The 72,089-nt window shown below is 39.8% G+C and overlaps 1 protein-coding gene across 3 annotated transcripts; it reads left to right on the forward strand.

Annotated features, from left to right (window-relative positions):
• Positions 1-13,164: 13,164 nt before the first annotated feature.
• Positions 13,165-43,387, forward strand: UFM1 (ubiquitin fold modifier 1). Of its 3 annotated transcripts, none has more exons than XM_082335482.1 (6): positions 13,165-13,242; positions 13,334-13,390; positions 14,123-14,180; positions 19,894-19,933; positions 20,368-20,400; positions 34,537-43,387. In XM_082335482.1, coding segments are annotated over exons 1-6 (303 nt in total). In that variant the 5' UTR covers positions 13,165-13,240; the 3' UTR covers positions 34,650-43,387. The 3 variants fall into 3 exon arrangements, with proteins under 3 accessions (XP_082191608.1, XP_082191609.1, XP_082191610.1); XM_082335483.1 differs by having other exon boundaries at positions 34,549-43,387; XM_082335484.1 differs by lacking the exon at positions 34,537-43,387 and adding an exon at positions 24,829-26,134.
• The last annotated feature ends 28,702 nt before the right edge of the window (positions 43,388-72,089 follow it).

The raw sequence follows: 72,089 nt of genomic DNA on the forward strand, positions 1-72,089 counted from the left end.
ATTAGCTTCCACACTCTTCTTTCTGTTTAGGAAGTCAATAGGAGCTTTACCTGAAAAATACATGTTCTACCTCATGTGTTAATTCAGCACAGACTGTGCAAGAAAACAACAGGCAAAATAGAGCAAATACACTCTTATCTGACCTTGGGTTTTTTGGCTAATCTGAATCTGTAGAATATAGCATGGACTTCCCTTACTACCTACAAATACTCCTCAAAATCCTAAGCTTAACTAATACCTCTCTGACATTCTCCCTTTCAAGATGAATACATTTAATTAAAAATTAAAATTAAAAATAAAAACCTTCCCAAATCCCCTAAATCATCTGAAACTATAATTTCCAGTAAAAATTACAAGTTGCAGGAACTTTTGAGACAGTATTTCCATGAACTAACAACATGTGTTCCTTTACAGAAGTTTTTCCACAATAGTTTTATTGAGGATGATCAGCTTATTTGTGATACAGATAGAGAGAATATGGATTAAAAGCTATGGTACAAATCTAGTAGGAGCAGTAAGTCTAACAAACTAGTTTAATTTATTTGTGAGGGGATTTGCCTTTAGTTGTTATTTTACTCACACTATTATGATTTTGGAACCTACCAACTTCTGAATATTCAATTCTGTAAGAATATGATTCCTGTTACAACTTGTGTATTAAGATTGGTCATTTTGTCATAATGAATGGCATATTACCATTTTAGTTTCTGAAGTTCCTGCAAAAACATGTTCTACTGTGCATCATATAAAAATAAGGAAACTTGTTAATATGATACATTTTATTACGTAATGTATGGGTTCTGTTTTTTCCATGTGATATTTCTGAATTTTTCAAGTAGGTATTCTCTGTTGGGAAATCTGCCATTTTTACAGTAGGTTGAATACAGAGGAAAGACACTAAACCTCTTTTTTTGCAACATTTACATTTGCTCCTCCATACAGATGCTTCATTTGGAATACATTGACTGAATCTGTATCATTGGTTGCCCTATATGGGAAAACAAACCAGACCCAGGAGCTTACTATCTACAACAGACAGTACATTTTAAACATATTAATGTAATAGATAATACTATGAAATTAATGTTAGATAACAATCTTGCAGCAGCCATCTCTTGGTTTATATGTTAAGCAAAAACAGATGGAAGGTGAGAACTGGTGAAGAACTGGTGACTCGTGCAATACAAACAACATGACTGAGTACAGGGAGCACAGCACGGGGAAGGCAGAGAGATAAGAGGAAAAATATGGACAGAGTGCAAATAAGGTAAGGATCAGCAAAATAAACTAGAAAGCAAAGAGAAAATGTAAATAGCACTGGAATTATACAGGATAAAAAACTTTCATTTGATATAGAAGAGGAAGAAAAATATCCAATAGCATGGTGCCAGAAGTTTTTTGCCAGACTCCAACAATAAAAGAGTGTCCAAACAGAGACAGTACACATGTAATCAAGAATGAAACTATGAAAAAATGTAAAATTCAGAGATTTTTTTTTTTCCCTCTATCATTTGAATTTTGGGTAGCTTTTGCAAGTTAATGATGTGTTTGATGTTATCTCATACTTCCACATCTCATTTGCCCATCATATGTAGTTTCAATTGTTTGACTACTTTATTAACAATCCTTGTGGTTTTGTCATTTTGGTTCCTTCCATCTGGGCAGTGGAAGGAACAGATGATACCCACAAATTTTGTCCATTCTTTTCCAGCCTACCTTGTATTTTCTTTTTCTGTCATCACTTTCCTATACAGCTCATTTCCTTTGAATTAGTGTATTGAACTAGGATGAGAAGCAATGAGCACAACCTGACACACCGTAGCTTCCTCCTGAATATGAGGAAACACTTTTTCACTGTGAAGGTCACCAAGCACTGGCAGAGGTTGCCCAGGGGGGTGGTGGAGTCTCCATCCTTGGAGATACTCAGAAGTCATCTGCACATGGTTCTGGGCCACCTGCTCTAGGTGGCACTGCTTGAGCAGGGCGGTTGGACCAGATGACCTCCAGAGGTCCCTTCCAACCTCAACCATTCTGTGATTCTGTGATGTCTTCTTTCCAATGAATGTATTTAATCTTCCTTTGGCCTTTTTTCTATTTCATTTCTTTTATTCAGTTCTATGCTACCATTTACCACTCTGTTTTATATTCTCTGTATATCACTCTGCCCTTCTAACATACATAATCCTGATTTCTCTTTGGAATGTTCCCAAAGCAATTGCTGAAGGGAATAGGTGCAACGGACCTTTCAGAAAAAGAGAATTATCTGCTAAAGTTAGAGGTATAATAGCCCAAACTGACGCCACAGGGTGAGACAACTGATCCCAGTACAAGTGATGAGGATTGCAGGATAGAGGGCACGAAGGACAGACATCTAAGTGCATATTGAACACTGTTGGATCCCAGGCATTGGGAATAAAAATCGAGGAGGATCCAAACATAGACCCACCATCAGTGAAGAAGGAGTTAGTATGTGAATTATTACAGGAGCTTGATCCCTACAAATCGATGGGCCCTGATGCCATTCACCCAAGGGTGTTGAGAGAGCTGGTTGATGTAATTACGGGGCCACTCACTATAATCTTTGAGAAGTCGTGGAGATTGGGGGATGTCCCAGAGGACTGGAGGAAGGCAAATGTTACCCCTATCTACAAGAAGGGCTCAAGGGAGGATCTGGGTAATTATAGGCCCATCAGTCTTACTTCAATCCCCAGGCAAGTCATGGAACGGATCCTCCTGGGGGCCATCATGAGTCAAATGAAGCACGTGATTGGGAAAAGCCAACACGGCTTCACAAAAGGCAGATCGTGCCTGACAAATCTGGTGGCCTTCTATGATAAAGTGACCTGCTCGGTTGACATGGGGCAAGCGGTCGACGTTGCCTACTTGGACTTCTCCAAGGCCTTCGATACGGTTCCCCACGGCCTCCTCCTGGAGAAACTGATGCGTTATGGCCTGGACAAGTGGTCTGTGCAATGGGTGAGGAATTGGCTGGCGGGACGCACCCAAAGGGTGGTGGTAAATGGCTCTTTTTCAAACTGGCAACCCGTCACAAGTGGGGTCCCCCAGGGATCAATATTGGGCCCAACGCTATTCAGTATCTTCATAAGTGATCTGGATAACAGGATCGAATGTAGCCTGATGAAGTTCGCAGATGACACCAAACTGAGTGGGGAAGTAGACACTCTGGAAGGGAGAGCCACCCTGCAGGAAGATCTGGATAGGCTGGAAGAGTGGGCTAACAAGAACCTTATGAAGTTTGACAAAGACAAATGTATGGTCTTGCACCTGGGAAAACATAATCCAGGAGTGCAGCTCAGGCTGGGATCCACCTGGCTAGAGAGCAGCTCTGTGGAAAGGGACCTGGGGGTCCTGGTGGACAGGAAGCTCAACATGAGTGAACAGGGTGCTGCTGTGGCCAAGAAGGACAGTGGGATGCTGGGTTGGTTCAAAAAGGGCATCACCAGCAGAGGTAAAGAAATCATTATCCCTCTCTACTCAGCGCTTGTCAGGCCACACCTGGAATACTGTGTACAGTTCTGGTCCCCACTACACAAAAAAGATGTGGACAGGCTGGAGGGGGTCCAGAGAAGGGTCACCAAGATGATCAAGGGTCTGGGAAGCCTGCCATATGAGGATAGGCTGAGCGAGCTGGGTGTGTTCAGCCTTGAGAAAACAAGGCTTAGAGGTGATCTCATCACCATGTACCAATACTTAAAGGGGAGCTACAAAGAAGATGGAGACTGCCTTTTTACAAGGAGTCACAGGGTGAGGACAAGGGGTAACGGGTAAAAGTTACTCCCAGGGAGATTCCAATTGGACACGTGAGGTAAATTTTTCACAATGAGAACAGTCAATCATTAGAATAATCTCCCCAGGGAAGTGGTTGACTCCACTATGCTGAACACGTTTAAGACTCATCTGGACATGGTGCTGGGCCATCTCATCTAGATTGTGCTAGAAAGGTTGGACCAGATGATCCTTGAGGTCCCTTCCAACCTGGTATTCTATGATTCTATAATTCTATGAATATTTAAATCATCACTAAACCAATTGTTTTAGTTTTTTCTCTTTTCGCAGCAGGAAAACCTTAAGGGTTTAATTATGCAAGCTTTTGATAGATGGAAGATGCCCTCTTCTGTGAAGACACCACATTAGCCTCAACTGACATTGCTCTGGAAATGTGAAATGTAGTTACTCTTTTGCTCTTGCATGAGAATGGTAAACATGACTGTATTTATCCACTGAAATCCTATTTGCACTTTCTTCTTCCAGATCTTAATTTGATTTTACTTTCATGCATGGCATGATTGTTAATTGAGATTTTTTTTTTATTAAAGACTGGTATCATCTGTTATGCTTTGTATTATTTTAAGTATAAGAATACTGTATAAAGAGAAGATCTCAGAAATAATTTCTTTTTGGACCTAAAAAATCAGAACAACCCAAAAGAGCAATTCATACATTGGGTGGGTTGCAACCTGAAGTTACCTCTCTCTCCCCATATTCTAACAAGAGAACCATATAAAATCAAGTTGAGTTCAACTGCGTGCCTAAAGTTGTATGAGAGGAACAGTGGAACAAGGGCTCTGGATTATGAAGCTCCAGAACAGCATAGGGGCATGAACATGGGTTGGGATTCACCTCACCAAAGCCTATTGTTTGTATAAAGTAGACGTCAATATGAGAACTAGTCAGCCTAGTCTCTCCCTGTTGTGGATCTAGGAAGAAATAGGCACCTCTTGAGGGAACAGCTCATCTTTTCAGATATCTACTTCAGAATGATACAAATCGTGCAGAAGTACCTTCTTTGCTTTGAATATAAAGGGAGCCGAAGGGAAACAGCTTAGGTATAGATATTTACAAAGCTGGCACCAACATTTGGTCAGCTGAATCCTACCCCTTCTGTTGGTAATGTTGGATCTGTAATTAAAATTTACTGCAATCAGAAGACTTAAAGGTATTCATATATTTTCTCAAGTCTCGCTAACCAGTAGCATTTAGGAGATGGCATAAAGATACCCTAACGAGATAATACGCTATATGAAAAAAACCTGCAATGGAAAGCAAACAAAAAGTTACTGAAAGGAATTACACATTACTCAGAAATTCATTTGGCACAACACAGCTCAAGACTTCATCTGTTATTTAAGGGTCATTTTCTTTTCTCTGCTTGTTTCTTGATTATTTCTAACAGTGTTACACTTTAAAGCTTAAAAATCCCTTGTGCCAATATAATTTTGCACTTACTAGAATTAATTTTGCTTTATGGGTAATGGTCCAGAAACAAGAAGTTTCTCACCACATCTAACACAAAAGCATCTTAAATGTTCAGACAAATCTTCAGCATTGTGCTACAGCAAGCACCAAATGAGGAGGCATATTTCCCAGGTCAGAACATTCCAGCTAAACCTCTGATCCATTAAGAAGCCTGCAGGAAGGCAACATGCAGAGAAATTCTTGGCTTTGTACCCAAAGAAATTAGAAGGCAAAGCCTGATAAACAGTCAAGATTTGAAGGCTGGTGTCCTGAACCACAGCAGGTTAGAAAGGCCTGTTCTAGATGAAGAAAATTAAAGGTCATGTTTATCTTTTTGCCAAACAAAGCTTTAGCAATTTAAAAGTCCAGACTTTGCAAACACAACATAGGTTTTCAATTCTCTTTCATTTCCACAGAGATGCACCACCTTCTGCTATCTCAGTAAATCTCTCTTCTAATCCCTTCAAACACTGAACTAGTGATCTGTGTAACCTCACCTCCATGTCAGTGAAAACCGTCCTCTTGCAGTAATACTTGCAGACTATATAAATTCTTTTCTGGGCTTGCCATCAAAGAGGACAAAAAGGAGAAGAGGAAAAATACGGGAGGTATCTTCATAACAAATGACTGAATAAAGGAAATATATACAAGATGACCTTGTTTAGAGAACTCTGAGGGATATCACAGTTGACATCTTGTACTAAGCCTGTCGGAATCACGATTTCCTGGACCTGAAATTAATTTCTTCTTTAGTCTCCTTCTCTTTGCCAGTCTTTACATTCAAAAATGGAAACATAATTTGGCTTGATTTCTTGCTTCACTTCAGCAAGAATCTGTGCAGTTTTTTTAGTTAAATGTTAACTGTGAAGTCACTAGAATAACCTCATTTATTTAAAGTAAAAAAAAAGTATCCCTCATTAAAAAAAATTTAATAGGCTAGGAGCTTTATGAATAATTAAATTGCAGTAGGAGCTAAATCAGGACTCTTGCTGGTTTTTTTATCATGGCTGCACATAAAGGACAAAATTTTGGTCTCTCACTGAATTTTCATGGACTTAGTTACAATTTAGTTCTGCACATAAAACACAACCTGCTTAAGAGGTGAAACAGAACACAAGAAAGCTACCCTGGTTAGTATTGGAAAAGCACCTTGGTTGGAATTGTATTTATGCTCTACAGAAGAAAAGGATACTACAATAAAAATGTTCTTAGCCCCAATTTATGCCTTTGTACACTCTTACGTTTCACTATAAGAGTCTGCAATACATCTGTGTATGTTGTCTCATTCTCTGAATCATCTTGTAAACAAGGTGATTTTATCTGCAGTAGCAAGCTCACCCACTGTAGTACATAATGGTAGTAAAAATAAATGATAGAACTGCACAGCCTGATGATGGACGCAAGGAAATCAACACACAGGAAAGCTTACTGAATAAAAGAATCTGCATAATTAGATGAAAATACATATTGGGCTACCTCAGAGCAGCATGCTCAGGTCACAGAATTCGCTGCTTGCAGGAGGCAGGTAATAAAGGTAGACATTTTTCCTGAGACTGGTGACTAGCTGACAAAATACAAACTTTTCGCAATTCACCAAAACATAGTTAATAAAATATTCTCTAAACCCCTGAGCTAACTGTGTTTGCTATCTGTACAAGCAAAAAGGATTTTGATATAGTCAGCAATTATGGGAAAGGGTTAAATCTGTAGATCTGGACAGGCTTTCTTTATATCCATATCTTCCCCCAAGAATGTCTTCCTTTCCTCACCGGAGAGATGGGCACCCTCCAGATCTGAAGAACTACAGTTTATTAGGCACTGTCAAATCAAAAGATGGTATTTTGTTGCTTAGTGCCCAATTAAAACATAATTATGATGGATATGAATCATATGGAAACTACTTTCAAAATGTTTCCTGCATATAAAAACAAAATATCACATCAGCAGTGATATTGCTAACAAAAATGTCACCATTGTCATCATGACAAAAGATATATAAATCAAATTGCTTTTAAAGATGAATGGGACACCTGGAAAATTATTCAAAGGTAAAGTGATTTCAAATAAATTCTGGAAAATAGTACATAGTACATCTATATAATGGTGTTATTACTTAAATCAAATTCCATGACAAAAAATGTCAGACAGAAGAAGAAAGAAGACCCACTTTTTCTTCTTCCAGACATTTTTTCCTGTTTAATGCTTATTACCCTTTTGATTTAAAGATTTCTTAGTAATAAGTTTTTCAAACTAATTGAAGAAAACCCCCTACCAAACCACCAGACCTTCACATGTGGAAAAGTAACACTATCTACAGCTGACAAATACATCCAGTGCTGGTGCTTCAGAAGAGTAATCCTTGGTTTGGTACACAGTTATCTGTACTATCTAATACATACATATAATAAAACTTCTGAAGTCTAGAGGCCTAGCGTTATGATTTCTATATGACTAATATGACATTTGTATTCGATCTTCTCATTTTGACACACTATTTTTGTAAAATGTTTGTGATATAAAAGAACTGTAATAGGTTTTTAATTATTATTTTGTTGAAGAAAGATTATGAAGATGTGCTAACTCGTCTAATTATTAACTTTGCATTGCATTCCTAAATCGTTATAATCTTCTTCTATCTTTGGCTTAGTAATGCTTTTTAAAAACCCTATGTATGCCTGTATTTTACAGAGAAACCCAGTGACACAGTACGTAATAGAAAACTGCTTTTGTCTCACACAGGCTGCAGGCTTATGAAGGTGGAAGCTCACAGTTCAAAGGAGGTTAAAGTTTTCTCACTGGTAGGTACCAACAGGCTAGGTTAAACAGGTTAAATTTATGTTACATGTTACACAGCTATTTCTGTTTAAAAAAATGAGAAACCAGAATCTGTAATTGTTGGGGAGTAAAAAATCAGGGCAACTGAACTACAGCTAATGTCCTCAGACAGAGCAATCAATCTAGCCTAATGCTGCAGGCTCATAGCCATGGATCATAAAAACTTTGGCAAAGAAGAAAGGTGCACAAAGTCAGATTTTTGGGTTCTGCAATAAAAACAACCCAGAGAGCATGCAGTGCTGTTGCTTCCTTTCTGGAGGGCTGAATTTCCTACAGAAAGATCCCACCAGAGCAGCCAGCCAGAAGCAGACTGTCTGAGAAAGGCAGCTGACTCCTGCCGACACAGCAGGACTCTGCAGCCAAGGAGGTGCCTCTACCCACTGGGAAGAGTCACAGGGCTACCGTGATGTCGGTCACAGGGTTACTGATGAGCTTGACCTGGATCAGGGGGAGAGCCAAGAGACACACCACCACCCTGAGCCAAAGGAGAGTTAAGGGGATGTACCCACCAAAGGAGGACCCCAGCACTCTGACTATAGGAAATGGTATCAAGAGAAAGCCTTATCCCATGTTTCCCTACTGACAAAAAGGGAAGACCTCATTGCCTCCTCCAGCTGCTGACCACCACTGCCTTGCCTCCTCTGTTGTGTCACCTTTCCCTGAGCTGATTTAATGCTCTGAGCCAGCAGGGAAATACCCTTGTCTTCTGCTGCTTTAAATTGAGGAGGTGGATCCACTCACAGGTGGATCCACTAAGCCACAAAGCCCGAGCAAGGAGCAGCAAGCAGGCAGGGGGCCAGGAACAGAGAGTGAGGCTGAAGTGGGGGGAAAAAACAGGACCTCTCCTTTTTCATGGGGGTTAGCACTGCTTGATCCATCTGGTAAAACCACAGCCTCACTAAGAGCAGAAGGAATCGGACTGTTATCCATGTGCTCCATATGGAAGTGGTTGGTTGGAGAAACACTGTGTTTCCTTTGCCTCCTTCTCCCTCATATACCACGTTGCTTGGCAATGCTCATTTGTTTAATTCATTATTTGCGAGCACAGAAAAAAACTTGCCGAATGCCAAGATTTAATTTTCTGGGTACCTGCTAAAAGGCTTAATTCAGTGCTTTTTCAGCAACGACTCTTGGAAGTTAAATGTTCCTTATTCAGTCCCACACTGACAAGGCTAAAAGCACATTTTGCAGGTGGGAGATATTTTGCTGCATTTCTTAAAATTTCAGATTTGATACTTCCATAGAGTCCTTAGGAGGGATGCTGGCGTGGTAACCTTCTTCCACCTGGGCACTTGTTTTGCAGCATAAAAATTGGTGTTCTTCAAATGGCACATGCACTCATGAATGTTACAAATACATATGAAGGTTAAAAGATTTTAAGATGCACTGTGTGCTTCAGAAGCAAAGGAGAAATCTTTCAAAAACACAAACGCTGCAGCTTAATTTTTATGGCCAGACTCTGAACTGTGGCCGTGTTGCTGGATGAGCAGGAAATTGTGATTCCCAGTTCTGTACTGCGGGGCTGCTCTAATTAAATGCTCACCAATATATTGCATCTAACAGAGACTACAATAAAGGAGAATAGGAGACAAAAAGGGAAGAAAAAACAGGCTAAATAACATTGCTTTAAACACAGTTCTCCAACATATTGTACTCTACATTGTCCTTTACTCCTTTGAAAGTGGGTAGAAAATACTATCAAGGAGCTTTTTTTCCCCATGTTGCATATAGGTAAAATTATTATGGTAATTAATTATGGCAACTCAGAACATGTTTATTAGAAATTTGGATTCAGGCTACAAGTGTCTAGTAAGGAAATGCCTCTGTATAGGATGTAACCACTTGAGAAACAAACACCTCCCTCCACCCCCCCTGTAGTTTTACATGTTCCATTTTATTTCAAGAAACAGCTGCACCTTCTAGAACAATTTTATCCTTTGCTATGAAAAGTGGTCACCTTGTTCAGGCAGTTAAATATTGATAAATAGATCTTGGTAAGTTAATTTTTTTTGTACTTTTTAAATTCCACTTCTTTTCTGATTGTTCTGTTCATTGCCCCTCTCAACACAATTAAACTAGGTCCAGCCAGGTGGCTACCTATACAGTACAGGCATGTGGGATGAATAGCTCCTATGCACTGCAGTACTTTTCTCTCTTGCAATGCTGTTTACAACTAGAGGGATTTCCCTGAAGTGTTCTCAGAGGTATTTTAATTCACCTCAGTCACATCTTAGCATCCAGAGGGATATTTTTTGTTATTTTTTGTTTTGTTTTGTTTTTTTTTTTTACATTTTCCTGACTTAAAAGCTTTCTGTTGTACTAATGTGTTTACAAATTGCCAAAGTTCCCAATTGTTTTAATTGCTCAAATTGTCATTCTGTTTGTCATCTACACAGCTAGAAAAGCCAAAGCTATGTCTCATTGCTCTCAACAACGTATCTAAGAGTGGGTAAGAAAGAGCTGTAGGGAAAACAAATTGAATTAAGAACTCCAGTCTCTTCTCTGTTTTCACTCACAGGGAAAGGAGGGCAGACTTTGTTGGGAATAGACCAGTTTTTCTGGAGTTGAGGAGAATGTTGTTGTATATAAACCCATTAGCGAGATATAGTCACCTCTAATCCATCCCTGGCTTGTTTGCAGACAGGACACGAAGTCCCATTAACTCTCCCAGCTGAAAGAGAAAAATCACGCACATTCTCCTTCCTTTATTCATTGTAAATTCTCAGAAAAAATAAACAACCCTCCCAGCTTTCGTAAAAGGTTTAGACAGCATAGTGAAATTATAAATTTCCATCACTGAAAATGCCTTATTTTTATGAAATGACTTGGATTCCTGAATCTACTTTCAAAGACTCTGACCCTGAAGTTACCAGCAAATGAGGATAGCGTCACACTCTTGATGCCTGCTCAGGGTATACCTCCGCAGCACCTTAAGCCAACCTAAGTTGCAGTGTGATATCACTGCCAATCAGACATTCTTCCTCATGTCCTTCTTTGTGCTCATTCAAGAGGCTAACCAGATGAAAACTACCTAAAAGAAAAATTCAGGTTTTTTTGCTAAATCAGTTCCCTGAACTGACTCTCTACCTAGTCATGAGTGTTGGTTCCTCTGCCTGGCAAAGGACAAGACCATGCGGCTAGCACACAGGACTACTCCAGCCTGGATTTAGACTGCTCTCAGCAGCATTATAGCACAGATATGCTCAATCCAGATTTAATCAAGTAAATTTGGGTACTAAAAGCAGTCCAGCTTTAACAGCATGAAGATTTGGGTGCGCTTATTTCCTCAGACGGGAAGTCCTTACAGTGAAAGGCAAGAAATGAAGTACTAAAAGGATCAGTCTTTTATTTCACATCTGCATTAATGACCTTGGCACAGAAAACAACAATGCATTAATGAGAACTGCAAATGACACAGAGTTGTATAAATCAAAGACATAACATCATACAAAAATAACTGATTTTGTAGAGGGCAAGAATAAATATGGGATAACATTTAGCTATCCAAAATGCAAGGTTACATGCTCAGAGATGACTATTACTTACTTCTAACTTAAGGGGTGATCTCTAAGAAGCAGGGGGATGAAAAAGCCATGGGATCACTAATGGATTACAAAATGAGCATGAGCCACCAACATGATACAGTTTTGAAAGGCAGACACAGTAACATAAAGGTAAATGCAGGAGATACAGGAAAATATAAATGTCATCGTACAAGCTGCTAGTGAATTTCTTCTCCTCGTTTTTGATTTTTTTTTCAGTTTTGTCTATGTTCAAATAAGAGCAACACAACAGTGAAAAGCTGAATTTCATGGCTGGGCACTGCGACAATCCTTAGATAAGAAATTAGTGACTCCAATGTGTCAATTGCCTTTTGTTGGGCATTTCTTCTACCTCATGTAGAGCATTTCATCTACCCCATGTAGAGCATTTCATCTACCCTGATGAGACCCCAATTAAAGTGAACAGTACAAAGTGCTTTGCCATGACCAGTCTGGCAAGCAGTGTGTGATAACAAGCACCCCAGTGAAAGCTGTCCTTCCTGCAGACGGTAGAGACGGGAGAAAATATGAAAGCAGTTTGGCAAAATATTTTCTACAAAGGTAGTGCTGGCACACCCAGAGTTGGAAACACAGTCATTGCCTGCATTAAGATGAACAAGCATTAAAGAGAAAAATTACTTTGCATTTCCATGCAACCTTATTTATTTTTTTTAAAAGAAATTAGCTTGTCAAAAGCCATATATGAACAAAACTGGAAACTGCCGGTTTTCTGCCATAAAAGTATATGTCACTACCCAAACAAAACCCCAACTCTAACTCCCCCATTACAAGGAAGATGTGATTGATTTTGAATATGAAGGGGATGGGAATCGGTGTGTACTGGCATCTGTCTTCCCCTGCGTAACTTCAACGAGCACCCGCAGAACATTTTGGTTTGAGAGCAACGCAGACTTGAAACCTCAAGGTAACCAAGCCCAACGACGAACCACCCCCACGTCACATGTATATGTTTGCATACATATAGACGACCACATACATATATATAAATACAGACGCACACATACACCTGCCAGTTACATCCAAACACACACTTAAATCCAGCAGTCCCTTGTTGGCATTTGCTCAGAAGAGGGACTCATCTTTGTTTAAAGGCCCCACACCTCCGACCCCGCCGGCCCGCTGCGAGGCGCGCAGGCCGCCACCCGCCATGTCCCTCAGCCGTGCCCGCCCCGGGGGACGCCGCCCGCCAGCCCTCGGTCCCGCCGGGCCCCGCTCCCTCCGCTTCCCCTCCGGGGCCGGCCCGACGTCGCTCCACGACGCCTACGGAAACGCCAAGGTCCCAGCACCGGGGTCCTTCCTCCAGCGCGGAACAGCCAGGGCATCTGCCTCATTAGAAATCCTCACCGCCGTTCTCCGGTGCAACTCGTCTACCCCTCAGCCTCTCCCCTCCCCGCACCAGTCGGGATCCGAGGCAGAACGCTCCCGCTTCCTCTCCCGGAGCTGTCGGCAGGGCACGTTTATTTTTTTCTTTTCGGTCAGGCGCGCCGCGGGCAGCTCAGGAGGCGGAAGGAGCATCGAGGGCCCCCTCGGGCGCCGGGCGGCCGTTGACGTGTCGGTGGGGAGCGGCGGCGGCGCTCGGCGGCAGCATGTGAGGGAGGGAGCGACCCCGCGCCCACCGCCCCCCTCTCTCCCCTCCTGCCCCCAGCCCTAACCCGGTGCTTTCTCCTTGCTCTCCCCAGGTCGAAGGTCACCTTTAAAGTAACGCTCACCTCGGACCCGCGGCTGCCCTACAAAGTGTGAGTGGCGTGGCGGGCCGGGGCCGGGCGGGTGCTGCGCTGTCACTGCGTGACGCGAGGGGGCCGTGGAAACCGGCGGCAGCGCGAGCATAGGCGCTCCTGAGCTGCCTGGCTTTTAACGGTCATCTTGGCAGGGCTTTCGCACGAGGGGAAAAAACATTTTTCTTCCTCCGTGTGAAACGAGAGGCGGTTTTCTGCTGTTAATTCAGCTGTCAGGGCTTTTCTACTTTGTCGTAGTGCCATGTGTATCTGTTTATGCTTTGATCTAGACCTTAAATATCATAGAATCATTAAGATTGGAAAAGACCTCTGAGATCATCGAGTCCAACCATTAACCTAACCGCCAGGTCCACCTCTAAGCCATGTCCCTGAGCACGACATCCACATGTTTTTTGAACACTTCCAGGGACTGTGATTGCACCACTTCCCTGGGCAGGCTGTTCCAATGCCTAACCACTCTCTCCATGAATAAATTTTTCCATATAGCTAATCTAAATGTCCCCTGGCACACCTTGAGCCCATTTCCTCTTGACCTGTCACTTGTTACTTGGGAGAAGAGACCCACCCCCAAATAGTACATGCACATCTTTGGCAATAAAAAAAGTAGTACACGCACATCTTTGGCAAGAGTATTACCGTTGGTAAAAGTGAAGTTTTAGTTAGTAGTTTAACACCAAATACAGCTTTCAGTTTGTCTTAACAGTCACGTATTTACTTACATTGTGATTTCAGGTTAAGTGTGCCTGAAAGTACACCTTTCACGGCTGTCTTGAAGTTTGCTGCAGAAGAAGTAAGTAGAAAGTGATGATGTTGGTTTTTAACTTTTTGAACATTCCTGAAAGCAAAATCTTTTTAATTGTAAAATACAATGGTTAATTCAGCACAAAGAATGCCCTTGTTAGATACATGTGGACACAAGCTTTACTGGTGTCAATGGGGGCCTGCCAAAACTTTAAGAATCTTTAACTTGGCAATTCTTGTACAATTTACACATCAACAGCAGGTATTGACACACTTCCTATTCTTCTTTGCAATTAAACTATTTTATATGAATAACATAAAAAATTATGGTAGTGAACATAATTAAAAGGTTGCTGTTGAATATTTACTATTTTAAATTGCTTATGTAGAATATCCAGAAAATTCTTTAGAATTTTTCAGGAAATTCTTAAACTCTTTTCACATTTAGTTCCAGTAATCTCTGACTTTGGAGGACATATAATTTAGATTATAAAAGGTATTAAGATTAGGCTTATGGGCTAGATTCAAAAAACAGACTTCAGTGAATAAGACTCAGATAATGTGTTCTTTGGCTTCTGGGTGTTTGGTCTTTGACACGGAACCCAAAACCAATAGGTGCCTAAATTGCCTGTGTAATGTATTTGAAGAGATGCATCCTGTTTGTTTCAGATTAAGTGTACAAAGATAAAGAGATGTTCATCTGGGTGTAAACAGTAAAATAAAGTGCTCAAAAGCATGATGGCTTCTTTCATCTAGTCAGCAAACAGTTTCAGCTAAGAATGTTCTTGCAATTCCCCTTTTGTCTTTTTAGGAAAACTTGGGAAGTTTGGGGTGATTGAAAATTTCATTTGTTCAAGCGTTGGAATTGTAATAAAACAAATAATTAGGAAGGATAATGGACTACATGTCTTGAGTCGCCTTGTGTTGATAGTATTATACCACTATGTGACAGAAGTTCTTACTGGAAACACAGCTTGTGGGGGCAGGCTGTGGATTGTTTGTTTGTTGTAACTTTGCTTGAACAGAACAATGTACAGAATAATAAATGCTGTTAAAGATATTTGCTGATTTAATTGCCTTTTTTTACTGTGTTTTTTTCCCAGTTATTTTTAATCTGAACTAATGCAGCTGTGCCCACACAACCCATACATAGAGACCTAGACTGAAAAGTCTAATAGTCTGAGGGACCAGGAAAGACTGGAGTGGGACTGAGTAGTTGGAGACACCAGGAGTGAAGGGCCACTTCTGGTGGGAGGGTTGCCATCAAACCTGTTAACTGCCTACTCGTGGAACCACGGTGTTAGTTGGTGATAGGGTCCTCTGTGATTTAGAGACGAATTAATTACTTAAATATTCACATTTAGCAAACCATTCTTTTAGTTGATGTATTTTGAGCATCCATGGGACTTTTGCTATTTGACCTCAGACCACGCTGGTTCAGCACAGTTTTATAGAGTAATTGTAGACGTGTTTTGGAGGCTCTCATGACAGACTGAAAATGTGTGATGGAATGTAAAAGAGCCCAGTGTTTTTAATGCTCACTAGAGTAATTCCATTAAATGCTTATACAATAAACATTTTTTTTTAAAGAAAATGGAAAATACAAGGAACACTTTATTAATTCCTCCCACAAAACAGTGTTAAGCACTTTTTTATTAGCCTGTGTCAGTGTTAAATAGAAATTAATAACATGAACGTATGATTGATTTTTCAGAATATGGCGCTGGTTTTAGTTGTCGTTGCTGATGTGTTACTGAAGCTTTCTACATCTCTATGAGACCAGGCAGAACTAAATGCTTTGTAAACAGAGAGCAAAAAAGACTGTTAGACTCTTCTCCAGGAAGGAAGCTCCTTTGATCCTTTGTGAACTGGCATTGAAAAGAATGAGACGGATTTTTTTTCTTATATAAATGTTTTTTTTGTTCCTTGAACTGCACAGCTTAACTTATGCTGTGTATCGTGATTCAGATACCAGTTTCACAGTACCTTGTATGAAACACATAAAGAAAAGATCAAACTGTAGCCCTGGATTTTGGACAAAGATGTTAGCTGGTCTCCAGGGAAAGTGCATTATCTCCTCAGTGATTAAAGCTCTCGGGACAGAGAAGGATTTAAATTTCACCTGTTTAGCCTTAGCAAGTTTCTACTGAGTCGTTTTTCAGAGTCGTAAATTTTGGCCAAATCATAACCAGAATTCTCCTGGAACAGTAGAACTGTAGCCATGGTGTAGAATGGTCGTCTTATATATCAAGTTTCAGTCACAGTGCTTTGTCAAAGATTACAGTTTTCTGAATTACTTTCATTGCACAAAACAAGATGTGTTCCTTCTTTTCTTTTTTCTTGGAAATAACTGAAATACGTAACAGATTTTTTTTTCTGTCATCTCTAGCACATCACGTAACACGTGAAAGTTCATTGTACACAATTTATGAATGACAGAGCTGGAAGTGAAAAAAACCTGGATCATTAAATGTGGAGGTCTCAGGAAGTCTCAGTCATTTGTAGCAGTCCCAGCTCTTCCCAATATATACATTTGGCAGTGATAATTTGGATAATGCAAATTTAAATCTTTCCTTATTTTTTATTTTCTCTCTTTGTCTTACGGACTCTATATAAAAAACGTAAATTGAAACGTAGAGTATTGGAAACAGTAATTTCTTCAGTTTTTATCTATTTATAGTTCTTTCCGCAATTGTCACAGTTTATTGTGACAGTGTTAATGGCTCGTTTACAATGTGTGGTATCTATTGGGTTTTTTCCTTCATCTGTTAGAGCTACTTGGTACATATCTCAGGTGTGCATTTGCACAATACTTACAAAAAACCTCTCTTACATTTGTGGAATTATTACTAAAATAGTTATCCATGTCCATAAATAAAGTTAAATTTTGTTCTTTCATAAACATGTATATTTTTGAAACTGTTATTTTGTTATTCTAATGTTACTCCTGATGGATCAGTGCTAAAATACTATGGTTTAATGCACTTATCTACTATTCATTGCGCAAAAAGGAGATGAGCTTATTACTGTAGAGGATTTTTGTCATCATTGTAGAAAGTGAGAAAGGGATATAATTGTTGGACTATGATTGTCATCTTTTCCTTATGGTTTGACTGTAGATATCGACAAATGTATTTCCTGGCATTGGAGAAAATAAGTTTTGTGGAAGCCTCAGTTATCAATTTATAAGGTTTTTAAAGCAAACAATCTCTTTCTTTAAGGTGTGTGAGATTGGGGCTGGATGTTACCCAATTTGGTTTCAAAGCAAGCCAAGGTTTATCTGCTGAATACAGAACTTCTTTCCTACTTGAGTACCCATTTGACTTTGTACCACAGAAAGCTTGTATATTTTCAGCATGGGAAACATATGCTTAGCAGCCACAGGAAGGATTTTTGATTTAAGTAGTGAGCCATATTGCACCAAATTATGTGTAATTATTTCCAACGGTAGTTTCCCTTTCTGTATTATACTTGTGATGATTTTCGTGTGCTGAGTATATAGCTGACAACTATTGCTGTTTAACCCAGTATTTTGGGCTAAGATAACAAAGTATTTTATTCTCTTCTAACAGTACAGTATGAAGCAATAAGAGAATCTTAACTAGTGCTTCACTGACTGGTTGCCCCACAGTTGTCGTGCACCTAGTGTATTGGCATCAGATAGATTGTCCTACTGAAAAGAAAAACGACACAAAATGAGTAGAGACATCCATCCTCCTGTGAATGATCCATCCCTTTCATGTACTGAGAGATGCAAGAGACAGAGAAGAAATGAGAAGAGGCACTTAACATTCTAGAAGTTACATTTTTGGTTTTTTTCAGGTGACTTAGGATGAAAGATCCACGGTGTCACTTAATTACAATGGAAACCTGCTTGTTGAAAAATAACTTAATACTTAAGTTAAACATATATTTCCTGGTGTTCAGGGTTTTTTTATGTTTTATTCTTTTACTTTTTGAATTGGAGATGAACTCATTCTAGGAGGCAGGACTTAATATGATTGACATTAATCCCGCTCTTCAAACCTTATAAATTCATTTTCTCCTATTATGTAAAAAAAACCCCCAAAACCCACATAAGCCAAACCAGTTAAAAGATTTCTCCTTAGACTGCTAAGTCAAGATTCCCAAAGTTAGTGAACTCGAGAATGAAGGCTTGCTTTCTTCAGCATATATGTATACATTAGCTGTTATGAGATGGCATATTATTTTTTACATTCGTACTGTTAAATATGTAGCTCCTATTTTATCAACTTCATTATTCAAATCTTGCTGTGAAGACAAATTGTTACTTTCCTCGTGGCCTTCCTACAATGACACTGGTATCCAACTTGTCTTTTGCAGAAATTACTGTTTTCATGTCACCCTGCAAGATGAGGATTTGACATGATTTACCTGCTATGGATAAAAAGCTGAGAGAATAAGTTAAAAAAAAATCGCTAATTTTGTGTGTCTGGAGATAAAAAGAGCCAGTTTTTCAGTATATTAATAATTAAGTACTGTATTCGAGCATGGTTTCTGTGGGCTTTAGCTGTTGCTGTTAATGCACAGTGTTTTTGCAATCAGACCTTGACATCTTAAGTTGAGCAATCAAAAAATGAGGGAAGCACAACTAGTGAACGCCACTGAAAGGCACAGCTGAGGTGACTTGTTCAGCAGATGGGAGAGCTCTGCAGTTCTTCCAGGGAAGCACTCAGTGTTAGCATTCATAGTTAGCTGCCCTTTTTCTTATGAAATATAGAGAGGAGGATGAAGTGCTTTGTGAGGAGGTTTCACTGATGCTTGCTCATTGCTGAGACACCAGTCTTTTACCTTAGGGGTTGTTCATTGTTCTAAGTAAAGGAAGCCCAAGGAGCAACCTTTGGTCCTCAGACCGACTGACTGACTTGCACCCATCCTACCCTTTCTGTCCTGTGTGGTCCAACCATGTTCGACAGATAGTCCAGGATTTTTCTCTGGCCCTGCCTGTCTCCCTCTAGTCCTGAGAAATAATTAATTTTGGTTTCCCCATCTCAGTTCAGATTTTCTGAAATAGTTTGAAGCCTGTATGCAATGCAACCCCAGCTGAGTAGGGCTTTTCATATTGTAAAACTGACCACGTATGATGAGCATGGAGGTGGGGTACCGTGGAGACACAGGGTGGTGGTTGAAGGTACAAAGCCTGCTTAGGCTGGTGTCAGAAATCTGAGGAGGGAGCCAGATCTGATGCAGTGCTGTTAGTGCTTCTTTTTGTAAGCAAGTCTTGGAGTGAACTCTTCTCTTAGAGCAGTGCAGTTGGCGAGGTCCCAGTAGAGCCAGGGAGAAAGCTAGGAAATAGGTCAAAATTAACCAAGATTAGCTCAAGCTAGTTCTGGTTTAACTCCTGTTAGACATAACAGGTATGCTTCTTAGAAGTTCATTTCCATACGTGTTTCAGGTGTTCCTTTACTTAGTATAATAAGAACTAATATTTCTTAACTTTGTGAATGCTTAGCTTTTATATTTTATCTAATAAGTAATAATAATTTGATTTAATTAGTTGTTTAGTACTGCAAATTTCACATTCTGTATTGAGGTGTCTAATCAACTTTGACTTTAAACCTTTATTTTCTATATCTCTAAATCTGAGGGGAATCTTTTCTCATAATTTTTTTGTACCTGAACCAGCTAAAATTGTAATTGCTTTGAATATTCCCCATATATTTTCTGCTTTAACTATGTTTCTTATATTATTTTGTCCTATTTCCTTTAATCTTATTTCCTTTATGTCTTAATTCCTTTAGTTCAAAGTTCCTGCAGCAACAAGTGCCATTATAACAAATGGTAAGAATATAGTTTATATATATTTTTTAATAGTTTTTGTATTGTTGTTTCAGTGAAGAGGTATTGATAAAAGCAAAACTGTCTTTTCTTTCACAACCTCTACAGACTGCAAACTGAATTTAATAGTATTGCAACATTATTTAAATTGCTTATGCATGGGATGAAGGTATTAAACCACTAATATTATTTATTTGGTTTTGTCCTAACATATAGCATGGATTTTCTGTGCTGAAGGTTTCTTGTTAGCTCCTGTGATAAGGCTAGTTTTGATTATAGGAAAGAGCTGCTTGAAGACCTAATGTAACAATTATATCTTGTTGGTATATTACATTTTTTGAGCTGTAAGTTTAGTGTAGTAAATTGTATTATGTCTGTTTCACCTTCCCCTCTTTTTTTTTCTTTTTTTTTTTTTTTTTTGTAATTTTTTTTTCTAGATGGAATAGGAATAAACCCTGCACAGACAGCAGGTAAGTTATTATTTATGAAGCCTAGTACTAAAAACCTCAGTTATTTTTATTTTAAACTAATGTATAGCACTTGGGGTTGATTTATATTTTGATTTCTTATATGGGAGAAGCATTACCCAGTAGTTAGAAACTATGGCCAGTGTAGCGTGTAAAAGGTTAAATCCACAGAACTATGGTTCAACATTTGGTTATTTAGATCTGTGAAACAATGAGGCACTTCTGATCTTCAGGCCTTAGCTATTTAGTGTGCAGTTTAAAAGAGCAATACTGTGTTACATGTTACTAAAATAACAAGTAATAGCTATATTTTTTTCCTCACTATACCTAGTCCAGTAGTATTTGCTATTTTAGCAGCACTTCTGACGATATATGTTTAAGAAAAGTATGCAGTTTTAGAGCAGGAACTCTAGGTGCTTTGGAAAGCATGTTTTCAAGAAGAGAGGATCTTCTTGTCGATAGCCCTCTTGTTCTCACCAAGGGACTCCAGGTGAGAAACCTGATTTCAACTGTGGAGGCTTGCTATGAGACAGGAGTTTATCTCTGTCACAGAAAAGTGTAAAGCTTTTCCCCATCACTTCCTGAAATACAGGGAAACGTAGCACAGATGTTGAATTGTACTAATAATGGTCTGTTCTCTGGAAGCAGGCTTCTGTGAACTTGTTCCTGGAACACTATACTTTTAAATTAACTTGGAAATTATTACAGTAATCTAATCCTGACCCATTTGAGACAAGAGTTATGGTGGAGTGGAGTATCTTGTTAGGGAAGAAATGTTCATTACTTTCTACTATGAATATGAGCCAGCAGCATGCCCAGGTGGCCAAGAAGACCAATGGCATCCTGGCCTGTATCAGGAATAGTGTGGCCAGCAGGACCAGGGAAGTGATCGTCCCCCTGTACTTGGCACTGGTGAGGCCGCACCTCGAGTACTGTGTTCAGTTTTGGGCCCCTCACTACAGGAGGGACATTGAGGTGCTGGAACGTGTGCAAAGAAGGGCAATGAAGCTGGTGAAGCGTCTAGAGCACAAGTCTTATGAGGAGCGGCTGAGGGAAGTGGGGTTGTTTAGCTTGGAGAAAAGGAGTCTCAGAGGAGACCTTATCGCTCCCTACAACTACCTGAAAGGAGGTTGTAGTGAGGTGGGTGTCAGTCTCTTCTCCCAAGTAACAAGTGATAGGACGAGAGGAAATGGGCTCAGGTTGCGCTAGGGGAGGTTTAGGTTGGAAAAACATCTTCACCGAAAGGGTTGTCAGGCACTGGAACAGGCTGCGCAGGGAAGTGGTTGAGTCCCCATCCCTGAAGGTATTTAAAAGACGGGTAGATGTGGTGCTTAGGAACATGGTTTAGTGGTGGACTTGGCAGTGATAGGTTAATGGTTGGCCTTGATGATCTTAAAGGTCTTTTCCAACCTAAACAATTCTATGATACTAAGAAATAACAAAAATGGCTTTAGTGCTTGTGGAACACAGTCATCCAGTGAAAACTGTGAATCTAATTTTACTCCTGCTTGCAAACATGATGAACAGTTGATGGAGACTTGCCACTTCTCTGTTTTTTTCATGAAATCTCTGCCAGGTCTCATTCATTCATGCCCTCTGTCTGCCAGTTGTTATTGAAGATACCAAACGAGTTTTTTTCAGATCTAAAGAGAGAATAGGAAAACAAGTTATTATCAGCATACTTAACTATGTAGGATAACTAGTATAAAGTAAATCCTTGCAGAGCACGTAATAGTATCTGATGGTTAGAAGAGCAATTGCTTGACATTAGTTTGTGGAATTTCTTGGAGCCGTAAAAGGAACCATTTAAGTGTAGTGACCCATTTCTGAGGTCTGCGATTGCATGAACAACATTTGAAAATGAAGATCAAGTGAGCGTTTGGCTTTCTGCTCCACTGGAGGTTTCTGTCCTTCCTGGACTTGCCTTAGGACACCAGGATTATGCTTTGATAGGTGTACTGCCTCAGGCAGACACCTCAGCTTATGCTGTCCTCATCATGGTCCCATGACCGAGTGTATTAAAAACAGATAATAAAACTAATAATTTAGTTTAGCTACTAGATCATCACCCACATGTAAAGCCACATTTTCACGTGACCACTCAAGAATACTTAGGCAAAACAGATAAAGTCACTTGCTTAAGTTAAGGTATGCTTATGCTCTTTCTCTTCCTCAAAAGTATACTTTCGTTTTGTATTATGTAGCTCAAATTACTTGTAGCTTAATCCTGCAAAGTAAATGCATTTAGGACTACTTGACTCCTGGACAACATCCATATGGTAGTTCATCATGCTCGCAGCTATGCATATTCAATTCATATATCCAATTGATTTGCTTTACCTCTCCTAAGTTCTTATAAACGTTGAGGAATTATTCAGTAGTAGTATAAGACAGCATCTCATAATCTAGGTGAGCATCATAATCATAATCTAGAAAGCATCTAGGTGCAAAATGTTTTCATCACAGTCTTAATCTTATCTGCAAATGTAAGATTAGGCACATGGATTGCACATGGATTTTTTTTTTTTTTTTTTTTTAACTTAGACGGTAACATTGCCCTGTCAATGCTGTGTGATGTTGCCCTTAAACGGGGGGGGGGGGGAACAGCCCAAAAACCAACCCTTCCCCAAAAAAAACCCAACCAAAAAATGACCTATGCCAAATGCAAGACCCAGACCAAAATCCCTCCTCAATTTACAAGTAAACTTATGTAGTTTAGGTATAACCTTACGTTCAGCCTTATTAATTTATATCTCAGAAACTTGGTAGGGTAAAACGTGCTTTTCCCCCCCCCCCCCCCTTCTTTTTTTCTTTTTTTTTGCATATATTAAAAGTTCTTGTAGATTGGACAGTCACTTTAGTCTTCAAAAACTTCCCAAAATAAGATGATCTAGGAATAAAATCTTAGCAATCCTTGGCGATTTCAGAGATTTTGTACTGTTCCACTATTTCCCCAGCTTTCTGAATAAAAGTACTCCTCAAGTATGACTTTCTCTCATTCTCCCTACATGATTCCATGAAGCAGGGGAAATGAAAGCTGAAAAACCTAGGCTTAGCACTTAATTCCTGTATTGATTTCAATTTTAAATCCTCAATAGTTCAGGGAATAGCATGCCATAACTTTAATAAAGCCACTGATATTAATGATGGAAACAGACTGAGAGGTGGGGTGAACTGCTGTCTGCATGAGATGCAGCTGTGGCCTGTTTTAAAGTTTTAAGAGTTTTATGATGGCCATTGCAATACGGATACTTTTCATCTAGATTGGTGAGCTTGGTTCTCTGGTTTGCTGGTGTGACAGATTTGCGTTCAGTGGGTTTTATAGATCTCTTCAGTATGTTTCGTAGCAGATCTCTAAAACCAGAACATCTTCTGATAACACATTATTTTGAACTGATTTTCTAATACTTGTTATGTTGAAATCGAATGGTTTTGATCATGACCCATGTGCCGGAAAAGTGAAGTTTGAAAAAGGGTGGCTTTGTTCCAATATGCTAATAACTTGAACAGATGTCAAATATCTTTTTTATGAGAGCGCTCTACATCCATGAAATGGGGGGCTTGGGGAAGAAATACAGTTATTCTGTTTTTACAAGTCAACACAAAGATGAAAAAGAATAGGTAGATATTATTAAAACCTGATATTGTAGAATTGCATATAGCCTATTTCATGCAGTAGCAGTATGAAGTTAAAAAAAAAAAAAAGTTCAACATAGTAATTAAATAATGCATCACTTTTAGCAATGTGGTTTCATTTTCAAATGTTACATTTAATAGAAGAAAACAGCAACCTGAATGTCAATCCTGAATACATGCAGAAAATATTCTAGACATCTAAGTATTAGAAACTTCTAATTTTCATACTGTGTCCTCTTGAAAAGACTATCATGATTAAGACTATACAGTAATGAAGTTCAAGATTTTTTTAATGCTAAAATGAGACTGACTTATGCATGGATATGTGAAGAGCTTTCCTAAAAGAAAAGTACAGATTGAGGTTCTGAAGTTAGAAGCAGATAAATACTAAATGAAGGAGAGAATTAAAAATTAGTATATGCATGAATGTCCTCAAGATAAAAAAAATAATTATGGAGAAGTAAAATTTAATTTCCTCGTCTTGAAATTATGATGGCATATAAGTGAAATCAGACATTCAAGTCTGGAACTGCAAGTTTGAAAGGTGAGAGCTTGCAAGTTTTACTGGTTGACTTTGGGTCTAGTATTTTTATTTAAAAATAAGAGCTCTTTGGACTAAGAGGGATAAGATGAAATTCCGTGGAAACATAGAGAATATATTTCTGGTATATTAGAAGAATTACTACAAAGATGTTAAACACTGACCTAACATTATTCTTTAAATGTTTATGCTTGTTCAGGTAACATTTTTATTTGGTTGGTTGGTAACACCTTCTGTTTTGTTTGTTTGTTTAGGAAATGTATTTCTAAAGCATGGTTCAGATCTACGGATTATTCCCAGAGATCGAGTTGGGAGTTCTTAACGTCTACTGAAAGCTTTGGAATAAATGATGTTGCCATGCAGCAAAAGTCTATTTATTTTGGAACTCCAAAATGCAACTAATGAATTGGCCTTCTTTGAAGCTAGCAAAAATTACTTCCCAGGATTTTATTTTTTCTAAACAAAGATCAGGTTTCATTTTCTTGTTAAAATATATTAACTTATGCACTGATTCTTCCTTGGCTAGTAGAAGAATGGGCTGATTCCATGTTATGTTCCTGAAAGAAAGATGGATTTCTCTATAGGTGTTACTGACACCGCAAGGGTAAACACACAGCCACGATCAATAGATATTTAAAATACTGGATATTGTTGGGCCTACTTTGTGGAAGGGGGAACTGTGTTACGATTTTGCTACAAAGAAATTGTTCCTACAGAGTACTAAAACTTTCTTTTTTTTTTTTTTCCCTTTTATTTTTCCTAAACTTACTTCCATGTTTAGAGGAACAGTTTTCACGTGGTTCAAGTATTAAGCTCAAATAAAAGGGAAATTTCAGGGGTTTATTACTCAAATTAGTAAATAACTGACAAATGTTCCAAAGTAATCGTAAGATTTAATTGCTGCAAATATTTTAGATAAAGGAGAAGACAGAGGTTTCCGCATGTTAAAACTTCATTTGAGGTATTGTGAACTTAAATTAAATGCAGTTTCAGTGAATTTGAGACCTGATCTCCTCACATGAAGTGCCATCAGCTGAGAAGGATTGCAGCGTAATTTGGGAATGTGTAGGTACTGGTCGAATATGCCATTCCTTTTTTAGTTAACTAATACTGGTTCTTTCTAGAAGTCTTGTTTTGTTACTGTGTGTTACATGGGAAACAGCGTAGAATTCACTGAAATGTTTGTGTTCAAATTATATACTTCTTGTTTATAAGTTGCCAGGGGTAAACTATCAGTTGTGTATTTTAATTAGAGAAAGTGCTGCTTTTCTTGAACTGGTAATCTACTTTGTGATTTAATATATCTGGCAAAATCTTACCCTGTTGCATTTTTTCTGTCCGACTGAGTTTAACAGAAAGAACAAAGGGCAACGTAGTGCTTGGTTAAATGAGTATTGTCACAAATACAACTGTCCTGTGCAATAACCGTGCTCTAGAAGGATGTTCAGATAAGATGTCAGATAGTGCAGAAGTACAAAATGCCCTTCTGAGTGGGTGTAAATTGAGTAAAATTCTGGATTTTCCTTTATTTTAATAAACAATTATATGAAAAAGTGCAAACTTTGTTCCTCTCTCATATTCTTAATTAGATTTTGACAATAATTAAAAACTCTGCCCTTTAACCTTCTAATCAACATGCTTTGAGATTCAGTTCAAGCCAAAAGATTCTTATTATGCAGAATTCTACAGAACACTGCCCTTAAAGGCCAGAGTGCATAGTTTCTATCAATCTAATGCCACAATATAATTAGGATGAGCCAAATTAATTGCTTGTAATTTTTGTGTGCAAATCTCATGACTGAATACCTGAAAAAACACCTGATACTGGAATATAACAAACAGGAACCCTTTTTTTTCCCCCCTGTCTAAAGGTGCAATATAGTTTTCAAAAGGCCATCATGGTTAGATGCATTTTGAAACTGATGTTTATGTAAAGGAGGGTTATGTAAAAATAATTTCAGATGGGGGCTAACATTTCTTACACTGTTACTTAGGAAATAACACAGGTAGCATAAAGTATTTCTTTGACATACTGCATTGCAAGTAATTTACGTAATGTGCAAAGGATCTGTTCATTTGTAACAATGACTGGTCTTCATAGTACTTTCTGTATTCATTACACCTTTGTCTCACTATGGTCTCTAAAATCTGAACATAACTTCTCCGTTTGATGAAGAGGCTTGATTTCAGTGATAAAATGTACTTAGCAGATGTTTGCAAGTTGATTTGAGGTTTACAAGTTCATTTTGTTATGTCCAAGTCATGTTTGACATAGTTGTGTAGGAGAAATTTAAGTTTAGAACGAGACTTTGGGAGTTGTCATGAGATTGTGAAAAGAGCACTGTACTCTCAGACTGGTACTGGTTTGTCCAACCATACTTTAAGGCATACTTTGGAAATCAACTCTACCTGGAGTTTGTATTGTCTTTGGCTCTGGTTATAACTTGACTGTTGTTAAATGACAGACTTCGGTTGTTTGTGATTAACTTTGTCACGGCTTTGCCTAAGTCAATTTAAAGGTGTTTTTTTCTGTTTTACATTTGTAAAAGGATGGCTGGTTTATATTACAAAGATATTCTGTGAAGAGAAATTTTGGCAGAATCATAAAGCATTGGTGTGAAAAGTCCCACCAAAACTTTTGAAGAGCTGTAATCATTCTTTTGGTTTATACAACATTATAGAAGTCTTGCTTTTCTCAAATCTATTATTTGATAGAATTTGAAGATATCATGGAAATTTTGCAGGGAGGGAAGCACAATGATCTGATGAAGTGTAGAAGAACTGGAAGACTCAGGAAGTGGCCCTGATAATATTCTGTTAGTGCTATGGCTTTCTTCCTTGTGTTCCCAAGCCACAAAATCTGACTTTATTCTGTGTTTGAGATTAAAAGACCATTTTCCTCTCTTATTGCTACTAAATAATAACTGTAGAAGTTGTTGACAGCAGGTCTCAAAAGTTGAGAATTTGTCTTCTTTGTGTTTAGGTTGATGGTGAAAACCCAGCTCCCGCTGCTGCTCCAGTGATACAGTGAGCAGTTGGAGCAAGAGAAGGAGCTGTGCCAGTACGACTGGTGAATGTTAGTGGATTCTGAAGGTGCTGGGGGCACAGAAGTCCTTTGCATGGCAGCATGCGGGTGGCCGTCAAATGGAGCACTTTAATAGGGCAGTGGAAAAAACTAAGTCCTGCAGTCATCCTAGTAGCACTGTGGAGACTGTGTTTTAGTGATTCTGGCAGGAGTGCTAAGCTCCAGCTGGGTAAAATTCAGTCCATGTGCAATGCATAGTGTTCAGATTTAAATACAGTGTGCCCAACTATACATCTCAGTAGTGAATTTCAGCCACTGTTCCTAATGATGGAAGGTAAATACTGGGGAGTATTGACAAAGGCTTGCATGATCTTTTTGAGGCTAATCTCTACAGGCTGTTTCTGAAGTTAATGGAAGTGAGGTTCCTCCAGAGAGAGATTCAGAGTAGCTAAATGAATCTTCAGTTCTGAATCGCCCTCTGGAGGAGCCTTTCTCTCTTTACTGACTAGAGAAAGCCATTGAGGCATTAGCCTGCAGGGGCTAATGTTAACCTTTGTGAATACCTTCCCCAACAGGCACTTCGCTCTCCTGTCAATATTATACGTTATAGCATTGTACTACCTACTCGCTGTTGTTTGATCTCGATGTTTAGCGATTGATACAAAGCTCCCAGGGACTTGTTCAAAATCAAAATTACAAGAACTTGTTTGCATGAAAACAAACAAACCTGCTTTTTTATGTGATACAATTAGTTGAATGCATCTTTTTTTTTTTTCTTTTTACAACAGGTTCAGCAGCCTTGGTGGGAGTGTGGGGAAGGCTTGTTGTTCTTTACGGAAAGCTTTGTCAGGTTAAAATTAATTCGATGCCAGGTGCCCACCAAAGCCGCTCTATCACTCCCCCTCCTCATCTGGACAGGGGGAGAGAAAAATGCAATGAAATGCTCATGGGTGGAGATAAGGACAGGGAGATCACTCACCAGTTACCATCACAGGCAAAACAGACTCAACTCGGGGAAATTAATTTAATTGATTGCCAATCAAATCAGAGTAAGGTAATAAGAAATAAAAACAAATCTTAAAACACCTTCCCGCCTGTCCCCGCTTCTTCCCAGGCTCAAGTTCACTCCCGATATTCTCTGCCTCATCCCGTCAGCAGCACAGGGGAACAGGGAATGGGGGTTGTGGTTAGTTCCTCACATGTCTCTGCCGCTCCTTCCTCCTCACACTCTTCCCCTTCCTTCTTCACTGACCTTGGTGTCTGCAGAGTTGTTTCTCTCACATATTCTCGCTTCTCTCTCCAGCTGCTGTTCCCCCAAGTTGTTTTTCCCCTTCTTAAATATGTTACCACAGAGTCGCTACCACTGCTGCTGATGGGCTCGGCCTTGGCCAGCAGCAGGTCCATCTTGGAGCCGGCTGGCATTGGCTCTATCGGACATAGGGGAAACTTCTAGCAGCTTCTCACAGAAACCACCCCTGTAGCCCCCCCGCTACCAAAACCTTGCCATTCAAGCCCAGTACATGTCTACAAAGAAGAAAATGTGTGTACTGAAGAAGAAAACAAAAGATTCTACTACTTCATTTTTTCAGAGTATAGAATTGGTCTCCTTTATCTCCCTGAAGAGGTTAAATGTTCCTGGAAAGGAGATTTTAAAGGGTTTGGAATGCATACAAATAGCTACTGACAGAAAGACCAGGTGCAGGTGTTCCTGTTTATTACTATGAAGAAAATCCTGAGGCTGTGAGTGGGAACTGTCAGTGTCTTTTCACTAATGAGAAGTACCGGATGTTGCGTGTAAGAACTGTACCAACCTGAGAGGCTTTTGAGAAAATCACTCTTTGATTTTGAACAGTAGATCAAGTTTGTCATATAATCAAGTTCTGTTTATAGACCTGGAAAGTGATCTCTATGCAGTGGGAGCGGGAAGATCACTATCCACAATCCCTTTCACTGCTTATGAGACTTGACAAGAAGTAAGTCTGGGATGGTCTGGGCATTAAAAAAGGTTCAGGATTTGTCCCTGTGGAATTCTGCCTCAAAGGTGAAGTGCCTGCTGAAATGCGCAACATCGTCAGAAGACTTGGCTGTGATAAAGATTCATTGCTGTCTGATGAAAAGTTAAAAAAAAAAACAGGTGAAGGATATGCTTTGTCTGCCTATTGTGGTACATGGTCATTTTGCAATTCCAGGCTCACACTGTATGTCTTCTTACAGCAAAAGCCACAAGATTTTAGTAGATGTGGGCTATTCTGTTTGCTATCATAAACATCTTGGAAATTCAGCTGAAGAGCTGTAGGCTATTTATAAGACAGTAAACATGAGGGAAATATATATCTGAAGCATATCATCCACATCTAGTGAACATTCTTGCTATGGATGATCAGAAATAGCTTGGTATTAGTACTGATCCGTGCTCCTGATGCTTTGTAAGATCAGGCATTACTTTGAACTGCTTTTCATGTCTGGTTTTTTTGAAGTAGTTCATAATACTTTGGATTGCATGTTAGCTTTGCCAGAGTGCTGGTAGGTTTTACTATGGGCCAAACTTGCTGCTGTGACTTTTGTAGAGTATAGAAGTAGAAATACTTCTTCCGCACCAAGCTGGGTTTATATAGACTTTAAACATACATGCCTGTGTAAGTAACTGATTGGTGCAGCTTTCTTAATTCCTTCCCTGAGGAAGGAGGACCTTGTTACCTTTACTAGTTGACCAGAATAAGTGAGCTGCAGTGTAGTATGGCGTGGTAAGTTGTGGCTGATGAATGCCAGTAATAATGGCAGCTTCCTTTAAATACGGAGAAACTACAAAACTACAAAGAATAATTCCATACATATATGGAGTCTTTGTGATTCTCTCTGGGCAACAAAGTTGTTGTCCTGCCATTTGTTCAAGCAGAGCTAAAGTCAAGTCTGATCGTAAGGGCTCTGTTATGCATCTCACACAAGTTATTTTGGAAATACTGTTTGTATGGAGAGACTTCTCACCCAAGTAAAAGTGGTATGATCAGGCTCTTAGGATTTTCACAGGCACCATGCTGACCAACTTATTTTCCTGAAATAGCTATTAGAATTACCTACTGGTTTCAGCCATTGTATCAGTTCTTGGGTGCTGCTCTAAAAGACATAGGTCTGTTTCCTGGTTTGTTTTTTTTTTTATAGAGGACTCCAGGTCTAATTACAGGAGTCAAGAAAGGAGCAAATGTTAGTTATTTTGAATTCGAATGAGTTGCATACAGAGTCGTTGGTATTTTTTCCCAATAATTTGCCCCTATTTGCAAAAGAAACCTTTGCAGTACGGTAAATAGAAGCACAGTACCCGTTTCCTGCTCACTTACCAAAACGAGATCAAAGGTGTAGTCATTAAGCAGTTGTCATGTCTTCTGATAATGTAGACTCAATTTTATGTCCTGGCACAAATTAATTTTTAAGGGCTGTTTCAAAATATCATTGACTATTAGGCAATTACTACAAGCCAATGAAAAAAGCAATGAGGTTGATCACTGTCTGTCTTGGGGAATGAATAGCGAGACTTCTGCAAACTTAAAGTACTAACTGTGCAAACTAAGCAAATAACCCTCAGCAGGTTGCTGTTCAAAAGTGGCTTAAACGGTTCTTGGGCTTGCTAATTTAGTTTTTTATTTCTTGAAATTTTTATTGTGTAGAGCTAGGCAAAAGAGCTATTTCAAAGCTCTGTCAAGTAAGTGTGGTAATTTCTTGCCCCAAGTCCATTGCTTTTACCTGGCTGTTCAGGTTACTGTTACTGCTGCATGGTTACGTTAAGCACGTGCTCTTACAGCTGCTACAACTTCAGTAGAAGCAGTCAGTATTGAACTGACCGACCTGTTCAGGTTAGCGACTTCCAGAAAAGTGAGGTTCTCCTCTGTGGAGTCTATTGAGACACCTTTGGATGTCGCCCGCTAGTAAGTTACCAACTGTTTAGTTGATAATTCTTTAGAAAGCATTAAAATGAAATCTAGGACATGTGGCCTGCTGTTCTAATATGCATGACATAGAACCATATCACAGGAAAAATGCTGCTGAAATGAACAGGACTGTTGTTGCAGTGGAAGGAGCTGGTCCTAACAACTAGACAGCTTTGCATATGGGACCAGATTCATACCTCAAATTTGACTTGTGGGGTTTTTTTCGCTAAATTTGTGAATTCATTGTGCAAGTATTTTTTTTCTGTGCTGTCTGTATGGCTTCTTGCATGATAAGGAGGGACTCCAGAACGACATCTGGGTTGACAACCCAGTGCCTCAAACTGGACAGAGGGGGATTCCAGCCCTTGTTCTGGGAATGATGTCTGTATTGTATATCCAACAGCCAGCAGTTAAAACAAGAAAGAGGTCATGAGTAGAGGGAGAAGAACACTGGCCTTCTAAGGCAAATCCAGAGAGAGAGCTCCAAATACTGAAATGTATCTGTGTGTGCTCATTTTCTTTCTGGTGGTACACACCTTTCTTTACAGTTGCCTATGTATGTGTGCTGACTGCCCTCAGGTCAGGATAGCGTGTAGCCTACTGTTTTCAGTATTCTGAGAAATGAGAGAGAGGTTGATCTTCAGGATAAGGAGAAAATTGGATCTTCATCTTAATACTGTAGGTGAGCCCAGGCAGCCAAACTCCTAGGAGGTAGGGGAAATGCCCTGACTCCAAACTGGCAGCATCAGAGTGAGGTCTTCATGGTTAGCAGAATTCTGGAGGGCTTGCAGTACAAAAGAAGGGCATTGACAAACTGGAGCAAGTCTGGTAGAGGACTACCAGAATACTTAGGGAACAGAAGCACATAATGTAGAAGGAGAGAGTGACAGAGCCGACTTTATTCAGCCTGAGGCAGAGAAAGGGCATAGATAGAGAAGGAGCTACATCTTGCTTTAGGTATCTGCCCAGATAGTGGAGACATGGCAGAGCCGCAGCTCTTCCTACTTGACCACTTTTTGCTGTCCACACTCCTGTACTTTCTCAGAATACCTATAAAGGATTACAGTCTTTGACCTCCTGCTGGAGTGGCAGTAAAAGTTTGACCAGTGGGAACAGTCAAAATCTTAGTATCCTCTACTGTTGTGTAGAAGCTGTGATGCTGTGACAGTTGGGCGAGAAGTTTGGAATCTGATAGATGAACTATAAAAGCATGTGCATTCATTATGATGTTAATATCAGCCATTTTGTAAATTACATTTTTTATGTTTAAATTGAAAACAAAAAGACAATGTTGGATGTAGCTAATTAGCTAATGTTTATTGCAGTAGCTTTCTAAACCACGTTTTCCTCACATGGGCGGGGGAGGGAACGTAAATAGCATTACTGCAATAAAAGGCTGTCAGAGGATCCATGTTGTTTGAAAAATTAACATCTTTCAATTCGTTTTTACATTGACGTTTCCAGTTAGCAGTAGTGATTTAGCAGTAGAGACCCATTAACTTGTGACAGGGTTCTGTTCTATTGCTATGGGCTCTTGAGTAGGATACAAATAATACTGGCTAACAATAACAGCAGCTAGGCATCTTTACCCCCAGCACGAATAGTGAAAGATCGTACGAGCACTCAATGCCAATAAGCACCACCCATGCAGAGCAGATTATTAGTACATGCACAAGGGCACAGCACGTCTTGCCAACTGTACAGTAGTAGATATTACCCATTATGGGTGACAATGAAATCAAAATGGTCCAATTATTTATGTCAGATTGATTTAATTCCCATTTCTTGACTAAATACTGTTCCCAATGTATGTAGCACAAAGTAAGAGTGGCCAGAGTGAGCTCAGGTAGTGACTATTCTTATTTCAGGGCTTTGTTTCGGACAACTCCAACTCTATCCAAGACAGACCTATTCCAGAGAGGGATTGCAGGACAGTCAATGCTATGTGGCCTCAGGTCCAGGGATCTGTTGTTTAAAAGCTGCTCTGAAGTTTACCCATTTCATTTTTATTTGTAATCTTGTGGCCATAGAAACTTAGGATGGAGATCTTCCATTGATTTTCAACCTTTAGGATCAGGGATTGCTGAAGATTCATGCACCATGTCTAAATGTCTGCAAATGACAGAGGAAAGCAATTTTAGCCATGTGCTTTTGTGAATCAGCCTGTGACTTAAATTTCTCCTGTCCTAGAATCATAGAATCATAGAATATCCTGAATTGGAAGGGACCCACAAGGATCATAGAGTCCAACTCCTGTTTCTGCGTAGGACAACCCCAAAAGTCACACCATATGTCTGAGGGCGTTGTCCAATTGCTTCTTGCATTTGTCAGGGTTGGCGCCATGACCACCTCTTGGGGGAGCTTGTTCCAGTGCTCCACCACCCTCTGGGTGAAGAACCTTTTCCTAATATCCAACCTAAACCTCCCCTGGCGTATCTTCCGGCCATTCCCTCGGGTCCTGTCATTGGTTGCCAGGGAGAAGAGATCAGCACCTGCCCCTCCTCTTCCCCTTGTGAGGAAGCTGTAGACCGTGATAAGGTCTCCCCTCAGTCTCCTCTTCTCCAGGCTGAACAGACCAAGTGACTTCAGCTGCTCCTCGTACGGCTTCCCCTCTAAACCTTTCACCATCTTTGGGTCTCTCCTCTGGATACTCTCTAGTAGCTTTGTATCCTTTTCGTACTGTGGAGCCCAAAACTGCACACAGTACTCAAGATGAGGCCGCACCAATGCAGAGTAGAGCGGGACAATCACCTCCCTCGACCAGCTAGCAATACAGTGCTTGATGCACCCCAGGACATGGTTGGCCCTCTTGGCTGCCAGGGCACACTGTTGGTCATGTTCAACTTGCCGTCGACCAGAACCCCCGAATCCCTCTCCATGGGGCTGCTTTCCAGCCTCTCGTTCCCCAATCTGTACGTACATCCAGGGTTGCCACGACCCAGGTGCAAAATCCGGCACTTGCCCTTGTTAAATTTCATATGGTTGGTGATTGTCCAGCTCTCTAATTTGTCCAGATCTCTCTGCAGGGCCTCTCTGCCCTCAAGAATGTCAACGGCTCCTGCCAGTTTTGTGTCATCGACAAACTTTGGTAACAAACCTTCAAGTCCTGCATCCAAGTCATTTATGAAGATATTGAAGAGCACCGGCCCCAAGATGGATCCTTGTGGAACCCTGCTAGTGACTGGTCGCCAGCCCGATGTAACCCCATTTACTACAATCCTTTGAGCCCGACCCGCCAGCCAATTGCACACCCATTGCATTATGTGTTTATCCAGCTGTATGCTGGACATTTTGTCCAGGAGGATACTGTGAGAGACAGTATCGAAGGCTTTACTGAAATCCAAAAAGATTACATCAGCTGGCTTCCCTTGGTCAGCTAGGTGGGTAATCTTATCATAGAAGGAAATCAAGTTTGTTAAGCGGGACTTTCCCCTCGTGCATCTGTGCTGGCTGGGACCAATGACTGCGTTGTCTTTCAGGTGTTTTTCAATAACTCCCAGAATAATCTTCTCCATGATTTTTCCAGGCACAGAGGTGAGGCTGGCAGGCCTGTAGTTACCAGGGTCATCCCTGTTGCCCTTCTTGAAGATTGGGACAACGTGTGCCAGCTTCCAGTCAAAGGGGACCTCCCCAGATTCCCAAGAGCATTGAAAAATCATTGAGAGGGGTCTCACTATGACATCAGCCAGCTCTTTAAGTGCCCTCGGATGAATCCCATTGGGACCCATTGACTTAGAGGGATCCAGCTGGAGCAGCAAATCCCACACAAGTTCAGGGTTGGTTGGGAGTTTGTCATTCTCGCAGTCATGGTTGTCTAGCCCAGGGCTCTGGGGGTCCCAGAGCCCATCATTGGTGTTGAAGACTGAGGGAAAGAAAGCATTAAATGTCTCTGCTTTGCCTATAACCCTGTTTGTGAGGTGACCGTGCTCATCGCGTAATGGGCCAATGTTATTTCTCGCCTGCCTTTTTTGCTATTTCTATATTTTAAAAAGACCTTTTTATTGTCCCTCACAGTACTGGTCAGCTTCAGCTCTAGTTGAGCTTTAGCCGTGCGTATTTCCTCCATACAGTGGCGAACAGCATCTCTGTAGTCCTCCTATGTCACCTGACCTTGCTTCCACTGGTCATACATTTTCTTTTTTTGTTTTAGTTCTAGCATAAAATCCCTGCTCAGCCAAGCCGGCCTTCTACCTCACCTGCTTGAATTCCAGCATTTTGGAATTGCCTGCTCCTGTACTCTTAGGAGGTGGTACTTAAAAAATGACCAGCACTGATGGACCCCAGCACCTTCAAAAGCTTTTTCCTATGGGACCTTACTAAGTAGTTCCCTGAACAGCCTGAATTCAGCTCTCCTCATATCCAGAGCTGAGGTCCTGCTGGCAGTTTTCCTCCTGTTACCATAGATTTCAAACTTGACTGCTTCGTGGTCACTGTGGCCAAGGCAGCCACCGATTGCCACTTCACCCACAAGACCCTCTCTGTTAGTAAGCAGCAAGTCGAGGAAGGCACCTGTCCTGGTTGGTTCTCTTAGTACCTGTATCAAGAACTGAAATGCCAAAGGAACTCACAATGCCAGAAAAATTTGCAGCCACAGAAAAGTTCGGGGGGGGGGTAAAAAAAAAAATCTCTAGAGGATCTTAAAAATGAGATCACTTGAGTGTTGCGGGGGCTGAGACTTGACATCCCATTTCTTTGCTGCAGTTCTCTCCAAACTTTCATTGCTGACCACTGCCCTGTGGTTATTCTGTTGTCCTGATTCCAGACTCTTCCAAATATGAACTGAAGAGGCGATTAGTCTCCAGGCATCTCTAAAAAACCACTTTTTAATTCCTTCAGTTCTGATCATTCAGGACAGTCATCTGTCTGATATCAGTGATGCTGCCATAGGAGACGTCTTCTGTCATCAAAGTCGTGCAGACTATCTTATGTCTAAATTATTAAAGTAATGCAGTTTACACTGGGAAGCCCTCACAGCTAAGGAAACGTAGCAAATACATTTTACAGTTGGACTCGATGATCTTAAAGGTCTTTTCCAACCTAAATGATTCTATGCTTCTACATAGAGTGTCTTGAGCCCTGCTCTAAAAATAGTTAAAGTTATCCGTTATTTTTAGCGTTCCGAAATAAAATCAGAAGAAAACCTGTAACTTTACCACTTTATACTGAAAGTGGCAGCTATCAAAGTGAAATATGCATTCATTTTTTCATATTGTGCCTTAAATGCAAATTTTATTTTCAGTTTGAACAGTGGGATCACCTGGAAAACAAAGCTTTATTAAATTGCTGCTGTGATATGCTTGCATTGCTTGATGACCTCAAATTAGAAGGGCAAGGAGAGGCTGTAACAGCTTCCAGTGTTCATCACAAAATCAAGATGTTTGTAAGGATGTTTTAACTCAGAGTTTGTCTAGTTAGTGGAAATTATTTTGATGAAACCCTTGACAGCTTTTGTCTGAAGATTTGACATTTGATGATGCTAAATGCAAAATAAATTCCTGCTCATTAGTGCACAAATATTAGTTTTAGTAATGCTTCCCTGATATGAGCAAAGTATATCGCTGCATACTAAATCTTCTGCATGGCACTGCAATTCATGTTCCAGTGTAAAAGCTAAATGAAGATAAATAATTACTTCTGTTATCCAATGATGGTGGATTGAAACATCAATGCTGTCCAAAAAAAGAAAGAGCAACAACTGTGAGGTGACAAATAAGTAGTTATAGTATCAACAATATGTATGACCATCTACCTAATTTAATTTGAACTTTTAGTATTAAAAAATGAAATATTGTTATTAGCTGGATAGGGAAGATCTGCAACTGAAATGCACTGACTCTGCTTCAGTTTGGTTGCCAAAAACAGTGTCAGCACCATTCTATTTGATTTAATGCAGAAGACTGTAAGTACAAAGAATTGTAACTTTTTTAATAGAATAATTCTTAAACTATTTGTGTTGTCAACAGGCTTGCATGAATTACATGCAATCAACATATGTGGAATTTCCAAAGGGATCTACTACTGTTCTGGAAAACTGTTAGGGGTCTAAAATTGAAAAAGGATGAATACAATTGATCTGGTTTAACTATTGGTACTGCAATAGTTAAAAAATAAGGCAAGAATAAGTCTTAGCTGCACTGGAAAGTGTTTCTGCAAATATGTTATTTTAAAGTACTGGTAAAAAAGATGCTGCAGTCTCTGAAGGTTTTCTAGTCCAGTGTTTTACTACACTCATATTTAGAAAGTTTTCCCCAAACTCCATTTTAATTTTTGAAAATTAAGCCTGCTGCTTCTTCCTCTTTTCCCGGTGTATATTTAGAACAGCTGATAGGACCAATGACTGTCTGCAGGCACCTATTTCTACAGAGTATAGGAGAAGCCTAGTCAATAAGTTTAGGCTAAGTGGACTACTAGCACAGGTACGATGGATTCCAGTCAGGGAGGCTTTTACAGAAAACAAACATGTCCTTAATGCATCTAATGAACAGCGCAGATTTGGGAGATGATGCTTCCTGTTCTCTGCAGATCATTGGTTTTATTAGCTTCCTAGCTAGTATTAATGGTCATAAACTTAGGCAGATTAAAAAGCTGCTTGAAACTAAGCTGAAAAAAACCCTGTAGATTCTGCTTTAATTAAACTCCCGTCAGAAGTATTCAGGCAATAAATTAATTTTCAATCTCATAAATAGCTCTGTCAATTCAATTAATTTCTTGCATCACACATTTAAAGATGTTAATCTTTCTTCACTAAGGTGCTTTTTTCACTTTAGTTAATGCTGCCCTTTTCACACTTATTTTTTTTTCCCAGAATTCTCTTCCCATCTACCTTTTTATAATTTCCTTCTTCCTTTTATTTAATCCAATTCAGATTATCTGTCATTATCTTGAGCCTTGTTCCATCCCAACTCCTTGAATTCCATTTTCCGTTCTTTTCCTGAGACCTTTCACAGTCTTAATGTCTGTTATTTAATGTAGCACAATTAAACTGGCCTATGTTACTGGCTTGTTCTGAATTGCTGAACAACTCTCCTGCCTGTTTTGCTTTCTTAATCCGCAGTCTAGCTGATGCCTTGACTGTATTTTTTTTCTCTTCTTAGCCCGAGGACTAATTTGGTGTGTGAGGAAGTGCTGGAATGTTAATATATATAGCTGGAAAAGTCTCCTCTACACCGAATACAGTTTCACCGAAAAAGAAAAAGAAAAAGAAAAAATCTGGCATGCAGAACACAGGCTTCAGTATTCTGGAAACATAATATATCAGTCTGGACAACTCAATCATGAAATTAGCTTTGTACTTTTCCTTTAATGCTTGCTGCTTTTTCATATTCTCCACATTGCTTCAGTAGAACTAAGTTTGTGTTGCTCAAAAGATTCAGAACTGAAAGGCAGTTGTGTGAGGTAGGAAAGTAGCTTGAGGTAGAAAAGCTTCCCTTTGCACATCTGGCAAACAGCTTAACCCAAAGTGAGCTTTCCGTCCCATTGCAGGATGGTTTACTGCTTGCTTTCTTGAGAATCCTGTTGTTTCAGGTCATTGATTACCCACTGCTCATCTAACACCAGACATTTGGGAAATGTGTTTTCTTCTAAACACTGGTTTTTTTCCACATCTGTAAGGAAGTGTACTTTATTTTTCTGAAAAGTAGATATATATTCAGCTACAGCTGTTTCCTGCTTATAAAAGTCCAAGGACCGACTCTTCCATTGAGCTGAGCAGGCTTTGGATCAGGCATTTATATGGTGTAGACCAAGAGTGCTGCAGATAGTTGACAGGGAGACAAAGGAATAGTCGTCTCTTTTGGTCAGAGCACTAATGCTTATTCAAGAATTCTCTCATTCTTGAATCTGCTTTTGAGCTACTTTGAGCAAGCCATAAACTGGCAAGCCAAAGCTACTTTGAGTGACTTTGAGCAAGCAATAAACTGCTTTTGTGCCTTATTTTTCCTCAGTAGGTTTTTTTTTGTTCCTTGTTTTTAACTTTTTGGTCTGGTTATCTTCTATTTTTTCTTTTTTTTCTCTGGAATAGTTCATACTTTAATCCCATTGTCCTACAAATCCACCATACACCATTATTTCCTTGCTAACTACAGCAGCTGATAATCAGTACAGCCAGCTCTCATGCAGAGTGATGAAAACACAATAAACGGAGCATGAGAAAATGTTTCAGGCATTTTAAAATAAGCCTAACTGCAGTAAGAGACTATAAAAATTATGTTGATTGAGAATTAGTTCAGGTAAATAATAGTCTTTACTCAGTTAAGTAACATAGGATTTTTTATTAATGGAGGCTATAAAAAAGCTCTTCTCGAGCACTGAGGTGCTTCTCTTAGGAGATGCACAGAACTTCCAGATTCCAAGGATGGAGAGAGGCTCACATGAATGTTTTTGACTGATTGTAAATGGGACATGGGCTGAGTAAAATGAGCTGATCAAGGAAAAAGGAGGAGGTGAAAATACAAGGGGGCTCATCTTCCAGGTGTCTGCATGTCCTGAAAGATGGATATTGGTATCTCTGAACATGTGTGCATGAACTCCTGACATTCTCAGTTCTGTGCCCCCACCCCCATATGCTGCCTTTCCTCCTGCTCATTAGCATCTCCATCTGCTAATTGCTGAGTAAAGTTCTACTGATTTTGAATAAGAGAAGCAGAATCTAGTAGATTGGCCCGATCCCACTTCAAATACCGTGCAAATCTGCCTTGCCTTCAAAACCGTAGAAGCTAATATAGGGTTCGTATTGTTGGAGGGTACAGCCCATGCATTTCATCCAGTGTGCACCTTGCAGGGGCGCACAAATTGCTGGATTCTTACTATGTTGGATCTTGCCACTTTGCTGCACGCTCACGTTATTGTTAAACAAAATGCTTTGCAAAGCTGTGTAGTTTATTGAATAGCAGCATTCCTGTTATTAGTGGATTGTGGAAAGCAATCTGTGGTAGTATTAACTTTTAGCTTTGTGGCTGACTAGCTCAAACTGAGAGTGACTGATTTGTCACAGGAAACTCCCTAGTAATTAAACTGTCTGTCACTAAGAAATGCTAACTTAACATTTTGATCCGGCTTGCAGGAAAGTGAATTAATACACCAGCCTTTTCTTTAGTTACAGTTGCTTTCCATCACGCGCCCTTGTCTCATGCACAAACCAACCTGCATAAGGTGGGATGAGGAAAGAGAGAGAAGGATACGTTAGAGCTGGTTCTTTTCCAGCTCTGTTCCTTTTATCTCTAATATTCCCAATGCAGGTCCTTTCTGCACATCAGAGAGGAAGGGCTGTAAACTGTAAAGCTTCCCCCCACCCCCAAGAGAATGTGCTTCCCAGAAAATGGGGTAAATGTGATTATAAGGGCGCTCTGGCTCCAAGGTTGTGATAACACTGGAAGATTTCCTCTGTTCTTTCTTGGCATGTTTTCCTTCAAGGACTGAACTGAGCTACAGCCAGACACTTTTGTTCTAGAAATGGGAGCTACATTATTTTGGCAAAATGTCTGTTGCCAGTAGTGGAAGCCCTAGGAACTTGTTATATCAGGAGATATAATTGTAGAAAGTAGGTAACAGTATCAAGTAGGAGAGCCTGCAATAATGGAAGCATAGATGTAGTTTATATACAGGTGAGAAACCAAACAGAACAGTATCTGTATGAAGCCAATATAAATTGCCTTTCTAGTGCAATATGTACATCAGTCAACAAGGCTACAGTAATATTCAGTTTCTAATTCCTCAGTGAGCGCTTCCTGTTGGTTCATACATTTTTAAGGTAAGATTTGGGAACAGTCTTGGTTTTGATAATTTTTTTTTTTTTCATCAGAAAAAGCACAAAGGTGATGAAATGGAAAGACCTTTCTCTTAAAATCTCATGATAGGGAAAAAAAAAATCACCCCACAGAACAGAATGCCTCAAATGATAAAAACTGGTGCGTCTGTATTTGTGTATGGAAGGTATGGCATGTTATTGTAAGATGGAAAGTACTTGAGGAAGAACTTATTCCTCTGGAAATATCAGGATTTATTTATACAGATCTATGACTCCACAAGGGGATAAAAGTGCATTCACTATGTTCCTAAGAAAAAGCAAGACAGGAGAATTTAATTAATCAAACTTTATTGATTTATTTGGCCTGCTTTCTGAGTAAAGTTCTTCATGTAGCAGAGGGCAGGTGCGAGTTTAAACGCATGCTTCATGCTGTAGCTTTCAGTGAAGGAAAATGCCTTAAATGGCTACAAACTCAGTATACCTCTGCTGCTTCATTCATCTCTTAAAAACATAAATTTTACATTTTGGCACTATGTAGAATAACAGTTCTAAGCAAGACAGACACAGCAAGAATTACAAATGTCTGTATGTAAGAACTAGGCAAAACTTTCTGATACAGTATGTTATTATTAGTTATAGCTGCCTGCGAAATTTGATGCCTATCTAGAAATCCAGAATAAATTCCTGTTTACAGAAATTAATTTCTGAAGTTGTTAAAAGCACAGGGCTCGCTACGGACTCTTGCTGGCAGAAGCATTAAACATGGAAAAGAGTTTGCTTAAAACTGTGGATGGAGCTCTCTGCCAGCATCCATGGGCAACAAGGTGACATCATTGTTTGACCAAGGCCTCATCTTGTATGTCTGCTGTGTGATAGTCCCTGAGATAAGTGATGGCAAACTTCTTCTGTCACATTTGTTACGTTACATGATGCATTCATGCAGGCCATGAGACCTCCCTGCTATCCTTCCCTTCTGGGGAACTGTCCTAAACACATCAGTCTGTCCCAGATGTATAGTGGAATCCAGACAAAAAGAGAGAAAGCAAGGAAAAAGCAAGTCCTCTGTTTGTAATGGGACATCAACCAGGATGGCAAAGGTTTAGGATGAGGAACAGGTATGAGGAATAGCAATGATTCTTCTCCATTGTCAACAGAGTGGGCCTGAATGACTAGTTCAGGTACAAGTATCTCCACTTTGGGGAATGTGAATCACACCCTCTTTGACTAAATTATATTTTTTTTTTTCCCAGTGCACCCATTTCTTTTGAAAAAAAATGTGTTTACAAATTCGTTGTGCATTCAACAAAGTGTACAGATAAAAAAAAAAAAAAACAACACATATTACTTGTTTGAATACCTGCATTTGGATGTGAAAGACTGAATTTAAGGGACTTAGTCATGATGAAAAGGGTATCCTCAGGACGCAATCTGATAAAAGACTGGGACTTCACCACACTAGTTTGGGCATCTGACCCCAGGGCAGATTTCAGACTCCTGTTTCCTATACAAGACATGCATTGTAGAAAAGGTGAAATACTGCAGAGAAAGACATTAATTTAGCAGTCCATCACAAAATGTCTGGATCATGGACTGTCATATGAGAAAACAAATGTCATCTAGGATGTAGCATCTGACAATCTTGAATTAATGCAGGGCATTGCTGAGACCTTGCTTGAGAACACTCCCTAAAGCTGCAGGTTTTAGCAATTGTAGAAGATGAATCTTAATGGGAAGAATGTAAAGATAACTGTTAAAATGATAAGGGAAATGGCTAGCTTGTTTTATGAACAGAAATGTTAAAAGCTGGGCTTGTTCATTCTTGCAAAATGACGGCTAAGAGTGGGTATAATTTCTTTTTATAAATACATGAGAGCAACAAACACTAAGGGGGAAACAAGCTATTTAAGCTAAAAGTCAGTATTGGTACAAGAACAAATGAATACAAAATTGCCTTGAATAAATGTAGGTTAGAATTTAAAAGGCATCTTCTGATCTTTAGAGGAATGAGAAGGTCTGGGACAACCATGTGTGACAGGAACCAAAGTAGCTGGAGTTCTCTGATAGATCTGCCTAGAGCTTCTTGTACTGGGAGCATCCCAAGTAAGACTGAAAAGCTTTTAAACTCAAAGAGATGATAGAATAATTTATTTTTATAAACTAGAATAGTTTATTTTTGAAATATTGAAAACACAAAGACACTAAGTAAACTAATGAGAAATAAAAAAGGCTTTGTACATAATTGTCTTGCTTGTGTGCTGTATCCTAGTGGGGCAGGTCCTTGTTTCCAGCCAGCCCAATGGTATTCTGAGTTGCAGAAGTCTCCGCTCCATCCCTCTGGTCTCAGGGAGGCTTTTTACTCCCTTCTGGGGCTGGCCTGGCATCTTCATGTTCCTCACTGCAGTCTGCCAGATCTTGCCTCTCCCACCCAGGGGCATCTCCCTCTACCCAAGCAGTAGGTCTCCTGGGAAGGTGCAAGCTTCCTCTCTTTCCAAGTTACAGTTTCGCAGTCCCTGTTTAAAGAAACATAATATTTAACTGGAAAGACATAACTGCAATGGATACCATCCACAACACCCCTGAAAGAAGTGACAACAAAGTACCTCTGTAATTTAGAGTCAGATCATTTATGAAGTAGAAAATGAAATATGGCTGTCTGTAAAAACAGAGAAGCAGGCAGGCTGGTGCTGGAGGTCTCTGTCCACCGCAGTTGGGAATGTGGCAGTAAGAATGCAAGCTGATGCTTTCCGATGTTTCTGAATAAATGCTCAAACCAGCATAATTGCTGAAGATTCAGAAGGAACCTATTGACATCTGTACTCAGTCTTGCCCATTATCTGCAACTGCTGTAAATGTTTGGCTTGTTAATGAAATGCTTTCCTGTAACTGGGACAGAGTGAGTATGTTTCTGTCTGAATTCCCATCGCAATTTGAAGATGACTTTCAGTAATCTGGATCCCTCACCCATGCAGTAAATGAAACAGACATATGTGAGGGAAATGATTTCCCTTCCTGTGAAGGGTATCTCATAACACATGTGCGAGCAGAAATAGAGATTGCATAAGCAGACTTTTTTCTGGTATTCCCTACTTTGCTTTACTATGTTCATTTCAAACATTATATTTTGACTAAATTAATGCAGATGAGATGTCCTGTGTGTATGCAGTGGAGATGATAGGATGCTTCAAGCTTCCATCCAAAAAATATTTTTTGAAAATAAACTCTTTGGGATGAAGCCTTAAAATGTTCTTCTGGTCCTTAAAGTTTCATAAAAGTTTGCTTGAGGCTCCGTGATTGCCAGTATAGATTTGTCCATCCCAAGTTTCTGTGCAGTATGCTGCACATCTCCTGTTGTCCATCACCAAAGAAGGGGTTGTCCTGTCCCTATGGTGTGCGTGGAAGTATGTACCTTGCATGCTAAAGACTACGGAATCTTTGGGGAGCTAATATTTCTGGATTGTTGCTTTCAAAGTCCAGTTCCTACCCCATAAACTTTTAATGCCTTACTCCCATGAGCAATCCCTTCACAAAACGGAATTTCATTTGTGATTTAGGATTGTGCACATGACAAAATCTGCCAGGGCTCTGAGGCCCTGCCAGCCCTGCCTGTCCCTACCCGCTCCTCCTGGTGCTCCTTCTGCCCTGCCCGCGGCCCAGGACCCCGTGTCAGCCCCCCGGGACCATCAGTCCCTGCCCTAGCGATGCTGAAGCCGAGCTGGTCTCACACCCACGGGCCCACATCCCGGCCTGGCCGTGGCCCATCCTCAGGGAGGTGCCCGATGCTCAGGGCTAGGGCCTGCCCTGCTCCTGGCTGGGCGGTGGGACGGGCCCTGGCTGCCAGGCCTTGCCCTGCCGCCCCAGGAGAGCCCTCCCCAGTTCCTGGCTCCCCATCCCTTAGGCAGTCGCTGGCCCTCGCTGCTCCCTGACAAAATCTGCACAGGATCAAGTCTACTCCACAGACTGACACTTCTGTCAAATATTACATTTTTTTTCCAGTTATTGAAAGAATTGTCATACTGAAATTAGTTTATACTGCTATAGAATCCTATTGACTTGACATAATTCTTAGGTCAGGCTGCGGATATGTAATTTAAGCTATTAACAGTAATGGATTTAAATCAATACACCTTTAGTATTTCTAATATAGCACAAGAGTACTTCCAAATTTTATACAGTGTATTGTTTCATTGTAAATATTAGTTCAATTAATTTCCTGGTGGATATCTAGTCAGTGCAGAAAGTACCGTAATTAATTTATGAATCCACATCCAACTAGATTTGTTATGCTGGTCATATTTTTAAATTAGTGTTTAAAATATTTACAAATATTTCTTTATGTTCTTTTTAGTTATTTTTAGTTTTTCAGTGGCTCTAATGCTTTTGAAATATGCCAAAACAGTAACGATGGGCAAAGAAAACTTCCATTTAGTTTTAGAGTCTGTGAAGTCCTGATAACCTTCCACAATGAGGTGACTGGCTTGATTGATAGATGAGGAGAGAGCAGTGCATATTGTCTACCATGATTTCAGCAAGGCGTTCTACATTGTTTACCGTAAAATCCTAACAGATAAGCTGATGAAGTACGGGCTGGATGAGCAGACAGTGAGGTGGATTGAAAACTGGCTTGAATGGCCATGCCCAGAGGGTGGTGATCAGTGGCATGAAGTCTAGTTGGAGGCTGGTGACTAGTGCTGTATCCCATGGGTCAGTACTGGGCCCAGTCCTGTTTAACATCTGCATTAATGATCTGGATGATGGGACAGAACGTATCCTCAGCAAGGCTGCAGACAACAGCAAACTGGGAGGAGTGGCTGATACGCCAGACTGTTGAGCCGCCATCCAGGGAGTCCTTGACAGGCTGGAGAAATGGGCCAACAGGAACCTCATGAAGTTCAACAACAAGAAGTGCAAAGTTTTTGGAAAGAAAGAGTACGGACAGTCTGACACACACTGATATTTTGATCCAGAGTACCAGCAGACCGGTCCCAAAACAGCTACTCTACTCTCATACATACCCAGTATGAGGGCTGTAATATCTAGAACATAGAGCTGATCATGCACAACACTATGTATTTCCTGTCGTGACCTAATTGTATGATTAGGGGAAAAATCAAGAATAATTCTTGTGTTTTGGTTTTGGTGTTCTTTGTGTTATGGCCTGGAGCTAGGAAATCATTACTAGTTAGTGCTTGCATAATAGTCACACAAGAGGGAGTAGAGCCTCCCGCTTTCTGCAGTCTGTTTTGATGCACTGCTTCTAAGATGGAGGATGTTTCTTGATCATTGTAGTTAAATATGATTCTTCACACAATTGGGTTTTATATTGCACACAGACTGCTTGGCAATAAACTAGAGAAATAACATCATACTTCTAATACCCTGCTTCAATTTTCTTTGGAAAGAAAGTCTATTATGTAATCACAAAACTAAATTCAGCCACATACCTACATTTCTTTTTGTACTGTGATATTTGTAGGAGCAGCACTATGACCACCTGATGTATTTCTACAATCAGGAAAGAAAAAGGAATGCAAATCTGATTAGAGGCAAACGAAGGTTAGATGTCACAACAGATTCAGAGAAATGTTCTTTTCTCTCTCTTAGTAGCTCTAAAGGTTCAAAGCAACAACCGCAATTCCCAATCATATACTCCCCAAACAATTTCTTGCCCTCTGCAACAGTTCAAGGTCTTGGGAAATGTCTTGGGTTTATTTCTATGTCACTCATTGAAGTTTTTATTCTTCTGGGTTACATATGTGTCTCCACAGACTGTATTCATTGCTACGCCTGAACCGGACAATCCTCAATGTAACATCCAAGACATGTACTATATTGAAACACTTACCTAAAATTTTAATATCTTACTTGGTTTTAGTCCTCCAAATGGCTCATGTCAGTGGTGCCCATTTTCTTTTCTCCTTGTTTGTTATGACACTTGTTCCTGGAATTAATAAAGTATTTGGGAATAGGGATATCATTACATCCTCCCATCCACGGTTACTATTTCTTCCCTCCATGCAAGTGATCTCAAAAGGGAGAGATCAATTTTATGATTTTCTTCTATCCAGTATACCAAACACCCATACTGATACTATGATGCTATAGTATCTGGTATTATACGTTTGGAGTTTATCTGTCTGCATAGTGACATACATGGAAACTGATACAATGTTCAGGTAAGAACTCATTTATACTGGAGTCAAAACTTCAGTCCTTTCTAGCCGTTGCTGCTTTTTGTACAATACCACTCTCTGCTGCCTCAGAAAAGAAAGAAGAAACAAGGGTTTTCAACAGAAGATCAAGATTTACATGCAACTGTTCTGTGACACTTCTTTTTTTCCTGCTTCCTTTACATTCTTTACTGTCCTTACCTGTTCTCCTCTTGTTGCTGGCAAGAATTGCTAGGAAGTCTTCTTTCTCCTCTTTCTAGTCTCAGCTGCCCTTATTTTTGCCGCAGGTTTCACCCAGACCCTCTTAATCCCTTTGATGAGGTGACAGGCAGCACAGGAGTTTGGGATCATGTGCATAACAGTATCCCGTTGCCACTCCGTGTTTCTTATTTGTTTTCTTCTGCTCTGGTATGAATTCCTCCACATGCTGCAGTCTCTTTGGGGATTTCCCCACCTTTGCGTGGGTTGCCCAAGGGTAGCCCCTCAGGGGTGTCCCTGCACTGGCATCTGTTGCCACAACCACCATCGCCTCAGAGTGGGTGGAATCCCATACTTCCTCTGGCACGGAGCACCTCCTTCCATGAGCATGCCTTCAGCCACGTTCCCAAAATGTCTCTTTACACATCTCTTCTGTGCTCCTTATGTGTCCCCTCCTTTTCTTCTCCTCCCAGCAGCTGATGCCCTTTCTTTAACATGTTTGCAGAGAGGCACTCTGTGATCCTGCAACAGCTGCAGTTTTGGGGTGTGATGGGTTGCTCACAGCAGTTTTGGAGCTGGCTAGAAGTGGCTGTGGTCAGCCCAGGGCTGTTCATGGCCACCTCCTACAAAAGGCCTCCTGCTGCCAAAATCTTCCCAGCTATGCCCAAAGGAAAATGTCTGCAGATGGGGAGAGCAAAAACTGTGGTGTGACAGGCGCTGGTCACCACTGTAGACCACCACAAGGTACATGTTTTCGCCTCCATGGTCTGAGGGCCTGAAACAGAAAAGTTATTTTTGATCCAAGGTCCTGTGTTATGTTTTATAGATACTTACAAATGTTGCATTTTATGTCCATGTGTTTCTGCTAAGTGTTCTTTGTGCTTGTGCCTTGGCTCAACATGTCTTGTCAAGAGAAAGACAGGTTGGAAAGGGCTGAAGATGTTTCAGGATACTCTACAGATAACATTAAGCACTGGAAGTTGCTAAAACCTCCTCTCTCTTACCAGCTCACATTTTTAGTAAAACACTTGGAAAGTGCAAGCCAGCTATTTGAAGACACTTCTGAGAGGTGGTAGTTTACAGGCTTTAAAAGCTATCCAAAATATTACGATTTTCTTGGATTCTGCTTTGTTGAGGGGTTCTATTTATATTTTGAGGGTGATTTATTTATTTATGTATATTGGGAGAGAGGTGAGTGATGAGTGAATGAAAGAGAAACATTTTTCACTATTATTGAAAGAATATAATAAAAAGAAGAGAACTTGTTATTGAAAAAGAGCTGTAGGGAGAATTGACACCCGGGCAGTTTATATTCACATATAATATTAGTAAATCACTAAAATGATAAAAGTGTCACTGCTAGACTTTACTACAGAAATTAAAAACAAGATAGATCAGTTGAATCTCCCAGAAGGAGGCCAAAAGAATAAGAAAAAAATTCTTGAAGAGAAAAATTCGTAATGTAGTTATTGAAGAACAAATGAAGAGGGGAGTTAGTTACCTGGTTAGCTAGTCCTGTGAAATCACTCACAGCTGTTCATAGCTCCTCTGTCATCATCTCCTCTTCCTCTTCCTTTCTCCTGGTCCTGCACCAGCTCCCACCATTTTCCACCCTGCATCCCACAGCCCCCTAGCCCACACTGGCCATCCTGCCCTCCTTGCTCTGCCTTCCCTCTTCTCCATCATCTCTTCTTGCTTTCCTTTACTCAGGTACCAGGCAGAGAGATGGAGCAACTGAGAGAGCTGTAGGCATTCCAGAGGGTTGCATCTGCTGTTGGAGGAGCCTGAGGTTGAGGGTGTTTTCCTGTATCTTCAGGGGATGTGAGGTAGCTCTGGATCAAATCCTGGGAATTGAACTATAAAGGAAAACCTGTAAGGTGTTGCAAACTGAATAGGTACTGCAATGTAAGTGTGCTGAGGATGGGGAAATTGATGTTCTAGGGAGAGCTGGGGGAAATGCTGCATCCTGTGCAATAGTCTCCTTGGAGCAGTTTTGCAATGATGTATGTTAATATGAGTCTTTCCAAAAATATCTGGGAGGCCAAACATATCTGTGCCCTCAAAAAAGAAAATGTTCCTAATCTATGAATCAGAGGAGATCTGGAGGTCAGAACTAGAAAAACATTCACTTAAAGAAGCAAAAATGTGTTAGAAGCAAAGGAAAAAATAAGTGGGTATTTTAAAACATAGTATGGAAATTATGCTTTCTTTGTAAAGTGCTTTGAAATCAGTAGGTAAGAATTGTGTACATAACCACTATCTTATATTCAACTATAAAGCACACATTTTGGAACAAGCTGTCAGAGCTGCTGTCATGTTACCAATAATTGCTCTTCCATTATTTACTCCTGAGAGGAAAAAATAGGGAGAGTCAACTTCCCCTTAAAATTAATTATTATAAACCTTAAAATGAAAAGTCAGAGTCTGATTATGAAATCAGTTACTGTTCAGAATGAAGACTGAAGTTCAAGTAGTTGCAAATGGGAACTGCAGAAAGCTTTAGATGAATGATGATCAACACAGTCTGCTTTAAAAAAATCACAATACATCTAGCATAAGTAAAACAAAACCAATATATAAGTGAACAGAGTAAAATTCAAGTAATAAAATAAGCACTCAATATTGAAGGGGCAGACCTAGGATCAGTGTTTACTTGTATAGAGGAAGAGACTTGTATAGACTTGCCAAGTTACCAGTTTCATTCTTCTGCAAATGTTGGATTGGTTTTATGGGATCTTGAGGTTTCACCTAACCTGGTATTAAATATCCCAAGAGAGGAGACTTTAATCACTTATTTTGGGAGATTGTTCCATAGACTGACAGACCTAATTTCAAGGAAATGTTACTTAGACTTTCTTCTGCAGTCACTTCTAGTGATTCAGAATTACTTGGTTTCTGCTTTAGTTTATATAATTTGGGACTCCTTATTTTATACTTTTGGTTCAATAGAAACATCATAAATAAGATAATGACAGCAGAAGTCTCATTCCAGCTGCCCATCCAGTGATGTTTCTGAAGTGTGATAAAAGTATCATACAAGCATACCAACCACAGAAGAGGAGACAGTGTGCATGTGGGAAAGAGAAATACATCTGTGGCTCATAATGAGATATGAGGTGACCTTTTTCAGAGCTTGGCTTAAATCCCACAGGTGAGAAGCATTTTCATATTAAGGCTAAGATAAGACAAAAGAACAACATATCCCTGCTTTTGTGCCAAATCCATTTCTGTTTCCTCTGATCACTCTGGGGCTTGGAGGTACTAAGGTAAGTACAAGTTACAGAGGTCTCCTTGTACTTCTCAGGATATCAGAAAGGAGACGGCAAGACCTGCATAGTTCCCTAGACCATAATGTCCATAATAAGTGTGATCTTGGTTACTGTCATGACACCACTATATTTCTAGATGAGACAGGAAGAAAGATAAGGAAGTTCTATAAGAGTTATTCTAGTCACCATTTCTTCTTAAATGATTTTTTAAATTTTTTTTTTTGGTGACACCGATCTATAAGGTTCAGATCTCAGACGTGAAACAGCTAGGTATCTCTTAACCAGAGAATAATTTTACTGAATGATATAGGTATTGCTACCAAACTAATTTAATTTTCTATCATTTTGCCTCATTCCCCAAAGCATTTCCACACCCACATCCTACAACCTTTTTGTTCTGTGCCAATACAAAAAAGAATGGAATTTAAAAGCTAATTTTCTTTATTTCTATTATGCAATAAAACAGCAGCTAGTAGAAAAAAAATCCTGAAATCTTAATAGTTATTAGTCCAGAAATCCACAGAATTCAGTAAGGCTTTTCTTTTCATACATTTATTTTCATATATAAAACATAGTTACGTTACAAGATGTGATTTCTTTGTAGTTAATAGAATATTTCTGTCAATACTTTATCCTGTTTCATCTTATCATTTGTGCTATCATTTTATTGATAAGCAGAGGACTATGGGTTATTCAGAGGCATCTGAAAGCTTTTAACCTTTCCACTGTTCTAAGATCCTAACTTTGACAACGCAATTACTGTTTTATCCTGTGATGGTATGGATAACTAGTATCTGGCTGCCAAAGACAGCAGGTGTTTTGATTCATTCATCTGTCTACTGACTCAAATCACAAGCTGTCCCATTACATATCTACACAATGGTAGTTTAACCTAGCCCTAAGTGCATCATGTGCCTAACGGAGATGCCAATGAACAACTACTAATGCGAACGTCTGGAATTTGGCTTTACAGTTAGTGTCTACAATGGCGAGCCATACCATGGTAGGAGGTTGTACCTCAGCCTCCTCTTACCCATTACCCAGATTTGCCTTAGCTCCCTGTCTGATATTTGTGCCTGTAGTAGCCAGGGGAGCGTGTCAGCTCACTAAATATAGGTCACTTTAAGATGAGTTTAGTCACTTTCTGAGCTCTGTTCACTGTATGAGTTAGGTATTTAGGAGTATGGGAGACCTTTTCATAGAATCATTAAGGTTGGAAAGGACCTCTAAGATCATCAAGTCCAACCTTTTACAGCTGGAAGCTTGATAAAATACCTTGTAGCACCTCAAATAATGCCAGATGCCTATGCTTATGTAATTAAATTCTGCCCTAGATGTCCACTGATTATAGTAGGTGCTCCCATATGGACACTATGGTGGGTATCCACCTTTACTTATACAAATGCACCAGAAGAATGTACTAAGAAAGGTGGTACATGAAAAGCTTGATGACCAGTGTACCTGTAGTCAGACCTCAGGGCTATACCACCAGAAATCTTAGTTTTAGAAAATTCTGGCAATATTCTGTACCTTCAAACCCAAATGACCAGCAGTCTCAGATATTTTGAGAAAATGAATAAGGACGTCACTGCTTTCAAGATTGAATTTATGTCATAATACTGTCCAGGTAGATGCCGTTTGCAAGATTATGTAACTGTAGGAGTCGTCAGTGTAATAAAATGCTATTATCTCTATTAATATTAGGAAAGAAGTTCATGATTGAAATGATCACTAAATTTGCCCATTTTATTTTCAATATATATGTGTAGGGAAAATAAGAGAAAGTTGTATGCTCATTAAATCTACAGCTGACTTTTAATGGTGCTTTTTCTCATTTGGATAACCTTATTAACAGAGTAAATCCTTTCCTGTGTTTTTCAGGTAATTGGAACAAAAAACTTTTGTCAGATATAAATTATTTATTTACAGTCTGATCACTGTGGGTGGGATTCATCTTCTCTAACTTCAGCCATCTATAACATATAATGTCTGAGTTATTTTCCCTAGGTCACCTTTGTCAGTGGAGGAAAAAATCGACACTTATGGAAGTGCATTTTTATTTTCCTTAATAATAGAAGGACTTTGTAGTGCCTAGCTCAGATATAGTTATCTACATGGTAAACATCTAAGATCTTTGTTGCTAACAGGGCATGTTCCTACCAGGACTAGAATGAGATGCCTTTAGGGAAACCTCAGTGTGTTGAAAGAAAACGTGGTGTGTCAGGAATTTAGTCAACATATACCTGATTTCCTGATGCTGTTTCAGGACCAAGGTGCTCTCCTGTCAAGACAAAAGGTCATTTCTTTTAGCTAAACCAAGATATGTAGCAGGTGCTCTTGAATTACCATAAGTCTGGAGATGAAACTAGCACACTGGGTAGTTCTGCATCACTGGCTGGTCAAGGAGCTGTGGCAGCATGTCAGGGAAGAGTCTAAGCTTTCCTATGTTTATAGACATGGAGGTAAAATTGATTTTCTTTTGCCTTGACTACAATTTTCCATCGTGATAGCTAACCTGAATTAGCTGTTTCAAAAGCAGTGTGTGTTTTTGTCTACCGATGACTCAGATTAAATATAAGGTGACAGCTATTATGTACTCAGGCAAGTTGTATGCATTAATAATATGTTTACCATTATCAGATAGCACATGCACTTTCTCAGGCCTGCATGAGTGATCTGACTACACTAATAGCTGTTTTGTTGTGACAAAAAAAGTCTTGATTTTTAAATTATTTAGTATTTTCTCAGTAAACTGACTTTTACAGTTAATGTGCTTCTGATGTTCACATCCATTATTTTCTGGTAGCACAGAATGAAACCATGGAGAAGGAGCCTAGTTCTCCTTTTACTTTCATATATGTCATCATGGAACAGCTCCATATTCAAATCAAATGCAGCTGCAACAGTACAAAATGGGAACAACATAAGGAGGCTAGAAGTGTCCAGCTTAGTGTGCATTTGTTTTCTGTCTCTCTCACGTGTGCTTTGTCACAAAAGATTCCAGCTTCCTATCTTGAGACAGAATTAGTAAATGCAACATGGTCATTAAAAAAAAAAAAAAAAAAAAAAAGGCAATTTCTACTTTACATAACAAAACACATTATTTTAAGGGTTATTTTCAGTATTAGAAAAGTAATGGGAAAGGAAGTTCCCTCCTTAAGAAAAAAGAAAATTTGTAGCCAATCTTTTCTGTTGGATGCAGCTTTCTCTGGGTATAATTAGCATAAATTCACACTCTATGTATATAAAATGAAAATGTTACCAGAAAACTGATATATATCATTCATGAAGATTATTTTTTTACTGACTGGATGTTTGAAAATCACAGTTCATACCTGATCAAAAGAAACTGATTTTAGTAGTTAGATATGCAAAGGATCCATCCTCTAGCTTAATTACTCCCAGCATTAACCAGACCTTCCTGGTGCTACCCTTGGAATGTGGTATCCTCCTTGGCTTTTCCATAATGTGCACGAAAAGTTCTGGGCAAGTCATTTCACCTAAACTTTTAATGGAAAACTACAAACTGCACGTTTCTCATTTTCTGTGTATCTAATGTGAGACACTAAGGTCTGATTTTCAAATAGAGTAAGTCAATGGCAACTGCAACTGAAGTCATGTCGCATATATAATATGTCGTACAAGCTCATATGCTCTGAAAAATGAGCTTCTAATTATTTCCAAATTGTCATTCAAAATTAGTGACAACATTGCATCTCATTTTCTTCATACCTTAGTTCCAGAGCCATAAAACTGAGGTTAATATCACCTCTTACTACTCTGAAGTTTTCAAAATGTATTGTATTAGGGCATGGAGCTATCTACACAACAATAAGAAGAAAACAAGCATAACTACTCATTAATTTGAATATAGTGACTATTCACTCTTGTGCAAGAAATGAAGGCTGGTGACCTTTCGATAATATGCAGTCATATACTTACAGACAAAACTGTTAAAAAGAAAATTCTGGCAGTCTTCATTCTGTCACTTCCCTGCTTTTGAATACTCGGCTTTGTGATTCTAATCTTGTTCTTTTGATGTGGGGTTTTTTGTTCTGCAGTTTCAGCTGCTAAGACAATAGGCTCTACTTAAGCCTCTGTTTTCATATGATGACATGCAGGAATTTTATGTCATCTTAGGACACGGTTTTAGTAAGAGACAGACAAAAAAAGGGGTCCCTTTCTTTAGTACTCATGCAGACTGGATCATCTCCTCTGTGTTGTCCAAATGAGTGGGGAATTCTTCGGGGGGAATACAGTTCTGTCCTCACAGGACAAGTGTTTGTTCCCCATGTGGTTAAACCTCTGGTAAACGGAAGTTCAAGAACATTGCTGGTTGGGTTTTTTTTGTTTGGTTGGTTTTGGTTTTTCCTCTTAGTTCAAGCACATGTACAAACTTGTGAGCATGGAACTTACCACTCATTCTCTGTTTTTTAATAATGTCGTTGTGCTATAATTTGTAATGTATAATGTGATCAGAAAAACAAAATCTGGTGCTTTTCTCTCCCAGGTGAGTGCTCAAACCATTAGGGTGCAACTCAAGCTAGCTTTCATTTATTTTGAAGTTCAAAAGTATAGTTTTGAATTTATGAACTAAATTATGATTTCAACTTAAGTATCCCACTGCTTGGGTCGGGGCTGTGATACGAATGATGAGTTTTATGTCTTCCATCAGTTTTAAAAGAAAAAAGAATCTGCTGATATTTTCACCGCAGACCTTGGTCCTGCCAATCCATGTAAAGAATCGTTGGAAATCATCTGGTAGATTAAGGCATTAAATAAATAAGGAGGATTTGGTTTGAAAGTGAGCTAGGACTGATGTGCTCAGATGGGGCAGCTCTGAACAGCCTTGTAGCCTCACAGGAACATCGAAGCAGAGCACAGATGCCTCTAGTGTTCAGCTGAGACACATATTTAAGACATATGTAAGGTATTATAGAATCATAGAATCGTTAAGGTTAGAAAGGACCTCTGAGATCTTCGAGTCGAACCTGTTAACCTAATTGCCTGGTCCACCTCTAAACCATGGCCCTAAGCACCATATCCACATGTTTTTTGAATACTTCCAGGGACTGTGATTGTCCCACTTCCCTGGGCAGTCTGGGCTCAAATATTTAAATTCACCCCCAACTTTTCTCTCTCCATGTGTTTTGGGTTTATGGTACTCTATTTTGTGCCATGGATTTGCAGTGTTGCAGGTGGGTAAAATTTCCTAGGCTTGTCAGCTGTAGGTCAGGCTGGCTGGAGACAAAATGTCAGATCTTCAGCAACCTCTGCTGACTTCGTTGGCTCCGCTAACCTAGGCAAGCTGGAGAGTGGACTGTGAATCTAGGAGCCAGGGGTGCTTGTCACAGCCTGTAAGCAACAAATACTATCTTTGTATTAACTTAACTCTTGTTGGTTGGTCTCATCTAGTTTAAGTCACTATAGTTTACAAAGACTTGCAGGACAGCTTTAGAAGAGTCCAGTGTAGCTAATTGGAATCAATGTGCATACACACATAAATTATTAACTGAATTTTGTTCAGGATAGTGGGTACTTTCAATCACAAATATTCAGGAGGTACTGGTATGCTAGATACAAAAGGGGCTTAATGATGTCAATCTCAGTTCATATTGAATCTTTCCATATAAAACCCACAAAATAGCAAATAAAAATCCTGTATTCCCTAGGCCCATTTCAGAAAGAAAATAGTGATATAATGGCACTCTGATAAAAACGTTCCAGAAAAAAGCAGCCAAAGGCATAATTTCTTCAAATTAATGGCATTCAACTTTGTTCCTTGGGGGGGTTTAGATCTTACTCTCAAATAAGTCATTGTACTAAAATTTCAGGTCATTGAGAAACCATTGCTTTCATATCTGTTAGATTCAGTCCCACACATGAACCCCATCAGTCTTAGTTGCTTGTTAGGTATAATTAATTTTGAATGTGCACCGTGCTGAATAAACCATGTGACGCATTACACACTTTACAGTTATTTGTATCCATCTTCCATTCACTCTTTTTTTTGTAGAGCAACGTGTTAATCCATTCTACGGAAAGAAGAAAAGGTCAAGAAAAACATCAGTGACTGCAAAATAAAACTACTTTGTTAAAATAAAAGTGAGACACGAGTTTCTGGCAGTAATCAGAGATATTTGACAGTGGAGCCTGAGAGGAAGAGGTCCAGGCACTTGGGAACAGGCCAAAGCACAGAGAAGGAGTAACAAAAGGAGTCCTGAAGCAAACTATTACTGAATATATGCTGAGAGAGGTTGCCCCTAAGAAGTCAGTAGCCTGCATTTATTAAAGAAAGAATGAGCTTGATAAACAGTCCATGTTTAATTTTAAAAGGACAGTTTTAGGTATTCTTAAGCTGGGCTCAGCCTTACAAGCCTTTGACAGATTTGTCTCATGTCAATGCCCCAAATGACATTAAATCCAGATTCTCACAAAAATTCAGAGGTACTTGGAGTTAACATTCCAGCTCACATTCAGATCAAACTTGTCTTCAACCAATAAAAATAGCTTTTAAGCATTTCTCTCAAATGAACACCATATGAAAAGTTGCACTTCCATATGATTCTGGGTCAAGAAACAAACTATTTGCAGTGACCCACCCTGGTTTTCCAGGCCTGCAGGCTGTGAAAAGCATGTGACAGCTCTGTAATGATGCAACTTCTCTGCCATTAAATGACCAGACACTGCAGCAAGTGATGTTAGCAGGGGTAAGGGAAATAAAGCGCCTGTATACCCCAAAGATAATTGACCCTGCATCCTACAAGCATATTGGTAATGATAATTCTACCTGTTCTTTACAGAGTTCCCCCCCATATACACATACAAAACCCACTCCCTTCTTCTAAAAAGAGCTTTACAAAATTTGTGACTCATAGAAATTATCTAGTTTACAGTTTTCTTACAAAGCTGAAATTTAAACAAGCCCCAAGCCTGCAGATTTATGTATATCTTTACACACCACTGTGCATTCCAGTGAAATTGAGATTAAATGTTGTGTGTATAGTTAAGCACATGTATAAAGTCTCTGTTATGTCAAAACCTTGTTTATTTTTTCAGACTACTCTCTTGCTTTTTAAAGAAGTAAGAGGTGGAGGTTTAAACAGGGTTTTAAATGGGTTTAAAAGGGACATATGTGAAACTGAGTTATACTTTGAAATTTTGAATGTTCTAAGATTCCTGTCTACATATCCATACAGTTTGAAATAAAAGGAAATTGTCTCCTAAATTCCTGTGAACTGAAACTGCAGAGCTTTGCAGATCTTGGATGAGGTCTCTATTCCCCATCATAGGCAGGGTAAAAGGTGGTCCTTTCACTGTTTCTGGGTGAAAGGATTAAAGCAGTATTTACGGTATCTATTTAGCTGGGGACAAGAATTACCAGACATTATAGGAGACAGCTGTTAAGAGAAACCTTCAAAGGTCTCATACTCATACGTAGCTTACAAAACGTCCTGGAGACACAGACTGGATGAGGAAGAGAGGCATTTTGGAGACAAGATCCCAGGCCATGCATGAAGGAAATGGCTATAATTTATAGGTTACATAAATACAGGTAGCCTAACCTTCTGTTAGACTTCACATCCTTCCTTGAAATGCCATATCTTCACAAGCAAAGGTCTCCAGCTGGTCTAAAAATTGATTGCAATGTTTGATTTCCAACTTCCAGGCAGCAATCACAGCAGCGGTGGAAGCAGCTCCATTGCAGCATTGCTGCCTGGCTCTTCACAACTAAGCCGGTCAGGAAAGGAGGTAGTTTTCCCTCTCCCTTCCTCCCACTTTTCTTTTAGTGCAGAGCTTGGGACATAGCCAAGCAGTGAGCCAGTGCCTGCCGGTTGCGCTGCTCTCCCCAAGCCCTCCTGAACTTCCCACCATGCTGGTCTCCCTCTTGCTTCCAGTGGGTGAGGATTCCTGCAAGTAGTACAGTTTCCCAGTGGTGAATCACTGCTCTGCCAGAACATTACAAGCTCTTTACGTTTTTTTTTTCTCCTGTGCGTTTGTTTTCTTACAGCGTGTGATATGTATTTGTACATATTTAACCCCTCTGCTTCTGCATGGGAGATCTGCTGGCAGATAGAAGGGGGCAGAGAACTGCTAATGCCAAAATCCTTCCTGCATTTGGAGAGGGGCTGATTCACAGTAAAAAGGTCTGGATGCTGCACAAATGTGAAGCTTAATTGATTAACATCTAATTGGTGTAGATAGACCTATATAGTAGTCTACCACCAGCTAAACAGTATCAGGAAGAAGCAGGATGGAGGGTCAAAGACTACCCTGGGATATTTAACAGCTGAGGTTTAATAAGATGTCAAAGTGGCTTAGAAGCCACATTGATCCCCCCTCCACAGCTACACTTTGCTACAAGTCTAAATGCGGCTCATATTCCAAGGCTTCTGCTCTGACACGTTCTGATATCTGGGGTTTTTTCCAGTTATCCCCGCCTTTCAAAGCTCAATGCTATTTGGTTTCTCTTGTAGGGGAAGAGGCGAGAGGCTGAAAAAAACAGGCAAGAACATTGAACTGAAATTACTCTCTCAGGGGAGACCTTATCGCTCTCTACAACTACCTGAAAGGAGGTTGTAGCAAGGTGGGTGTCAATATCTCCAAAGTAACAAGTGATAGGACAATAGGAAATGGCCTCAAGTTGCACCAGGGCAGGTTTAGATTGGATATTAGGAAAAATTTCTTCATTGAAAGTGTTATCAAGCATTGGAACAGGCTGCCCGGGGAAGTGGTGGAGTCCCCATCCCTGGAGGTATTTAAAAGACGTGTAGATGTGGTGCTTAGGGACGTGGTTTAGTGCTGGACTTGGCAGTGTTAGGCTAACGGTTGGACTCAATGATCTTAAAGGTCTTTCCCAATCTTAACAATTCTATGATTTCCATGATTTCCACTTTCCTTTATGATAACATTTAAATCAATCCTAAAGGATCTACTGCAGAAAAGGGACAACTTTCCTCACATTAATGTCAGAATTACTTAATACATTTTCAGGATGATGATGACGAGCTTAGCTTTCTTCATGTCCCTATTGAATGCGAGAATGTCTGCAGAGCACGCGTTCAATAAGAACCGACCTCAATGTGTCTAAAATGCACTGGAAATATAATAAAATTATTTAAGTTACTGCTACTAGAGTTACAGCTACTAGCTTGGGCAGTGTGTTTGGGGGTGGTTCTATTCTCAGGACAAGCAATTTAAAATATCTGAAGAAAGGTTCATGTACCTAGATAAGGATGCAACATTAAAGGCAGAGAAAGAAGAATGGGCATTACCTTCAAAAGACATTGTTCAGGAATAAGTAACAGAAAGGAAAAGAACTGTTTTGGGGGCATTTCTGTTGTCAGTAAAATGCTGCACAGATAATAAAATTTAAAACTTTGACAGCTGTATTGAGACAGTATCTCTGCTTGCATAGAAATTCTCCCAAGCAAAAAAATGCATCTACTTTTCTTATTAATATGAAGTAAATTCTTGTGTTTAGAGGGAAATATGCAGTCTTTTCAGCCACTGCTGGTGAGAGTCAGTCACAGTGTCTCCAGAGATTCCTTCTGTCGCATAATCCCACTGCAGCCTTGCTCTGGAACAGAGATCTTTGCATAAGAGCTGCAGCACAGTTATTCTTTTATGGTTTTTTGATGAAAATTTTAAGGAAATGTGCAAAAACATCTGGGCAAGTAATAACCTCTCATTCACCTACATGAAGTAATTAATAAGCCATTTCCACTGCTAACAACTCATTGCACAACTTTATACAGAGATAACTAAATCAAGTACAGATATTCAGTCTTAAATCTGTTGTTATACAATTATGTGCCAAAGGAATATAAACTGTTTGCAAAAAAACAATGAGGCGAGACCAGTTTTGAACATTGCAAACACAGATTTTCCATTATAACTGTATATTTAGATAACCTTAGTTACAAAGCCCTGGGCTTCTAAAATGTGTAAGAAAGTGTGTATCTTCAAAGGACGAGAGATACAGAGGGGGTGGAAAAAAAGGCTTCTGAAAAGCAGCTAGTCCTTTGGGAAGGGGGACTGAAGCTTGGTTTCCTGAGTTTTTGTGACCTGTGGTTGTAAGAGCCAATACCCAATTAAATGCAAATTCCAAGCAAGCCCACTCCTGGCACTGTTTATATCATGAAACATATGAAATCTGTGCCCCATACCACCCTTCATAGTGCTCAAATTTGGCTGAAATTAGCCAACAATTTCAGGAATTACTGGTTGGAGAACAGTAGACAGTTACATAGCGTGACTGCAGATACACTATTTCCTTGGGAAAAGCCAAAGCAATGTTGTACTTTTAATGACTTTTGGAAATGCAATGTAATGTGATGTGATTTATACTTCCTATATGAGTCATCCTTTTTTAGCCCAGCACAAAACCATATCCGATTTACTTACATTTAGAGGGACTTTTTCTCAGAAGTACGTTTGGATAGAATCATAAAATTGTTTAGGTTGGAAAAGACCTTTAAGATCATCGAGTCCAACCATTAACCTAGCACTGCCAAGTCCACCACTAAACCATGTCCTCAAGCATCACGTCTACCCGTCTTTTAAATACCTCCAGGGATGGAGACTCAACCACTTCCCTGGGCAGCCTGTTCCAGTGCCTGACTACCCTTTTGGTGAAGAAGTTTTTCCCAATATCCAACCTAAACTTCCCCTGGCGCAGCTTGAGCCCATTTCCTCTTGTCCTATCACTTGTTACTAGGGAGAAGAGACCGACCCCCACCTTGCTACAACCTCCTTTCAGGGAGTTGTAGAGAGCAATAAGGTCTCCCCTCAGCCTCCTCTTCTCCAGGCTAAACAACGCTAGCTCCCTCAGCCGCTCCACAGAAGATTTGTTCTCTAGACCCTTCACCAGCTTCATTGCCGTTCTTTGAACTTGCTCCAGCACCTCGATGTCCTTCTTGTAGTGAGGGGCCCAAAACTGAAAGTATTTGAGGTGCGGCCTCACCAGTGCCGAGTATAAGGGGACAATCACTTCCCTAGTAGTGTTGGTCACACTATTTCTGATACAAGCCAGGATGCTATTGGCCTTCTTGGCCACCTGGGCACACTGCTGGCTCATGTTCAGGTGGCTGTCAACCAACACCCCCAGGTCCGTTTCCGGCAAGCAGCTCTCCAGCCACTCCTCCCCAAGCCTGTAGCATTGCATGGGGTTGTTGTGACCGAAGTGCAGGACCTGGCACTTGGCCTTGTTGAACCTCATACAGTTGGCCTCAGCCCATCGATCCAGCCTGTCCAGGTCCCTCTGTAGGGCCTTCCTACCCTCCAGCAGATCAACACTACCACCCAACATAGTGCCACCTGCAAACTTATGGACAGTGCACTTGATCCCTTTGTTCAGGTCATTGGTAAAGATATTAAACAGAACTGGCCTCAACACTGAGCCCTGGGGAACACCGCTTGTGACCGGCCACCTACTGCATTTAACTCCATTCACCATAACTCTTTGGGCCTGGCCACCCAACCAGTTTTTTACCCAGCAAAGTGTACACCCGTCCAAGCCATGAGCAGCCAGTTTCTCCAGGAAAATGCTGTGGGAAATTGTATCAAAGGCCTTACTAAAGTCCAGGTAGACAACATCCACAGCCTTTCCCTCATCCACTAAGTGGGTCACCTTTTCATAGAGGAAGATCAGGTTAGGTAAGCAGGACCTGCCTTTCATAAACCCATGCTGACTGGGCCTGATCCCCTGGTTGTCCTGCACATGCCAGGATACCCGACCTGAGATAGAATTCTGGACTGAGCTGTTGTTCTGGTGTTCGTAACATTAACCTGAATACTTTGATATGAAATAAGTGGATAGATTTTAATAAAAAATAATAATTTTATCTGACAGGGAGAGGGATGGCATCTTCTTCATTACATTGCATAGATAACTATGAAAGTTACACAAATCTGAGCTTAAAGGTAGTTTATTCCTTTGCATTATAAAGAGGCCTATTTAAGTATACTTAGTGACATAATTCCCAGATTTTCTTAGATGCCTAAGAGGTTTGATAGATGCCTCATGGAAGCCGAATGAAATTATAAATAATTTATCAGGTATAATATGCCACTATAACTGTTTTATACATTTTTAAATAGCCAAACTGTAAAATGTTGGTGATCGATGTTTGGCTATTTATGACTTCCCTGTAAGGAGCACATGTTCCCATTTTTTGCTTATTTGCACCAAGAGCTCTTAGGCATTTCCATATACTCTCCATTCAACATTCTGTATTCAGCTATGGCCTATAGAATCATAGAATCATAGAAATGTTTAGATTGGAAAAGACCTTTAAGATCATCAAGTCCAACTGTTAACCTAGCACTGCCAAGTCCACCACTAAACCATGTTCCTAAGCACCGCATCTACCCGTCTTTTAAATACCTCCAGGGATGGAGACTCCACCACTTCCCTGCGCAGCCTGTTCCAGTGCCTGACTACCCTTTTGTTGAAGAAATTTTTCCTAATATCCAGTTTAAACCTCCCCTGTTGCAACTTGAGGCCGTTTCCTCTTATCCTATCGCTTGTTACTTGGGAGAAGAGACGGACAACTAGCTAGTCTGTCCCTGTCATGTCATCTACCCACCAAGTAACTAGGTTTACATAACTGTTACCAGCCATAATTCTTCTGGCACTTCACACAGTCATCTATTAGCTCTCCTACCTCCATCCCCCAATGTACAGTCCACTCATTTGGTTGCGTGGTTTATCCCTTGACTTTGAGGATATTCAGCTGTCTGTCTTCTTTCTTCACAAATGTCTAGGTCTCAGACTCATACTTCATCAAACTCAGGCTTCATCATTCAGGCACTGAGTTCTGAGTTGTGGTGGGCTCCTTGCAGAACAGAAGGCAATCCAGCATTGCTGTGATTCATGAACTTCAAGCACATTTGTTGTTTTATTGATCTCGGTAAAAACACACAGAAAGTAGCCAACTGCAGTGCTGAATCAGAGCCATAGATAGTAGGTCAATTAAATGAAAATCAAAATGCTTTATAACAAAAAGTATTTCATTCCCATATTCCTCAAGGGATTTGTTGAAGGTGCACACAGGTCTTCAACAGTCACTCTTTCTTCTCATTATCTGCCTGCTTTCCTATTTAAAGAGTTCCCATTATTCTGTCAGCTGGAGCTAGCATTATTTTCACAGTCCACAAGTCAGTGAAGGTATCAGGAAAACCTAACTCAAAGCAGTAACCATAACCTGCCCTCTTTCTCAATAGCTGTTTCTAACATGCCATATAGAATTGTAACCCTAACAATGTCAAATAGTGATCCAAAGCCAAATGTCCATATCCACACTGTTTATCAATGCATAAAGGCTTTAGACAGTATAGCAAAAGGCTTTTGAGAAATCTTTAATAGAGGATGATAGATAGGCTGGCTCAATTCTGTTCTCACTTTCACATGAGCTTGGTCAAATATCCAGAGAGAAAATGTAATCCCCAGTTTGACATTATCTCTTCTCATGAAGTGCATAACATACATTTAAGCATCAGGACAAATTACTCTAAAATATAAATGTTATGGATACATGAAAAAAGGCTGGATCACATTTTAGTTTAATTTAAAATAACCATGTTGTTATTGGATATATATGGAGTAATCCAAAATGAAGTATCCTAAACCAGTGATATATTACTTTTATTTTTTAGTTGCTATCTTCTCTCTCACTGATTCAGAAAGCCATTAAAAAAAAGAGACATTTATCTTGAAATGTCAAATTTCAATGTTAAGGACTAATTTATGTCTACAATGTAATTCATGAAACATACTTGAGAGTTCAGTTCAAATGCTCTTACAGTGCCATCTGCTGAAAAGCAACTAAGGCTAAAAAGCATTTGGCAATTCATTCTTGCTAGGTTATCTGTAAATTCTTGGTCCATCCTGGGTACTTTTCAGTCTTTTATGCCCTATAATATCACAACACAAAATCCATAGCCCCAGTACAGGAGGAACTATAAACAATGCATTTACTCATATCAAGTGTAAATGGTATCACTGAAAGGTAAGCATGTGCCTAACTGTCTCAAATAAGAGGATGCTGGAGGTGCTTAAGGTTTAAATTGGTTTATGTGTATGCACAGCTCAAAGGCTGGATATCAGCATCAAGATTTTTACCCTCTGTCAGGTTGCCTCTGATAAAGCAGCCTAAATTTATTAAACACTATTATGTTTAAGAAAAAGTGAGCCGATATGTATGTGTTGGCTAATAAGTTTTTAAATTGACTTCAATTCCCATATCTAGAAATGCTTCTCAAGCATGTGAATAATCCTTTTACAATGAACAAGACAGACTGCATGGATTAAGGTAAGCTTTTGTATCACCCTGAATTTGGGGCATGTGATTAACAGCCCGCTTGTCTGAACAAAATGATGATTTCTTTTTTTTCTTTTTTTAATCAGCAGTTGATCTGAGTTTCAAAGTGGTTGTTAATTACAGCTGAATATTTTTGTGCTGCTTGGTGTGATAAGGAGACTCATCCTTCATTCTTTTTATATTTGTTTATAAACTTATCTGGCTTCTCAGTCCACAGTGAATCAAATTTTCAACAGGTCTCACCTAAGTTCTGGTCAATAACCTCAAACCTGTGTACATGCATCTCCACTAGAAATGCAGTGATTTTTTGGTGTACATATAGATGTACGCTATCCTGTCAGTGAAAATCAGATGATTACTTCCCTCCCCCAGCCCCAAGTGTTGTTTGAAAATTCAGTGTATATGGCATTATACCCCTGCTTGAAAAGTTTGCAATGGTCATTTCAAGAAGAGAAGTAACAAAAGGTATTCCAGTAATTAATCACAAGCTGCACACTGTCACAGTGGACATTTCATAAATAACCAAGAGGCTGAAATTCATTTTCATAGGTTCCTCCATGAATAATTTAGACTTGTAAAAGCAAAGTCAATCAGTAACTCACTGAAAGAGAAAAAGACTGAATTTCAATTAACTCTGTCAACCAGCATGACTAATTCTACCCACAGTTCAACCAATGTAGGACACGCACAAGTTTTGCTCATAAGTACTGAGCACTGTCTCAGGATCTGGCAAGTGACAGTGTTCAAAGGTGTTTGTATGATTTTTTGTTAATAAGTGATATTAGGCGTGAATTGCCCAAGCTAAGCAAAAATTACAAAAAGGCATGGATTTAAGCTCGTGTCTTCCTACTTTGCGTTTTTGGGGTTTAAATTCATATGTAACTGGATTCAGAGACGTGAGCTAATTTCCCTAAATTCTGATTGCTTTAGTAAGATACACTTACTCCAGAGGGTAAGTCAAAACAACTGAATTTCGACTCCATTTCTGACCTGTGCTCTGGCAAGTCTCTTTTTCCCTCTTCTCTCTTCCCTATTTCTTCACTTTGGAAGAAATATGGATTGATTAGCTTCTGAAGGCTAATATTAGGGTCTGTGAATGCACCATCAAACTAGTTTCCCTGTGCCTTTCTCTGTTTAAAGCTCTGGTGAACAGCATAATAATAAAACAGCACTTAGTAAGTACAAAGAAGGTCTGGGGTAAATGCTCCTTATTTGTCTCAGTACAGCCTCTTTCAGTAGCTACCAACTTCCATACTGAAAAAAAATCACAAAAAAAAACCTTGGGGCAAGATATTCAAAAGATGTGCATAAGTATCTGGATGTTTTTGAAAAATTTGACAGATATCTGTGTCTGTAGGCACCTACTTAGTTGGAAATTTGAATTCAGTTTTCATAAAATTGTGTTCTGAATCCAGAAGAAATACTGTGCATTTTGCTGAACGCAGCAGTCTTCAATACATAGAAGGATATCAGCAAAGTGACTTTGGGTCACATTCAACTGTTTACTGGAGACAGTGAGTATACTACATGTTCCAATTAGTTTAAAGTTTTTTAATCAGTCCACTCTGTTTATTAACAATACCCTAAAAGAAGACTGACTGACTTCTAAGGAAGAAGTTAATTGACAACTGCTACATATTCTGGGAGCTTTCTAAGGACTGTGCATTGACTACATGGTTGCAGCCAGCTTGATCCTGTTCTTATCGTTCTCTGCTTGCAAAAATGGATTATTTCCAATGGGCTTTGTTTTGAAAAATGCCCTAACTTTTGTATTGTTTTTACAATAATAGTAACAAGAGTAAGCTTGGCTGCCTATTTTGGCTCAGAGAAACAACAGAATTATAAATGCAGCTGATGGGAAAAAGAAGCATTACTCCAGCGAACTCCGAAATCTCCCAGAACACCGCAGTACTTAAAGAGAAGAAAAAACAAAACCAGAAATACTTCCCTAGTGTAACCATTGCTTAGCACGGTGTCAGAGCCTTACCATTTGTTTTCATTTAGATTCAGTAACTTTCACACAATTTTAAGGCAAGATCTAAAGTCCACTAAAATTCTTTGGACCAGCTGCTGTTCTACTCAATTATTACTCTACAATGATAAAGGAGATCAGTATTTGGCCGTGGGCTACAAAACAACTGGAAATTTTGATTTTGTGTGCCTACTGTGAGATACTGCAGAAGATTTTGGTTTTCACCTAGCAATCACCTTTGAAGAAAAGATGGTCAGGTAGTTAAATTATTGGTTTGAGATGTTGTTTTCTCCTTGGGGTGCCTGCTTGGTTTGCTCAACTCACACACTAGGAATGTGCCAGTTAATTATTTTAGAATCTTTTGACTCCAGAGTGTGGAGGCTGATGAGGCATTCAGTGTTTCTTACAAATAACTGCTCATATATACTGCAAAGAAAGAACTGCAGTCCTTGGAATAAGAACTTCTTCAGTGGGTATATTTCTATGTGCAGTGAAGGTCAGTATGGATCTTTGGGCATTGTGGGCCTGTCGTGGTTTAACCCCAGCCAGCAACTAAGCACCACGCAGCCGCTCGCTCACTCCCCCCCAGTGGGATGGGGGAGAGAATCAGAAGGGCAAAAGGGAGAAAACTCGTGGGTTGAGATAAGAACAGTTTAATAATTGAAGTAAAATAAATTAGAACAGTTAAATAGGCAAAGCAAAAACCGTGCACGCAAACAAAACAGAACAAGGAATTCATTCACTACTTCCCATCGGCAGGCAGGTGTTCAGCCATCCCCAGGAAAGCAGGGCTCCATCACGCGTAATGGTTACTTGGGAAGACAAACGCCATCATGCCCGATGTCCCCCCTCCTTCCTTCTTTTTCCCCCAGCTTATATATACTGAGCATGACGTCATATGGTATGGAATAGCCCTTGGGCCAGTCTGGGCCAGCCCTCCCCCCGGCTGTGCCCCCTCCCAGCTTCTTGTGCACCCGGCAGAGCAGGGGAAGCTGAAAAGTCCTTGACCAGTGTGAGCGCCACTTAGCACCTATTTAGAGACAGCTTAGCACTACTTAGCAAGAACCAAAGCCTCAGTGTATCATCGACATTGTTCTCATCCTAAACCCAAAACACAGCCCCATACCGGCTACCAAGACGAAAATTAACTCTATCCCAGCTGAAACCAGGACAGGGCCTCAAATGTTCTTTAATAGATAACTGATCTCTAATGATACTTCTACAGATTGACACAGCCCAATCTACACGTAGGTAGGAAAAAAGTCTTTCATTTTAAATATCATCAGAATTTACTGTTCTATAAACAGAAAATTATAGAGGTATTCTTTTAAGAAGTGCCATGGAGATACTCTCCCTGTAGTTTACAAGCCATGTCAGCTTTGCTTCTATAGGGTATAGGTTTCCTGAATAAACAAGTGATTTCTTCATTATTTTTGGAAGTGTATGCAGTGCTGCTGTGCACTGCACCAGAGCCCAGGCATTGTTTATGTGCACTCTGTCAGCTATCTTCAAGATGCTCAATGTTCTTACACTCTTCAGTCAGCTCCTGCCCTAAATTACATATTTACAACCCTAATGGCTTCAGGGAGATGAAAACTCAGGGCTGAAACCTCCCCTGCCACTTTGCAAAGAGGCTGCTTTAATCCCCACCTTGGAATTTCAGGCACTTGCACTCCATCCAGCAGTTTTAGAAAAAATACTTGGCTCGGTTCATCAAAACATCATCCTCCCCTCAGTGTTTTGGACTACAGGTTACTAGAAGTCAGGGAAACAGAGTGCTTAAAAAAATCACTTGATAGCTCCTCAAATTACACTCCTGATTATACTTAAGAAATTAGAACTCCATTACTGTTCTAAATATCACAACCATTGAGATTTCCTAGGGCTGTGCAGAAGAATCAGGAGTTAGAAGAAAGTGGGAGGTATTCCTGCATATTGGGGTTCTGCAGGACACAGCCTTCTGTGCCACACAGGCTATGCAGCAAGCCAGAGAGAGAGAAAAGCACAGACAAAATGTACTTATAGTTTCTATTTAGAAGGTATGGTGTATCCTCTTTTGAATAAGACAATAATATGTTCAGAAAAAAATGTGCGAAAGCAAGGGTATTGGATACATGTGTAAGAACTGAACATCTGTAATCTCTATAACCATCCTTGTGAAGCGTTGTCACTCCTTTCCCTTTCCTTGCCCTTACCTGTCTTTCCAGAGAGGCTTTACTGATATTTGCCTAGGGCAAGGTTTAGGAGGAGCTACAATATCTTTTTAAAACTTAACACAGTAGGAAGAAAAGATAAGCTCTCAGGTATGCAGAGCCTTCCTTGACTATGTGCCCAAAAGTCCGTGTATCCTCATGTTAACTGGAAGGTTTTGTTTAAAGATAGGTTTCTTCAGCTTAATAGGGAAAAGATGTGGATCATTAGCAAAAGTAGGTGAAATGGAGATTTTTACAACCTGGTTTGGGGCTCATTTACATCTTTGTTGTTAATACAGATCAGATATGCTAAAATTCTTAGCCGATAAGGATTTATAACAAACTGCTAAATAAGAGATATTTGAGGACCTCGGGCTTTCACTCTGGCAGTGTTGTTGGGGATGTTACTGGAATTCAGATGGGCTTTGGGAAGTGTCCATGGCTCCTCATCATACAAAGTGTGAATATACTAAGGACCCATGTTTGCAAAGGCTAAGAGGAACACTTAAATCTATGGTTGGGTCTTTTACTTGAAGTCTTTATAAACCTAACCCCTGAATTTTTATTTTTTAATGGAACCATTACTTTGGCTAAGATTTCCCAGATGAGCCAGAGGACTTCAGCCTTCCCATCAACAGCCAGCCTGCTGTGTCCTCCCACATAATGTCCTGAGGTCACAGTCTTAAACTCTATCTCTTCTTGGTCATCCTCATTTATCTTATACAACACACAACTAGAGCGTGCCTAAATAAAATACTGCTTCCTGCTCCAGTGCAAAAAGAGTAGAATTTAACTAAAAGATTGTGGAAAATTTATTTTTAAAATTAGCTCTCCATCTTAATATTGAGCTCACTGCTAAGGCGCTAAAGAAAATGTTACTTCTCTGTATCATCATAGACTTAATTAGAAGCAAATTTAAAGGCACACTAATGAATATTCAACCCCGCTTACTGGCTTGTCCCAAGTCCTCTTGTACTGGCTTCAGTGCAATTTAATGACATTTCATTGCTAACCAGATACTTAAATATTCTGCAGAAGCAAGACCTCAACTTCAGTTGCCAGAATCTGCATTTAGTGATGACAATCCATATTCCTTCCTAAATTATAGGATATGTAGGCTCAATTTAGATATGCAGTTTTAGCAATAAAAAAGAAAAGGGATTGGGGGGCGTGGAGAGGAATGTGTTTGTTAAAATAGGACAGATGTGGTCTGTCTAATTCCAGTCCCTAAACAAGGAATATGTCTTCGGCATGTTTGCATAACAAATTTCAGGGTAAAACACAATTAGCAAAAACAGTATTTCCCAGCCTTCATGGGCATATTAAGCAAGTCCTGCATTTTACACTATGCTTTACTCTCTGTATTAACCTAAAGAGACGTGTATCAACAGAAAGGAAAAGGAAAGATCTGGTCATTATTAGCCGATGAAATTGAATTGGAGTGATGGGTCTATATAGCAAGCTTTAACAACTTGTTGCCAAACTTCTAAATTAATACAATTAATAGAAAAAAAATCCTAGTGTTTTAAAGCTTTCAAAAATGGTGAATTTCCCACTTTGTTTTTCAGGATTCTATTTCAGTGTATCGTCCAGCTCCTCATATATTTTCATAACAGCAATACTTAGTGCTGCCGTAACAGCTTATATTTTCCTGGCTGCATGCAAACAATTACTGATGTGCATCCATATTGACACAAATTAGGCCCACATGTAGCTTTATCACGCACATACAATTTCTCCGTCATTTAATCTCAGTTGTAAATGACAACTTTGGAATTCTCTGCCTCTCTAAATCTGCATTTCTCATTGAATTTAAATGGATCTCAAATCTATAAATAACTGCATCAACCCTGAATATTGCATTCAATTACTTTGAGTTTGCTGCTGTTCACATGGCATTCATGCTGGTCTTTCATGCTGTTTGCATTAGCAAACCTCTTCTTTCTAAAACAACCTCCTGTATTCATGATTAACAACTCAATCTGAGGTTGAATGTTTAAGCTTTTTCTCTGACTTTTTAAAAAGGTACGACTGGTGATCTGTGGCTACAACTCGAACATTGTTCTTTTAAACAAGACTTCATTTGGAGTCACAATGGTTTGAACTGGGTTTGAAGAAAAATAGTTGGTCTGTTTTGCAGAACACAAACTGAAATGTAGCACAGAATTATAGTGAGAATAATAGCATCTTATTACAAGCAGACAATGCAGGTAGGTGCCGTGTACGAGAGGGTCAGGCTGTGAAATGCTCATTTCAGACAGCTGCTACTCCCCACTGGTAGAAAAACTAGATTCACTGATTGTGCCTACAATGCTGTTACAGAGTGGCCCTGACCAGGGACCAGGGATGAATTTTCTGTTTTGTCTCTGGCTGTAGCAGCAACTCATGGCTGGCTCTGGGGAAACACTGTGAGGAAACTTCCAACGCTGGTTGTGCCACAGTACACAAGGAAAGGTGCATCTCACCACCACAGGCTACATGTTACACCCTGCTGCTGGGCAAGGTGCCTCTGTCTAGCCCCTCTGGTCTAACAAAATGTTCTGGACACTCAGCATCCATGATTATGGGGGCAGAATGCTGCCCAGCAGCTCCTCACTGTTAACTGCTGCAGGAGCAGATGGGATTTAGTCTTGCAGTAAGTTTAGACTGCTCACAGGGCAGTATAAATGTGCAGAGCCTGGTCTTCCCTGTGGCCTGTGT

This window comes from Platalea leucorodia (assembly GCF_965183815.1).
Source record: "Platalea leucorodia genome assembly, chromosome: 2".
Lineage (NCBI taxonomy): Eukaryota > Metazoa > Chordata > Aves > Pelecaniformes > Threskiornithidae > Platalea > Platalea leucorodia.

What these genes read in the sequence shown, in the direction of transcription:
- UFM1 (XM_082335482.1), top strand. An exon ending in AAGTGCCATTATAACAAATG is followed by an intron (nt 19,934 to 20,367) that starts GTAAGAATATAG and finishes TTTTTTTTCTAG; the next exon opens with ATGGAATAGGAATAAACCCT. An exon ending in AAACCCTGCACAGACAGCAG is followed by an intron (nt 20,401 to 34,536) that starts GTAAGTTATTAT and finishes TAATTTGTCCAG; the next exon opens with ATCTCTCTGCAGGGCCTCTC.